Source organism: Castanea sativa, chromosome 12, assembly GCF_040712315.1.
Source record: "Castanea sativa cultivar Marrone di Chiusa Pesio chromosome 12, ASM4071231v1".
In the NCBI taxonomy this organism is placed as follows: domain Eukaryota; kingdom Viridiplantae; phylum Streptophyta; class Magnoliopsida; order Fagales; family Fagaceae; genus Castanea; species Castanea sativa.
This window is the reverse complement of record NC_134024.1, coordinates 37209516-37281604: the sequence shown is the minus strand read 5'-3', so window position 1 is coordinate 37281604 and position 72089 is coordinate 37209516. Positions and strand designations below refer to the sequence as shown.

Sequence of the window (72089 nt, the reverse complement as noted above, 5' to 3'; positions counted from 1 at the left end):
GGAATAGGCTTTATTGTGAAATTTTGGTCCTCAACATAGTTTAAAATAATGCATAGAAGATAAGTTTATGGATCTAATGGTAAATTATATCCAATTGGCATGGAAATTAGCATGCATGTTAAGATAGAACATGTAATTCCACAATTGGATTTTTAAAGTATGAAATCAATAATAAGTTATTGAATGGTGTAACATTGCTTAGAGTCACATTAAGTGGATTTTTAAAATATGAAATCAATAATAAGTTATTAGGTAGTGTAACATTGCTTAGAGTTACACTAAGTGTAACTTGAATCCAGCTCATTTTTTTTACTTTTGTTTATTCAGACAAGGTTTATAGATAGATTTTTTTTTTTTTTTTTAAAATTTTAAATGGGAATATAGATAGATGACTTGACTGCATAATTGCATGTCTTCTTGCAAGTCTTTAAATAAATTAAATGAATAAAAAAAGAATGGAAGGTAAGTTACTTTGTTTGGAAGTAACATAGGGGAAAAGAAATTGAATTATTTTATGATAATATTACTACTAGACCCCAATTTTTAAAATAAATAGTTGAATATAAAGGCGTATTTTAGGATTTTTATTGAAATTTTTATTAAACCTCAATTCCTTTCGATTTCCCCTAATTTGGGGGTATGAAAATGTGAGGTTTGGAGGGAATAGAGATAAATGAATATTTTCTTTTATCCATTTCATTCTCTCTATTTAAACTTCCAAATAAAGGAAGTTATAAAATGACCATATTAATCATTCAATTATATTTTCATGAGTTAAGTGGATGAAAAATGTTGTCGCATGCAATGCATGTGATAGTATTTTAATAATAAAAAATGTAATAAACTATCATCTAGAAATTAATTTTTAGTTTTTTCTCTCTTTCACACTTGACCATTTCTCTCTATAAAAAAAAGGACTCCTCTCTCTTCTCTCTTTCACTTTTTGAGTATTGTTACTTTGTAATGGCAATTTGGTCGTTGGTGTGACCTGGAGATGATGGTTGGGTATTGGTGTCGTGTTGGTTGGAATTTGAAGTGGTGGTAACATTGCTTCATTTGATTTGTGACAGATCAAAAACTTGGAGTGAGGCTAATTTGTTTAGGCAGAATGAGATTAAGGATTATTTTATGTAATGGGTTGAACGACTTACGAATCTGAATGATTAAGAGTTTTTATTTTTTTTGTTTTTTAATGAACTTTTCATTGAATATTTTGTTCATTTGTTGTTGTTTAGGATCTTTTTATTATTCTTTGGGCGAATTTTTATTGTTGTTATTTGGGATTTTATTATTATTATTATGTTTTAGGGGTTAAAAATTATGTTTAGGGAGCCAAGATTATTTTTGTTAAACCCAAATTTTCAAGGTGTTTAATATTTTGTTAGGGTAAATAAAACATATTAGTTAAAAAATAATTATGTGTGTGTCTATACATACATACATATATATACACACACACACATACACTAAGGTTAATGCAAAGTCGCCCTTGACTGGGGTTAAGGTGGCCATACCCAAACCCACTCTTGTTTTATATTTTGGTGCTAAAAAATTTGTTTCACTTCACGCAATAATTCAAAAAACTTATTAATTTGGTCTTTGAACATTTTGGGCAAATTTTGATTAAGTCATTTAATTATTAATTGTGTTAATTGTGTCCATTTTCTAATTATATCAGTTCCATTTCTAAACTATTGATTAGGCTAAAGTGATGGTCCAATAATAATGGTATCGTTTGCAGTATTACATGTATATAGTTTGAATCCTGTCTCCCATTCGCCCACTCTACTTAAAAAAAAAAAAAAAAAAACTATTTATTGTGTCAAATTTGCCTCACAATTTCTAAAATCAAGTTAATTATAATTAAGATAGTCCTTTTTAAAATTTTAATGCATAGTAGACTAAAAACTGAAATATGACTTGATCTTGAAATTTGAATTACAAAATTGATCAATAAATTGTTAGAATTAGAGGAACCAAACTGAGCTTTGCTCAATAATTCGACCAAATTAATAATTTCATATTGAGAAATGGGAATTATTCTATCATGCTTTACTTGCCAAATTATGGATAATCCATATATACACTGATACACATTACCTTAATTGAAAAATTAATGGACAAGGAAATCAAGAATATTATCTCAAATTGATAAGCAAATCTATCATAAACCTTCATATTTGCTTGATTGAAAAATAAATCAAAAATATTATTGACACATCCAATTTCATGCCAAATATCACCACTTGTTGAAGTGATCAATTGTAAGTTATTAATAAAAATGTGGTGGATAAAAAGTATTCATTACTCATAGTCAACTACTAAAACATATTGTAAAAGTGGATGTTTTACTAGACTTATTCAAAATAAATACAGGTATGTGAAAAGTTTGTAAGTCAAAGTTATGAAAAAAGAAAAAAAAATGTTTAGTATCATGACCAATTAAGCAATCTGGGTGAGGCTTTTGATCAACAAATTGATCTGATGATTTTAGTCTTTTTTGTGTTATTGTCCAAATCATAGACATAGAAAGGTGTTGCAAATCGCAATTCTACCTAAACCACATCATCTATTATTAGTGTCAAAGAAATAATCCAATCGTGGTGAAATCTTTAAAAAAAAAAAAAAAAGCAAGGTAATTTTGTCATTTCGTCCTTCCTTGGTGTTCATGTAATAATTTACACATTCTAGGGTAAACATTTAACACCACTCCTATAAATATAGACTCGAGAAAGCCAACCTTTCTCGAGTCTCTCCAGTACTCCGATTCATTTTCTCTCTCTCTCTCTCTCTCTCTCTCTCTCTCTCTCTCTCTCTCTCTCTCTCTCTCTCGTTTTCTCTTGTCAAGTCTCTCCCATTCTCTCTCTAAAAAAGCTAGTTTCTGGCCACAATTTATTTGTTTATTTTACAAACTTTTTTTAAATATTTTATTTTGGGCAAAAAATAAAATCAAATTCGATCAATTTTTTTATCCAATAAAGTAAAATTAGCATTTTCTCAAAAAAAATTTTCTAACAAATATTACTATTATTTCATTTTCTATATATATATATATATATATATATATATATATTTTTTTTTTTTTAAGGAGTGGGTGATAGTTCTAACGTGGCATACACCCAAAATAAAGTCATGAATACTAAATCGATGCGCCTTCCACCTCGTCGACTATTGACGCCCAATGCTACAACCAAAGCCAAAGCCAAAGCCACACCCACAGCAAACAACAAGAAGCGCAAAGAGAGAGGAAAAGAGGGTAACAATGCCACAATTACCAAAATGCCCAAGCCAGCTACGGCTACAACAACAGCTCAAGTTGGTGGGATAGGCTCTGCCGAGCTGGTATTTTCGTCCAATAAAATATTAGCGGGTTACTTAGCCCACGAGTTTCTCACTAGAGGAACCCTTTTTGGTCAACAGTGGGACCCAACTTCTTCTACAGGTAATGAAAACGAGGCCGTTTCGGTGTCATCAAAGAAAGCTGAAAAAGAGCAGAAGAAGAAGCCAAGTGGTGAAGCTAAAGGACAGGTGGAAGAAGATCAGCAACAATGGTACGTGGAATTAGCAAATTTGCTCAAAACTGGTGGGGCCCACTTTCCTGGCATTGTAAACCCAACCCAGCTCACCCCATTCTTACCCAAGAAGATGTGATTTCCTTATTTGCTGGGTTTTCTTTTGGGGGAAGGGCTTGTGTCATGTGCGGAAGTTTCTACTAGACATGTTAAGATTTGGACACGCGTCCGCAGTTCAACGTGTCTAGAGGAAACTTCTATTGGATACAAGTCACACCCTTCTTTTGGTGTTATATTTATAAAAATATTTCAAAACTTGTTGTAATGCATGGTGGGCAATTGAAACCATTGAATTTGCCTACCCATTTCAAAGACAAAGGCACAACCCCCCCCCCCCCCCCCTCCCTAACTTTTATTTAAAATTGTACCCTTTTTTTTCTCTGCCCAATGGGTCTCTCTTAAAATTAAAAACAAAAAACTAGTTGCATGTCTTTTTATGCATTCATTCATGTGGTAAACCCATAATTTTTTGAGGACTTATAGTCAACTCAGCACAATTTCGGATCAAGACTTTGTCGTTACAACTTATAAGTATGCTTGCATTCATGTAGTCGACCTTAATTAATTTGTCTAATTTGTTGAGGATCTATGCCCAAAAAAAAAAAAAATTGGAACCAGGCTTATTATGATGGGATGCTTGTATTTGATCTGCATTTGGACCCAATATGTGAATTTGAATATGAGATTCCAAGCATGAAAGGAAATGGGTGGATTCTAGGAACAATTTATTGTGTCGAATCTGTCGATTCCATTGTGCATGAAATTGTTGTGCTTGCCTACATACACGTCATGCATATGCCTATTTTTTTTAATGTATATTGGACGGATTCGAATGTTCATAAATGGGGTTGTTACCTATAAGGGTAATCTGGTATGTAATAAAAAGAAAATTAAAAAAAAAAATTTGGGGGATTTTCTTATTTTTAGATCTGGATGAGAATTTGTAGGGGTTAATAACAAATAACAACGTTACCTAATAAGTTTGTGCAATTATAATATCGCCTACTTTAAACTTTGGTCAGAGGACGTCTCTTGTTCTTTTAACACGGATTATTTAAGAAATTTTTTTATGAAACTATATGGTCTTCAGTATTCAATGCACACAAGTTGTTACCAGATTCTTCGAAAAAAAATTGTTACCAGATTATCGAATTATTAAGAAAAAATATTTTTACCAGATTACATTTATTACAGTGGATTTTATTTTTATTTTTATTTTTGGTTATAATATGTAATTAAACAAGGAAATTTATTTACTTTTCCTAAGCTCTTTATTTATTTTTTCATTTTATTAAACAACAATGCTATAGACACACCCTATTTCACATCCTACTGAGTTGTCAATTTTTATGAAAGTAACATCACTTTCACGTGGGGCTACTTATGACACTCAACTTATTATGCACCAATTACAATTTTTGACACATTAGTTGGGTATGAAATTAGGTGTGTCCATAAACTTTTTGATCATTGCAATATTGTTTTTTTAATTTTAATCTTTACAAGCTTCTCTCTCTCTCTCTCTCTCTCTCTCTCTCTCCACCCCACATTTCCTCTCCTTTCACCGCACTTCACTACAACCCACTCACTCCATTGCTACCCAAAACCCCAAAATTCTTAACCCAAAGATGTGAAACACGTTTCCAAAATAACTACTCCTAATCTCGACTACTATGTGTGATGGCTGACAATAACCCATCTAAATAACTTATAACCGATTCCTCAACTACAAGTTGTGATGGTTGACGATCACCCATCTAAAAAACTTATAACTAAATCCTTAAAAGTCAAGAGAGTAGTTGCTCAAGGTTGATTATAGTAACAGTAGGGACAAAAACTAAATAGAGAAGAAGGAAGAAGTAGAGAGGCAGATCAAATGAAAAATAAATAAAGGGGAGGCAATGAAGATGATCATCGATGGCCGCATCTACAATGACCCTAGCAATTGCAGAGAGAGATTGACTATGAGTGGCATGATCATGTTGGAGAGAGAGAGAGAGAGAGAGAGAGAGAGAGAGAGAGAGAGAGAGCAATTTTGGGAACCAAGGGTAGAATGAATAAAATAATAAGTAGTCTAAGCTATTATGGTGGCTTGACCCAATGGAACGAAGGTTTTAGACTGATTTCCCCAATTTATTTGTATTGTGGGTCAAGAATATCCAACAATAGGAGGCCCCAAAGATAGTGAAGCAATGTTTATAGGGGACAAACAAAAGTTTTTCTTTCTGTTTGGCTTCAATTCTCGTATACCCACCCTTCCTGAGAACATCACAATATGACCAACCCCTCTATTTGAAATCTGGATTGGACTTCTTTCTCCCTGGGAAGTATTTTTCCTCACTACTCTTGTATTTCTCTCCCCTAACTTTTCCCACCCCTTACCCTTTACCCATTGGTCTTTATTTATGGACTTTCCTTAGTGGGGTCGTCATGATGAGAGGGTGGTTTCCCATGTTGCTGGGCCCCTCTAAACTATATTCCTGACCAAATGGGACTTGCTACTCGTGACTAACATGACTCTCTTAGAACTTGCATCAGGCGCCAATTAATGCTCGATGGCCAGATTCTCCCAAGGCATTATCTCTTAATCTCGGTATAATAGAAGATGATAGGTCAGGACATGAGCTCTCGAACCAGGCTCATCTAGGGAATGGACTAGGTGCTCAGTTAGTAAGTAGGGAGGGATGGGCCCATTTAGGAAACATGTCATAAGTTCGATGCAAGCCAATAGTTGTGGCCCGTATAACTATAGTGCTAATTTATTTTGACTAAGTATTATAACTAACATATATTTTGGTTAGTGTCTTGCTTCTCCAATGTGGTTTTTTTTTGGGGGGGGGGGGGTTGGGTGGGTTAATGAAAATTTTAACAAGACTAGTCGTTTAAGTCTTTTGACTCAATATTGTAAAAATTAGAGTTTATTGGATTTATATATACTGTGCAAAGTTTATTAGGGAAATGAGGAGAAATGCAAGTTTCGGTATTGGTATTGCCGAAATACAAGAAAAAGAAGAGAGAGAAATTGACAAATCTGACATAATTTTGGTATTTCAATATAGGTGTTGCCGACATTCAAGAAAAATGTGGAGAGAGAAACTGACATCAATTTCGTCAATTGGATTGCCGAAATTCAATTGACATTTTGCTCTTGTTACATTCTTTTTTTCGTTAGTTTTCCGTTTGTGGTTGGTTTCTTCATAGTTTATTTTTGTTTAAAAAATAAAGATTTGCAACCCAAGGGGATTGAACCCTTGAGCAAGGGTCATTCCAGATAAGAAGCAGCCAGTAGGCTATCGCACAACATGTTTAATCTATTTGGAAACTAAATTAACTTATTCTAAAACTGTTAGATATTTCAAGTTTTCAAAAACACAAAAAACACACACATTTTTTTTATATACTTTCCAAAAATTGATAGTTATGATAACAAGAATGGTAAATTCAAATTATAGTTCACCCACCATGATGTCAAAATTAATTAATATTAACTAAATAAAAAATAACAATTGAAATTGATTTTTTTTTCTTTTTCCTGAAGGTTAATGATTTACATTCATCAAAATTCATAATTTCTACATTTTTCAATTACAAAAATACTTAGGGTGTGATGAGATTTAGGTATTTATGGATAATTTTTTTTTTTTTTTTTTTTTTTGCATAATTCTCATCACACCCTAGTTATTTTTGTGATTGGAAAATGTTGAAATTCCAAATTATAATGAATGTAAATCATTAGCCTTCAGGAAAAAAAATAGAAAGGTCTCTAAGTACGCACATGATAAGTATTAATAATCCCAACTATACAAAACTTGAGGATAGCATTGTAAAAAATACCTAGAGATGTGATAAAAAAATTATTTCACCCACAAACGCATAATGTTCATCATATGTATTTATGATTACAAAATGTAGTAATCTCTTAAAAAAAATAGAAAGCCTCTGAGAAGCGCGTGATAATTATGGAATACTAGCCTTTGAGCACGCGCTTGAGCGCGTGCTCAGAGGTTTTTTTTTTTTTTTTTTTGGTAAATATTAATAATTTACATCCATTATAATTTAAAATTACTACATTTTTCAATCATAAAAATACTTAGGGGTGTGATAAAAACATTATTTCAACCACAAACGCATACACTCATCATACCCCTAGGTATTTTTTGTGGTTGGAAAATATAGATGTGGGGGTGATAGGTCTAGGAGTATATATTGGGCCTCTATCCGAGGGCATTAAGTAGTCCGAGGGCGGACAAATATCTTTCTAAGAATCCGTGTTGGTAAGTTAAGAAATAATCTGATCATGATCATCCAAGAAGGTGGTCTGAGGAGGAATACTTCCTTGGCTGAACAAAGCCAAGGTCGTAAGGTATGACCTGCCATCCAGAAGCGACGTTTTAGGAGATCCTGTAGGTAAGGATATACATCGTAAGAGAATAGAACATAAAAATGCTATGAAATATCTAGGAGAAAGACATATAAGGAGGAGTTAGCTTCCTCGGATTGAGTCCGAAGACGATTTACCTTTTATAAACTTATTTCTATTGTGATCTTGGCCCATCATAATTGGTATACAAACTCATTAGAACCTAGATTTCAAACACACTCTCTACAAATTCATTGTATTGGGCTCTTTGGGTCTATTTCCTCACTATTTTAGGTTTAGCTACAAATCTTGTCCCTACAATAGTAATCCCAAATTATAATTGATGTAAATTAATACATATTAAAAAATATGTATTTTTTTTAATTTTTACTCTTGAAATAAAATATTATTTTCCATAAATTTAAACTATATTACCAATTTTAACCAATTTATAACGAGCCATATGAATTTTCAAAAGAAAAAAAAAGTCATGGAAAAATTATGATATACAACTCAAGACACATCCTGCAAGTATGACTTGTTTTGCCAACTTTGATTACTAAAAATATTCTTATGATATACTATTAAAATAAATAACAAAATTTATCTTAAATTGAAAAAATATTAACAATATCATCTTCTTTTTTAATTCATGTAATATGTTTGTAAAATATTCAAATTTTTTTCGACAATTTTAAATTGGACAAAGTTTAGTTACAAAATTGATTGTAGCTTTATTCAATAAAATAATTATTACTACATATTTTGATAATCTAATCGTTGAATTGTATGTCCTTTATGCTTTTAATACACATGTCAAAATTCACCTCCAATAAAAATTTATTGAGTAAGGTTATAGCCTTAGTCTGCAACCTATTTTGTAACTAAATTTTGTCATTTTTAATTAAGGTTACTAGTTTTACAAAAATTTTATTTTTATTTAGTTAATATTAATTAGTTTTGACATCATTGTGGATGACCTATAATTTGAATTTACCATTCTTGTTATCATAACTATCAATTTTTGGAAAGTATATAAAAAAAAAGTGTGTTTTTTTGTGTTTTTGAAAACTTGAAATATCTATCAGTTTTGGAATAAGTTAATTTAGTTTCCGTATAGAATAACCATGTTGTAGGGTAGTCTACTGGTTGCTTCTTATGTGGAGTATCCCTTGTTCAAGGGTTCAATCCCCCTAGGTTGCTTATCTTTATTTTTAAACAAAAATAAACTATGAAGAACCAAACGGAAAACTAACGGAAAAAAAGAATCTAACAGAAGCAAAATGACCATTGAATTTCGGCAATCAAATTGACGAAATTGATGTCAGTTTCTGTCTCCACTTTTTCTTGAATTTCGGCAACACTTATGCCGAAATACCAAAATTTGTCAGTTTCTCTCTCTTCTTTTACTTGTATTTTGGCAACACCAATACCGTAATTTGCATATCTCCTCATTTTGCTAAAAAACTTTGCACAGTACACATAAATCCAATAAACTGTAATTTTTACAATATTGAGCCAAAAGACTCCTAGTCGTTTGGCTAATCTAATAAAAATTCATTAGGAGTAAAAGGGGTGTTCAAAAAACACAAATGTCGAAACCATCTAATCCAATTCAAGAGGATTTGGTTGGTTTCAATATGTCATTTAATCGAAATAGATTTAAAAAATGTAATTTGATTGAATTTGGTTAGGATATTTTAAGAATTTAACATGAAGGAAACCAATTTCACCAACCCTTAACCTTATTTGTACACATAGCAAGACTTTATTGGCTACATAGATTTCCCTCTCTTTTTTTCGTTTTTTTTTTCTTGGAATGAATAAGGAGATATATTAGATACATTGGCAAGAAAGATTACACAACATTAGGATACATACCATAAAAGAGAAAGCTTTGAGACAATACACAAACAATAATACAACAAACAACTAGACAAGCTAAAGTCACTAGGACCAAGGCAAAGCAAAAAAATGAGCCTTAGGGAAGCCCACAATGTCCCAAAAAGAGGCACTACAAAAGGAACATGGGGTGTGTCATAAAAGATGTCTCTCTAGCTGTGAGGCTTAGGAATGGCATGAAGTCGGGTTCGGGCTCGGTTTTACTATACCCGGACCCCACCCGTGGGCTGAAACCCGTGACTTGAACTCGGTCCATTAATTAAACCGATTTTTTTATCCGGTCTCTAGATCCGCCCCGCTAGGCCCCACGGGCCCGTCCAGCTAGGCCAAATTTGGGCCTAATTCTCGGACCAAATCATGGCCCAATCACAAGCTATTTTTTTTAAGACCCAGATTCCAAAAATAGGCCCAATCAGCTTAAAATATGAAGAGAGAGAGAAAAAAAAAAAAAGGAAAAATCTTACACCAAATCAGCTTGGTGTAAGATTTTTCCTTTTTTTTTTTTTTTTTTTTTCTCTCTCTTTTTTGTTAATATAGATTTTTCACCTTCAAAAAAAATAAAAAATACAAATCACAATCCCAAACATAACATAAACAGAAACACAAATCAACTTGTTTTTTTGGCTCTTCTTTGTTAATACAAATTTTTTACTAAAAAAAAACACAAATAACAAACAGAAAATACAATCAATAAATCCCAAATTCGATTCTTTCGTATCCAATACTGGCGTCGATGTTGCCGAGTGACATACATGTCGTGGCGGCGTGCGCAACTAAGGCTAGGTTGCATAGATCGTCGGAGGGTAGCACTGGTCAGGAAACAACATGTCGTAGAAGTAGTGAGGAATAGTTTGTAGATGAAGATGCGTTATTGAATATGCCGAATTTGCTGGTGGATATGGCAGAAAGGATGCTTGTAAGCCCTCCTAGGATTTAGTTAAAATCGTCTAACTCGGGTGGTCGGCGGTGAGAGCTTGAGAGAGAAAGGGTGGCTGGCGGTGAGAGCTTGAGAGAGAGAGAGAGAGAGAGAGAGAGAGAGAGAGAGAGAGAGGGTGGTAGAGATCTTGAGAAAGAGAGAGAGGAGAGGCGTGACTGTGAGTGTGCTTTTGTGTGAGGGTGAGGGAGGCGTGAGATGAAATGAGGGTTAGGGACTTAGGGTTTGTTTTAGTTATATATATAAGGGATTTTTAGTAATATCACAGTAACCGGGTCTGGGTCCGAGTTTCGGTTTTGGGCTGGGTTTAATAAACCCAAGCTCGACCCGGACCCGCTTTATACCCAACCTTATTCCTTATCGGGCCGGGCCGGGTACCCGCGGGTTAGGAAGAAATTGCCATCCCTAGTGAGGCTTCCCCTCCTTGCTAGTTGGTCAACATAAAAATTAGCTTTGCGCTAGATATGCGTAGTCCATGTTGTCCAACATTGCAAATAGTGATTTGTAATATAAAATTAGGTTAGTTAACATAGAAGGGAAGTAAATATGTGAGCCTGTGATCCACTTGATGACAAGAAGGGAGTCGGTTTGGAGGAGAAGATGTTGATATCCTTCTTCGAGTAGAGTACTTAAACCATATCCAACGGCCTAAAGTTCAAGTAATAGTACCAATACGGATGAAAAAGCAAAATAGTTAAAGACCCATAAGGTTATTGAGAATGTGTCTTGCCTCGACTGGGAATGGTGCCCCATAGGCACCCCTCTCTCCTTTGCCAACATGCATCTTCCCTTTTATCATTTTGAATTCTTCTTTAGTTCACATTTTCTCTCTCTCATCATAGCTTCACCATCTTTTCAGCATCCTTAAAACATCTCCAGCAACTTATCTAAATTTTTGTATCGTTTGGACAGTGAACAATGATATTTAGCTTTTACCTACCTACTTTTTCAAATACATTTTCCAACAGATTCTCTATCATTTTCTCTATCTCATTTAAATATTATTTCTTCATTCATTTTTTATTCATTATTTATTCTTTTTTTAACAACTACACATCTTCCAACATTTTTTTATTCAATAGCAGATTATTATAATAGAAAAAAAAAATTGAAGTGTGAACAGTAAATGCTACAGTGTTCTCTACTTGTAGAGAAGCATTGTAGCAATTCTAATTAAAAAAATGGAAATGGAGAAGCTATTGGAGTGGATTTTTGGGGTGTTTTCTTTCTAAAATTGGCTTTAAAGAAGCCATTGGAGATGCTCTTACCCTTTTTCACAATCACCTTTCATTGTCTACAACTATGAAAATCAATGAATTATCACAATGTGATTTGTTTCTAGATCCATCCATATCTTTGTGTTTTCATTCGATGGCCTTACAGATCAATAGGTTTCATCATCCTTCATATGTTTTGTTATATTCAAATGATTTGTTTATATGTAACCTGACTGAATTCGCTAAGCTCACAAAAAGATTGTAGTTTATGACAAAAATGATGCATTTGCATGTTTGGCATTTTATAAAATTAGAGCAATTGTGAATAATATAATTGATTTTTTTACTAGTTTAGTAAATTAATTCTTTTAAAATTTGACACTTTTTAATTCAAAATTAGATATAAAATTGTATACTGATATAATTTTCCTAGCTTGTATCAAGACAAAATATAAGGGTAAATTCCATTAACATGCCCTAATGTTTGGGTTAATGCCAACCAAGGCCTACAAACTCGAGTTTCACTGGGTTTTTATTTTATTTTATTTATTATTTTTTTTATTCAAACTTGCAGAAACGCCAGACATAGTAACTGAGTAACACCTATGCAAGCAAGCAGAAACACCCTAATTACATGTAGGAGTGGCAATTCGTGTTCACGTGTCGGGTTCGTGTCGTGTCAACTTATGAGTATTCGACTATATAGGTCAACACTAACTCAACAAGTTTATTAAACGGGTCAAGATTCCTTAACCCTAACACAACCCATTTATTAAACGAGTCAGTTGTGTCGATTTGTTTATCGAAGTTTTTTAAAATGACAAAAAAATTATGAAAAAACAAACAAATAAATATTTTTAATATAAAATTTAGAACCAACGAGTAACTGCATCACAAATAACCATTCAAAACTATAGCATATCCTAATATCACAAATAATCAATCACAATATGTCAAAAAAAATAAACCACAATAATTAATAAGTTTATATACCTAAAGTTTGAAGGATATATTAGTAAAATGTCATTTAATTAAACGGGTTAGACGGGTCAAACGGGTTTTATATGTTGAACACTAACTCAACCAGTTTATTAAATGGGTCAGTTATGTCAACCTGAATATAACACAAACCCATTAAGTCTCAACCTATAACCTGCTAATTTCGTGTCATGTCGTGTCGGGTTCTCGGGTCGTGTCCAATTTTGTCACCCCTAATTAATGCAGAAACAGAGTAAACACAACATAGTAAGAGAAATAGCCTTTTCGACATGCAAAAAACTAGTCCAACCCAGCAAAAACAACGTTTTTTCCCCAAATGGAAACTAAGAAGCTATACTAAGAGAGATAAACAAAGTTCAAGACTAAAACCATGAATTGTTTTTTTCCTGCAGTGACAAAGATGCACAATCTAGAAATAGGCACATTGGATATTGAATAGTTCGATTACAAGCGCATGTAGCGATAAACAAAATAATAATTGTGCCGATACAACAAAGTATTAAGTCCGAATACACAATAATGAGAACCACAATTTACATCTACAATGCCATTCTAAAATTGAGTATCTGCATGCCTGACAAAAATTGAAATATTGTCGTAGATACCGAAAGCCAAAACAAAGGTACTAATTTACGTAACTTGGCTAATTGATACAATCTTGTAATTTTATATTAAAGCATCACTTACCTAATTGGGATTATTATTGCTTGTAGAAGCCCCACAGGATAACGAACATCTTCTACGGTTATGCCCTTGTTGATGACACAGTCCACAGCTTTGCTTCTATTAAATCTCTCTCAAATCAGAATCTTGCCTCTGGCTTCCTGGTTCTCGCCAGACCCCATCCATCTCATTCTGTAGCCTAGACTTCACAGGTCAACCTTTGACCTGCAATTGATCTGGGTCAGGTACCCACCTTGGATTGTTCACATCCCTTTATAATGACTTTGACTTTGGCACCACAAATGCATGTAAATAGGTGCCTGAATGAAATTTTCCAAACTATAACATGGGTCAATATTGCTAGTTGGATCTTGTGTCAGGAATAGAAGAACTGTAATTGCATGTGGACAAGGGATCTTTCAATTTTGCACTTTCCACAACCACATGTTCTGGCCAATATATTTATTTCATGACTATGATGTCCCTTGCCAGTGCTATAGATGTCGTATGGGGTATTTACTTGATATATACTATCGACGCTCGGGCCTCGAGCGACCGGAAAAAACTGCTTTCTAGTCTTCGTTCGACCACCCGCCATGATGATGCTTTCGTGCGCACGGGGCCCGTTGGAGGCCCCTTTTAAAAATATGGTGCATGGTTCGCGTGAAGCTTCGGGTGCGCTCTCTCTCTTGGCAGAGGAAAGTATTTGTCTACCTTTGAAGGCGCGGCCGGAATCTTGGCCAAATTTTAAGGGAATTACCAAAGGTAAGTGAAGTTGCCACCAATCATTGGGTTTTTCTAAGGTGTGATTGGTCACCTGTTTCTAGTTGATTTGATTACTGATCCTAGGCTAAGAAAAATGGTGTTTTTCCTAATCTAATATGGATGGAAAAACATCTTGATTCTTGAGTCCAGAAGTTTGGTTACGTGTGGGGAAGGTGTTTGGCACCCCACAACACCTGTCCAATGACAGTCATTTGTTTTGATAAAACCTTAATTTTTGGAGATTGGTAGTAAAAAGCATAATTTAGGCATTGACTTTCGGGACTTTGCATGCATGGAGGGGTTTGAGGTTTGGCTTGTGAATGGGTGTGGTCCCAATCTATGCTTTCCTAAGGCATTCGAGCAAAGTACCAGATTTCCATGGCGAAAATCCGACGACTTGTCACCTTACTTTCACGACAGAAATTAGGCATCGCTTTGCCTTAGGTGACATGGACTGTGACAATCACACCGAAAGGGGTGGGGCAGGTATATATATACATACATCATGCACAATGCTAGCACACAAAGCAGGAAAGTAAATGCCTACATCCCTAGAGCATGGCCCAAAATATAGGTGCAAGAAAATAAATAGGGGTCGCCATACTCTAAAGATAAGGACGAATGGTACACAGCATGATATACCTACTACAACTCATCTAAGAGAGAAGGGAGAAAGGAAGGGGGTTTAACAGAGTACATAACCAAATGGGAGAAGCTAGACCCCTAAACTTACTGAACGTAGTTGCTTGGCTCATATTTACATGCTTGCACCCCCGTCCTTTTTGCTTGCGCCTGAGAGACCGTGCCCTAGCTCTAGGCATCCTCACTCCATGTGTGTACATGCAAAGGCAAAGACAAGAAACCAGTAGACAAGTAATGGAAAGAAAAGACGCAAAGAGCATATGAAAGAGGCATAAAGCAGATAGGCATGATAGACATGGCAAGTAAAGAAACAAAAAAGTAAGCAAACAAGCGACAAGGCAAACAAGCAAGAAAGCAAACAAAAGGTGGTATCCGCGAGGGACAAATGTAGGTTTGGATCGAATGTCTATAACTTCATTTTGTTGAAGCATGGATGACACACCAGCAAGCAAAACTCATGCATGGACATGTGAGCAAGTGTGTAAAGATGTATAGAAAACCAACGGGTGGCTCAAACAAGCATGGTAAGCATAACATCGAGCGGAGCGAAAAAAGGGAAGGGTACACACGAAGCAACCAAGCATCCAGAGATGCCTCCCAAATGGTTACATCCGAAAAAGGCCTCATAGGCGTTGGATGTAACCAAACAAGATCAAACCCGTGGAGGGCGTCAAACATGGCAAAGCCTAGAACAAGAGAGGCTAGTACAAGCATAAAGCATGGAAATAAGCAAGCATAGACATGCGAATAGAATGATCCAAACCCTTTGATATAGACCTTGGTGTATTGACGATGACAAAGACCATAGGGTCTAGATCGGGTCTTAACCATTAGACTAAAACACAAGAAAATGCAATAAAAGGAAAAAAAGGCTACAATAGCACATGATATGACAAACAAGGTCTAGGCCTAAGCACATAAACACGGCGTGAAGCACACAAGCACAGACGATGGCATAAAGCATGTAGACAATATTGATCTAAGCATGTAAACACACCGATCTACACATATAAACATGGAAATATGCACGTACACATGTGAATGTAAATCTAAGCATGTGGATGTAAGCATAAAGGCATGGAAGAACACAAATCCAAGCATACAAGCATGTGAAGACATGGATCTAGGCATATAGGCATAGAAACATGCATGTAAACATGTAGATCTAAGCAAGGCTAGCCAAAGTCATGACATCAAGCATGTGAGCATGTAACCCTAACATCAATATAGAACAAAAAGATGAACAGAGCGTGGGAAAACATGGCATAAAGCATAAAGCATAAAGCACTTAGATCAAGACAAATAACATATAAACAAGCTTGGAAGAACATGGATCTAAACTAAGAACATGCTAGGAGCAAGATAAAGAAAAAAACATGCTAAGGAAAGTAATAAATCATGTTATTAAGGCAAAAAGAACAAGGTAAATGCTAGAAACAGATTTAGAGGGTTAGGGGTGTGGATAGTAGCTAAAAAGCTACATCCACACCCTTAAACCCCAAATCCAAAGTGTAGAAGCAATGAGAAGAAGATTGGGTATAAGAACAATACCTTGTATTTTGGTGAAGAAGGAAGAATCAAGAGACTTTGATGTGTTTTTTTGTGTTTGGAAGAGAGAAAAAACGTGCAGACAACGTCCAGGCAGAGAGCAAAACTAAGATTTTTTTTTCCCGGTCTGGGGGTGCTTAGGGCCTTCTATAGGCCCTACTCCCTTAGAAAGATCGGTTTGATCTTGAAACCCTTAGAAAGATCTTGACTTCCTGTTTCTAAAAAGGTATGGAACTTGAAAATCCAACGGTCAGATTAAAAGTGATGGCTCCCGGAAGTTAACGGTGCATCGATTGGCAAGTTAGCCCGATTTTCATGATATCTCGGCCATTCTAACTTTGATTTCAACCCATGAATAGTCGTTGGACTGAGAATTTGATAGTCTTCACGATGGCGTTGGTTTTAACTCATTCTAATGGCTGGATCAAAATTAGGGTTTCCAGGTCTGCTAGGGGTCAACTCCTAATCAAACTTAGTCAAAGTTGCCAAAAATCTTCGAGATGCTCGGGTTTGATGTAAAACCATGAAAAATGTCATTTTGTGAGGATTTTGGCCTTATTTGACTTTCGGTCAACCCAAGGTTGACTACGGGCGTTTTGGTCATTTTAGCCGAAAAGGCACTTTGGGTGCTTCGATGTTCGAATGGGTTGCGCCAGGTCATTTTGGATGTTCTCGCGGCCCCATGGAGAGAAAATAATATTTTTTGGTTTTTCTGAGTTCGGAACGCAAATCGAGGCAGACAAAATATGATATTAACATATACCGTGCTCATTATTAAATTCCCTTACTTGGTGTCTTGCAGATCTTTGCAGATTTGCGGCATAGATTAACATAGCATATTACTCCACACCTTGCCCTTGGAAAGATCATGAATTGTATCGATCATGGAAATATGCGACAAGTTTGCTCCAAATGAGCCCAACCATTGCAGCAATAGGCAGGCCACGGGCACCTTTGACTACTCTAATGAAGCAGTCCAAGATATTGGTTGTCATAGCCCTATAACAGTATCCACCATCATGTAGCTAGGTCCACATGTCTAGATCCTCTTTCATTAGATATATGTATAACATATACGGTTCGGGTTCGCCTTTCTTCATTCTGATTGTTAGTTTCTTCCTAAGGGCCTGAGTCTCGGCTTCCTTGATAGATTGTATGTACAACTCAAATTTAGCTTCCTGAGTAGCATACCCCGCTTTCAAGGCCAATGACTTTAGAGTGGGGTCTTGAAAATGCGTGTTGAAGTTGCTAGCAACATATCAAAGGCAATATCTATGAAATACTCGTACTTGTCCATCATCATCTTTGGGTCAGTTTGCATTTGAGTTTTGAATACCCGCATGTCGGTCAGAAATTAAGCAAATGTTCTTATTTGCCATCACATCCCCCAATGAAACCTTGAGGCAATCTAAAAACCACCCCTAACTAGGCCCTGACTCTTTGTTCACAATGGCAAAGGTGAGAGGAAAAACCTTGTTGTTGGCATTGGTTGCCATTGCCAACAACACTCCTCGATATTTACCATGCAAATGGGTCCTATCAATACTGATCACTAGCTTACAATATCTGAATCCATCAATACATGGAGCGAAAGCCCAAAATACATAGCGCAATAAAGTATCACCAGATACGCTTCTGGGTATGGTGTGATAGAATTACCGGGTGCCCGAATCTTGATCCAAGTATGCCAATAACAACTTTCTTAACCTTTGGTAAGACTTTTCCCAAACCCTAAATATCTTTGCAATAGCCTCTTGTTTCATATCCTATACCTTATACTAAGAAAGCTTATGATCATAATACTTCGCTTTAATGATGTCTTTGAGGTAATCAATTGTTGCCGTGTGATTTTGTTGCAACGTTGGAACAAATTCTGCTACAAAAAAAAAAAAAAATCCACCATTCTACTATCTTTTGGCATGAAAATGGGGGTATACAACTGTGAGGACCCATATAAGATGTGACCATCTATAGTCCATTAAGTTTAGGCTTCATGACTGCCCCAACATACCACTTGCGAGACTCATCCATGCACTTCACACACTTTACTTTTGGTCGACCTACTAGTCATAAAGTCTCTGTTAAGTTTTGCGGCGTAAATCAACACCCCTATCAAAGTCACCTCACTCAATCCTCTCTTCATAATCATCTCTATCGTCAAGATCTTCACCATTAATGGCAGCATGATCAACATAGTCTTCATCTTCATCTTCAATTACTAGAAGTGTAGAGGGTTCACCTCGATGTACACAAAATTGATCTTCATATCTATTGCTGGCTTCGCCCTCAATTGCTATTGGTGTCTCTTAGCCTCCCAATGTGCTACATCGATCATCTGGGACTACAAACTGTAGAGATGTAGTTGTTTGTAGAATCTCCTCTACGCCAACTTCTGCGCGGGGCTCCATGACGTACAACTCAAAGGCTGTTACTTGGGACGTGTTTTGCATCTTGTTAAATATGATCTTCACTTGTTTGTCTTCTTTTATCGCCATATATTTGTAATTAATGCATTGATTGAGTACTTCATGTGGAAAATGAAAAGTAATATGTATGTCATGCAAAGCAGGGTTTACATGCAACTCTTTCATAATTTTTATCTTCAAATCATTTAGGGTTTTTAGCTTAAGACATACCATCATATAATAGCACTCGATACTCAGACCTTGAAATGGGAATCCATCAATAGGGTTGGCATTGCTAAGGGGTCCACCATGATATAGATTTTTATGGGTCATTGTCTACCTATTGATCAAAGGGGTCCACCGTGATATAGATTTATATGGATCATTGTTTGCCTATTGATTATCAAGTGTAATTATGTTAGTGACAAATTTATAACTCTCAATCAATATCAATCACAAAACTTTGCATATTAAATGCCAACAACTTGTTACAACCTACGGTACAGTTATGACGTTATGTCCCAACACCTCAACCAAATTTGCATATACTCACCTCACATCACATACAAAAATAGTCATTACCTATTTCATATTCTTTTAAAATTCCAAATCATTCTAGGGGCATTGCTTTCAAAACCCATACAAATAAGTTATGATGAACAAAAATATCATACCAAGCCACTCATTATCCATTTCATCTCTGTCACAAATCTTAAACTAATATATCTTGAAATAATTTATGCTAAAAAGACTACAAATACTATCTTAGGTATCAAACTCATAATCCATTTCATACCCATGATAAAAACCTAACAATACTAAATATTCCCAATAATTAACCACAATATTTACAGTACTAAATATTGTGATCAATACTAAAAATTCTCAATAGTTAATCAGAATATTAATTTTTTTTTAAAAACCTAGTAAATAATTAATCACAATATTTAAACTAACAAAACTAAACAAATATTCCCAATATTTAGAACAATATCTTAAATAAGTTGTAATAACTTCACTTAATAAATAACATAATTTATATAAAACTTTACCTGTGAGATGTAGATTTACTTCCACCATAAGAGAGTGTTGTGAGAGTAGATTAATTTCGTTGAGAGAAAGAGTGTTATGTGAGTGACAGAGAGAGTGTGAGAGCTGTGAGGGAGAGTGTAGTGACTGAGTGAGAGAGACGGGTAAGGGGAAAAAGGCACCACTGGGACCCACATTACACGTGGAGGGGTTGTTCACCATGCATAGAAATCGAGTTCTTAAGGCTCAGTTTTTATCAAATCAAAATCAAGTCTAACGGGCTTGAGCCTAGTATGTATGCACCTGGCCAAAAAGTGTGAAAAAGGCACCGCTAGGACTCACATAGAATTCGAGTTCCTAAGCCTCGATTTTCATTTAAGCAAACTTGAGTCCAACAGACTCGATTTCAGTAAAACACAACTCAAGCCTTAAGGTCTTGATTTGCATGCCTACGTGGATGAGATGTCCACCTCAGCTGCTGCCACGACGTATGAATTGAATTCGTTATACGAGGCAAAATCAATTTGCCAGCTGATGCCCACAGCAAAATTGAGTTCTTTACTCTCGAGTTGTTAGATTGCTAAATAGTTTAAAAAGTGTGCTAACTAACAAAATTGTTTGAGTTTTAGTGTTATTTAAAAAAAAACCCCATAACCAAGGTTCAAAAAGCACAAGCCACAATCTAACCATACTAAAATATCATTACATTTGCAACCTTTGAACCAATACGCTTTTTTCTGTACTAGAAACCTCCTTTTCATTTCCATGAAGAATGGCACGCCCAAATTTTTCCTAAACCCAATTTTTAGTGCCATAAGGAGCACATACATAACTCAAGACAATCACAGAAAGAAGAATATTATTACTGTAAGGTCACAATTTGGTGCCCCGGCCCAACAAAAAGGAGGACGTAAGCCTAAAGAGCCCGATACAATGAATTTGTATAGTGTGGGTTAGAAATCTTGATTCTAATGAGTTTGAACGGTCATGGCAGTGACCCAAGATCACAAAACCATATAGATGAACTAGTTTGTAAAATGAAATTTATCCTCGGACTCAAGCCGAGAACCGAATGTTTATATTTCTTCTTACTTTAAAGATTCTTTACAAATATTCTCTCCCCTCTCTCTCCACAGGACCTCTCCTCCTCTTATAGTCCTTTCTCCCTTCCTCTAGATTTAGATTGCTCCCCTTGATACTTGTCCCATTCGCCTCTTTTGGAAGTCCCTAGATAATAGCTGTAAAGCTGAAAATCACTGTTCAGGTATCACTTCCTCATAAATGTGGTCAGAGACTTTGGCACAGAGCATTCAATGCAGTGGTAGCAGCTTTCTCTAAGATCTTTTCTTTACCCCTCTTTCTCTCTGTGCCCCTTTTTCAACATATCTTCATCCCCAAGACCTTTTAAAATATCATTCTAGTTAACATGACGTACCACTTGATCCTTGCTGTACTCAGCCGAGGAGGTAGTCTTCCTCGGATTATTTACATTCACCTCGTCTGTCACATTTGCTTCCGAGGCTGTAAGTTTGATATTGTTATTACCATTAATCTATCCTCGACAATCAAATGTCCTCGGCTAAGCCCATGGCCGAAAACGTATCTTGGGCCTTTTGTCCCCACAATTACCATTTATTGTCACCCAACAAGTTAGGACAACAGAAATTGACAAAGGCCCACAACTCCTAATTCAAGGAAAAAAAAATTCGAACACAATCACAGAGAAAATAAACAAAGATCACATACTAAAATCCAAATCCAATCCACAAACATAATATTGTATTAGTGAAGTATAATTTTAGAAAGAACAAATGATCACATAACGAATTCCATGCAAGATACCTTCAGATTGTTTTGTAATGGTGTGACACTGACGATAATACCATGAGCACTTGGTATCTCAAGAACACTTTTGGCTGTGTATTGGGATTCTTTACAAAATGCCCTTGGAAGTAAATAGGGTGAACAAATAATAATGAAGTAGTATAAAATACAACAAAAATTTTGAATTATTATGCGCAAAGGTAATATGAGAACAGTTTCATGGAGAATCATAGGCTTGGCAATTGGGCCAAGACATGTCCCTTCACCAAACTTGCAGGGTGAGAGAAATACTCTTCTAGAACCAACCTGCGACATGGTAAACATTGCCATAAGAGAAGCGCTAATGTTCTAGACTATGGGCTCATTGTTGGGTTATACTTCTTTGGGCAAGTTATTTAGGTGATGGGATTGTTAAAATAAATGGCCCACATTTTAGTCAATAGGTCCACAAATTAGGCTCATCCATGTGTTAAATCACATGCTCTTGCTTCATAATAAGCAATTAAAGTTTCTCTAATGTAAAATCTCACAAAAAGGCCAAGGAATTTAAGGTCTTATTTACTAGTTTTTTTTTTCTTTCTTTTATCTATAATTATGGTTGTTTTGTATACAAAGTTAACATTTTGCAATTTCCTTATAATAGGCAACTGGAGACAGTGAGGAGTAGCACAAAATGTGGGACAAACTTAAGTTGTTTTTGTTCATACTGCTACATTTGCTTTGGTTAAAGCACATGCAAATTGTGTAAATTTGTGGCAATATGTCCATGATATTTTTCTTTTGTAAATTATATTATAGTAGTAAAAGTTTGAAATTGGTCATAATTAATGTTTATCTCTTCTCTATATATTAAGAGGATTCAGAAAGTTAGTTTTTATTATTATAAGAAGATGACACTTTTATTCAATTAATAGTAGCAATAACAAAATCTTGGATGAGAGCTTGTTCAATACAACAAGGAGTCTCCTTAATCCATACAATAAAGTCATCAATGCTAAGTGCATATTTTGATAAATTGTGGGCAGGTTTGTTCCCTTGCCTCCTTACATATGAAACATTAACCATATGAAATTCAGAGTTGAATAGTTGCATTCCCAGACACAACGAATCAACTGATGAGGGGGGATTGGACATACCACAGAGAGCACGAACAATCACCAATGAATCCCCTTTCAGGACGATATCTTGCAGATCGGTGTCCCTAGCTAACTAAAGGCCAGCTTCAAAAGCTTTGCGTGAATACGTTTGCACAGTGCAGCTACAACTCAGCCTGCGTCATCCCGTATTAATACACCTATTCCCACTGAGCTACTAATTTTGGATAAGGCACCATCCGCGTTGATCTTAAATAGGGAAGGAGGTGGTGGAGTCCATATGACAATACTGACCTTAGGGGTGACCGTTGTTGTTTCCGTCGCGACAGAGTATTCAGTTAGGTAGTGCGTTGCCCACTGGACCAAAGCTTCCGGCGTCTTCCTTGTACCCTCATGTTGGACTTCATTCCGACTGCTCCACATAGACCAAGCTATTGTGACTACCAGAGCAGCCTTCTCTTCGCAAAAGACTCAATTATTAGCAGGAACCATAATAAATCAAAAAAGGAATGAAACTGACCCGACCTGAGTGAGCTAGGAAGCTTCGAGCATCCCCAGACTAGCTGAGCTCTTGGGCAAGACCAAAACAAATGACTAGAGGACTCGGTGGCATTGCCACACTCATCACATAGACTTTCCGTGAGCTCCTTGGGTAGGAGCAGATTATCCTTGGTGGGGAGGATATTACGACAGGCCCTCCATGCAAAGTGGCGAACCTTGTGAGGGGTAGGAAGTCACCAAATTTTTCTCCAAAATACATGGTGAGAGCTGTCCGACGAGGTTGATGCAGTGTGGTCTGTCCGATGGAGATTCATGGCCACCTTATAGGCACTACGGACAATAAAACAGCCATTGTTTGTTTCCGCCCAAATGAGACGATCACCAGGCATTATGCTCAACGGAATGCCCAAAATAGCTTCTACGTCAACAGGTAGAAAAATCTAGCGAATAACTTCTTCTTTCCAGCACTTCCTCTCGGTATGAATAAGCTTACTCACCCTAGTATCCTGGTTCAAAAAAAGTCTAGGGGAAATGACTTCATAGCTGGACACCCGAGGCAGCCATTTATCCCCCCATATTCGAATGTACGTTCCATTTCCAACCCTCCATCGTACACCTTGCTTAACAATGGATTGAGTCGATAAGATGCTTCTCCACGAGTATGAAGGGTTATTTCTAAGGGCAGCATGTAGAAAGTCGCAATTGAGAAAATATTTGGACTTGAGGACCCGGTATAGTAGAGAATTATGGCAAGTTTGGAGCCACCAACCTTATTTAGCTAACAAGGCCAAATTAAAAATATTTTAGTTGCTTGAAACCCATCCTACCACACTCCTTCGGTTCACACAACTTCTCCCAACTCAGCCATGCCATCTTCTTTTCCTCCCTTTGTTGTCCCCACCAAAATTGCCTTATCATACTATTAAGATCATCACAAAGAGAATCCAGGATCTTGAAGCAACTCATGGTCTAAGTGGGGATGGCTTGGGCCATCACTTTTATTAATACCTCATTACCTGCTTTTGAAAGAAGTTTTCCTTTCCAACTAACCAGTTTCTTAGAGAGCTTATCTTTAATGTCACTAAAACTAGCTTTTTTATTCCTCCCCACAAGTGAAGGTAGCCCCAAGTATTTTTCATGTTGTTTAATCACTTGTGCTCCAAACCTAGCCTTTATTTCCTCCTAGACTTCTCTTGAAGTATTGGTACTAAAAAACAAAAAAGTTTTTGCCCCGATTAAGTTGTTGACCAGATGCCTTCTCATACACTTAGAAGATACGTTGTAAGGAATCACAATCTGAAATGGTGGCTTTGCAAAAGATGAGGTTATCATCAGCAAAGAACAAGTGTGAAGGTTTTGGTCTTCAACGGCAAACAACAATACCCTCCAAAACCCCTTTCTCCACTGATTTTTTAATTAACAAAGATAAACCTTTTGCCATAATGAGGAAGAAATAAGGTGATAAGGGGTCCCCATGACGAAATCCCCTTGAAGGTTGATTAGATCCACAAATCTTCCCATTAATTCTGAATGAATAAGAGACCGTTGTCACACATCTCATAATCAAACTCCTCCATCTCAAATCAAAACCCAGCTTCTCCATAATTTTGTCAAGACAATCCCATTTAACATAGTCATAGCCCTTGCTCATATCTAATTTCAAGGCCATTTCTCCCTTCTTCCTTGCCTTTTTCTGACTGATATGGTGCATTGCCTCAAAAGCCACAAGGATATTATTAGTAATCAACCTTCCATTCACAAATGCACTTTGGGTATCACTAATGATAGAAGGCAGAACTTTTTTGAGCCTGTTAGCAATCACTTTAGAAGCAAGTTTAAAGATTTCATTACATAAACTAATTGGGCGATAATCTTTATTCCTAAAAAAAGGGTTAAAATTATAATTCAATAAAATTTAAAAACAAAAAACTATCAAATAAAAATTTTTCCTAAAAATTAGCACACACTCTCTATTTAAATATATCTCACACATATTTGATACATTTTCCCTTAAATATGCAGCGCACACTAAAACCCAGCATTTTACTCATTTTCAAAATCCTAAATTTTAACTTCTTAAAAATCTCTTCCTGTGTAATCTCACTGACAATAGACAAATTTAAACTTAAAAATTATGACATTAAACTCAAAATAAATAAAAAGAGCATCATCACACATGCGGAGTGCGCATGACGAGGTTAATATTTTGAATGAGGATATTAAATTTGGGCAAATTACAACTTACCTACCTTTGGTTTATCGAAATTTAAGTTGCCTACTTGTGGTTTGAAATTTGACACTTTACTTGGCGAATCCCTCTTGAAAGTTGAACAGATCCACAAATCTTCCCATTAATTCTCAATGAATAAGAGACTGTTGTCACACATCTCATAATCAAACTCCTCCATCTCAAATCAAAACCCAGTTTCTCCATAATTTTGTCAAGACAAGCCCATTCAACACGGTCATAGCCCTTGTTCATATCGAATTTCAAGGCCATTTCTCCCTTCTTCACTGCCTTTTTCTGACTGATATGGTGCATTGCCTCAAAAGCCATAAGGATATTATCAGTAATCAACCTTCCATTCACAAATGCACTTTAGGTATCACTAATGATATAAGGTAGAACTTTTTTGAGCCTGTTAGCAATCACTTTAGAAGCAAGTTTAAAGATCACATTACATAAACTAATTAGACGATAATCTTTATTCCTAAAAAAAAAGGGTTAAAAGTATAATTCAATAAAATTTAAAAACAAAAAACTATCAAATAAAATTTTTTCCTAAAAATTAGCACATACTCTCTACTTAAATATATCTCGCACATGTTTGATACATTTTTCCTTAAATATGTAGCGCACACTAAAACCTAGCATTTTACTCATTTTCAAAATCCTAAATTTTAGCTTCTTAAAAATCTCTTCCTATGTAATCTCACTAACAATAGACAAATTTAAATTTAAAAATTATGACATTAAACTCAAAATAAATAAAAAGAGCATCATCACACATGTGGAGTGCATGTGATGAAGTTAATATTTTGAATGAGGATATTAAATTTGGGCAAATTACAACTTACCTACCAATGGTTTATCGAAATTTAAGTTGCCTACTTGTGGTTTGAAATTTGACACTTTACTTACCTAGGGTTAGCTTAGTTAGAGTTTTGTAACCCATCTCTGTTATAAATATGGTTAAATATGTAATTTTACTCAACTTTTATGTATCTCTTCTCCAAAAACATAAAAAAAAAATCAAATAAGATAAAAAAAAAAAAAAGAATCTAGAATCACATGCATCATGAGTTTCAAACTATAGGTAGACAATTTAAATTTCGGTCAAACCTCAAGTGGGTAAGGTGTCAAAGTTCAAACTATAAGTAGACAACTTAAATTTCGATCAAACCATAGTTGGGTAAGTTGTAATTTGCCCATTAAATTTTGATAAATGTGAAAGAGCAAATCCAATTTTAAAAAAAATTAAAAATACTTATTTTAACGGTTACAAACCATTGAAACTTACCTCGAGATACCCTTTATCAATGGTTGAGTGCCTGTGGATAAAAATAATATGCATATTTAAAAGTGTAACACTTTTTTTCAACAGATGTATGGCTATAGAAAAATATTCTTGGCACGATTTTTGATAACGGTTCTCTACGGTCATTTCAATCATCGAAAATATATATTTCAATGGTTTTAGTACTTTTTAAATGGTTTTAATCATTTTAAAATAGCCTTGTAGTTTGATTATGTATAAGAGTTTAAAACCTCGATCCTTAACATATAATTATACTTTTACTCACTTTAAGCATAATAAAGAAAAGTAATGCACACTAAAAAAGGGAAAAGCTTTTAGGAAAAAAAAAAAAAAGGCAAACTGTCAAATGTTTTAGTGCACTAGACACGATTGAGTATAACCCATAAGAGTATTGAACTAAGTCAAACCCTATTAAAAATGCACACATAGGAGCATTCACATAAAATGTGTTAAAAAAAATAACTTTTAACAACTTAAAAAACTACTTCATCTATTATGATACATCACTTCATAGTATACTCAATATCAAATATTCTATTCTTTTGTAGAAAAATTTTTTTGAGAAAAATTCTTCAAACTCCTCCTATATCTTTTTATTAGATGTGAATTTTTAAAAATCTAACTGTTAGATTGCATTTTTTTTATTATATTTTCTATGCTTGCAAAATTTTAAAAAGATCAAAGATTAATAACTATGTTGCGGGAGGTAAAATGATTAAAATATGTATTTGGGCCTTGGGCCTGATTTGGTGGAGAAATCATGTTCGAGCATAGCCTTTGAAGCCTGCAAACCAGTTCGTGATATAAGGGTTGGAGGAGCTGTACGAGGAGGAGTATCTCCTCAGATGGGTCAAGTAAAGGTCATAGGACATGTTAAGGGGTTTGGAGGGAGAACTCCGGAAGATCTGTTGGGTAAAGGCATGATCCACGCGGTTGTTGGAAGTAAGAGCATATGATAAATATCAAAGGGGAAAAGGCTGCTACCACCACATTAAAGACCCTGCACCTACCTCCCTGGCCGTATTAATGGAGAAATGACCTCTGAACAGTAATGTTCAGCCTTCCCGCTGGTGTTTGAAGACTTCAAGAAGGTGTAGGATGGGACAAGTATCTAGGGGGAAGATCTGTGTTACACGTGGAAGAAGAAAGGAAGAAGAAGATGGATATAAAAGAACAAGAGAGGTATGAGATGAGACGACGATAGTTGTAATATTGTTCTTAAGGAGAGAAAGGCAATACAATTGGGCCTCAGATTACGTCCAAGGAGAGTTTCTTTGCTATTCCCATCTATTGAACACACGGATAACAACAATCTAGCCTGATTCTTTTCTTTATCCAACATCCATAGTCTAGGTTTTAAGCCCACACTCTAAAAATTTTATTGTATAAGGCTCTTTGGGCTTGAGTCTGTCTAGTGATTGGACCGGGTACAAATTGTGCACTTACAATTGGCGCCGTCTGTGGGGACCTAGTGCTGAAGGAATTGGAACGTTATGGCAAGCTTAGATTCACATCGTGCAGAGTCTCGGGGGTCCCAACGTGAAGATCACTTTGAGCGTCTTGAGCGTTAGAGGGATCGAGTAGGAAGTGTGCATACGGTACACCCCGGTGCAAGCCATTCGCATGGTGGAAGCAGAGCCACCCATAAGGATGATGCCAAGGCCATGCAGAAGGAGATTAACCACCTTAAGAAAAAATTACGCCGTGTTAGATGAAGGTGAGCCTCACTTCTTTCCGATCCTTCCTCTAGGGGCTCCCAGGGAAGCAGTTTTAGTCCAAGGTCCAAGACTCCTTCTAGCGAAACCTTCTCTTACGAGAAGGATGAGCTTCCAGGTTGTAGGCATAAAAAGTTTCCCTCCAGGGGCTTAGGAAATGACGCTATGAGCAGGGCGTTGCATCAGATCTCCAAGTCCCTTTTCTCATGTAGGACTGAGAAGGAAAAACTTCCACGACGGTTCACCCAGCCCACCTTCACCATCTATAATGGCAGGACGGACCCAGTTGAGCATGTGAGTCATTTTAATCAGAGGATGGCGGTACATTCTCAGAACGAGACCTTGATGTGCGAAGTCTTTCCTTTTAGCCTAGGACTTGTTGCTATGAGATGGTTTAACGGACTGAAGGCGGGTTCTGTTGATTCTTTCATGGAACACACTAGGGCATTCGCGTCTTGATTCATTACATGCAGCAGAGTTCCTCGGCCTTTGGACTCATTCTTATCTATGGTCATGAGGGAGGGTGAGACCTTGAAAACATATTCTGATAGATACTAGGAGATGTTTAATGGAATCAATGACGATTTTGACGATGTGGCGATTAACACTTTCAAGGTGGGCCTCCCAATTGATCACGATTTAAGGAAATCTCTGACCAAGAAGCCCGTGCGGAGTGTACGTCGGCTCATGGATCACATTGACGAGTATAAAAGGGTTGAGGAAGACCAACAACAAGGTAAGGGTAAGGCGAAGGCTATCCCTCAAGAGAGGACGGATTTCAGGTCGGATAGGTACAGTAACAACAGGCCGATGAGAGATTTCTCTAGGCAATCTGGTTCAGCCACTCCTCAAGTAGTTAACACCGTATTCCGAGAACCAGTGCACCAATTGTTGGAAAAAGTCCGCAAGGAGCCCTATTTCAAGTGGCCTAGTAAGATGGCAGGAGACCCTGAGAAAGCGAAATCAGAACCTTGTTTGCCAATACTATCAGGATGTAGGCCATACTACCGAGAACTGCCAGACACTTTGAAATTATTTGGAACGACTGGTCAGTGAAGGAAAGTTGAAGCAACATTTATATCAGCCAGTGGGCAAGGAAGCAATTCGGGTTCGATTAACCAGAGGAATAATTCATCTCGGCCCCCCTTGGGAACAATTAATGTCATCCTTGCAGCCCTAGGTAGGACCAGTTCCTGTCCTACTAGGGTGATGTCTGTATCACATATTCTCACCGAAGAGTCTGGCTCCAGGCCGAAAAGAATTAAAGGTGCTTCTCTGCCTATCTTGGGCTTCTAGGATGAAGATAAAGTTGGGACCATCCAACCACATGATGACGCCCTGGTGGTTACTCTAAAGATAGGGAACTACGATGTAAAGAGGGTGATGGTCGATTAGGGTAGTGGTGCGGATATTATATACCTTAATTTGTTTAGGGGGCTCAATTTGAAGCTCGAGGATCTTACGGCTTACGATTCACTACTAATAAGTTTCGAAGGGAAGGCCATCATACCAAATGGACAAATTCGTTTACCGGTATAGTCAGGTCCGGAAACAGTTGATGTGGATTTCATTATGGTTGACGCTTATTCCCCATATACGGTCATCGTTGCAAGACCTTGGCTGCATGCTTTGGGTGCTGTTTCCTCAACTTTACATGTCAAAGTAAAGTTCCCATCGGGAGGACAAATTGAGTAGATTCTTGGGAGTTAACCAGTAGTAAGGCAATGCATATCGGCTGCAATACTGCGTCAGGCCGAACCAGAATCCTCGGCCTCGGCTACGGAAGACTTATAGCAATTAACGACTCTAGATGCGCTCGGTGCGTTGACAGTAGAGGAGGCAACGTGTGAAGAGTTGGAAAATTTTCTTATTAATGATGACCCTGAAAGGTTCTTTCAGGTTGGGGTACGACTACCACATCAAGAGAAGATGAAATTGGTGATGTTTTTGAAAAGCAATATTGATGTATTTATATGGGATCCCTACGAGGCTTCAGGGGTTGACCCAAGCTTCATTTGCCATTATTTGAATGTCAATTCTGCGGTTGTTCCCAGGAGGCAACCACCTCTGCGTTCTTCCAAAGAACATGCCGAGGTCGTCAAGGAGGAGATGTTTAAGCTCAAAAGGGCTGGGGCTATTAAAGAAGTTTTCTATCCGAAATAGTTGGCACATACTGTTGTGGTAAAAAAGAAGAGCGGGAAGTGGAGAGTATGTGTGGACTTCACAGACTTGAACAAAACCTGTCCCAAAGACTCATTTCCAATGCCTTGTATCGATTAGCTGGTGGACGCCACGGTTGGGCATCCTCAGATGAGTTTTTTGGATGCCTTCCAAGGCTATCATCAAATACCTTTGGCGTTGGATGACCAGGAGAAAACCACCTTCATTACTCCTATGGGAAATTATCACTATAAAGTGATGCCGTTCGGTTTGAAAAATGTAGGGGCTACTTACCAAAGGATGATGACCAGGATGTTCGAGTCGCAGCTTGGAAAGACTATTGAGGTATATGTGGATGATATGGTAGTGAAGAGCAAGATGGTGCCTATGCATGTGAAAGATTTGGATGACACCTTTCAAACCCTTAGGAAGTACAAGTTGCGCCTTAATGCCTCAAAGTGCTCTTTTGGGGTGGGCTCTAGTAAGTTCCTAGGCTACATGGTGACTCATAGAGGAATAAAGGTAAATCTGGCACAGGTCAGGGCCATCCATGGCTTGCAACCACCTCGGAATCCAAAGGAAATTCAAAAGTTGACCGGGATGACTGCTGCTCTCAGCAGGTTTATCTCTCGGTCCACTGATAGGTGTAGGCCCTTTTTCCAGTTGCTGAATAAGTGGAAATGATTCGAATGGATCGAGGAATGTGCTTTGGCTTTTCATCAACTTAAAGAGTATCTTTCCCGGCCACCCATCATGTCTCGGCTAGAGATCGATGAAATCCTGTTTGCATACATAGCTATAGCTATCCATGCAGTCAGTTTGGTTTTAATATGGGACGATAGTGGAGTACAGAGACCGGTTTACTACGTTAGCAAATCTTTGAATGAAGCCGAAGTGCGATATCTACTTTTGGAGAAGGCGATTCTGGCCGTAGTTCATGCTATGCGGAAGCTTTCTCATTACTTCCAATCCCACACCGTTGTGGTTTTGACTCAATTTCCTCTCAAGTCGGTACTGCGAAGCGCTAACTACTCAGGGAGGGTAGCCAAGTGGGGAACTATTTTGGGAGCTTTCGATATCAAATATATGCCTCGCACCTTCGTGAAGGGCCAGGTCCTTGCCAATTTGGTGGCAGAATTCACCGAACCCTTATTAGAAGAAATCACAAAGGAGTCGCATATGGATGAAAAATCAGTTGGCATGGTCACATGCGAAGGGCTTCCGGTCTGGAAAGTATATGTTGACGGGGTGCGAATCAGAGAGGGTCAGGTATCGGGCTTGTTTTGGTATCCCCTGAAGGAATCACCTTTGAAAAATCGTTGAGATTGGCGTTCTTGGCCACTAACAACGAGGCTGAGTATGAAGCTGTCTTAGTTGGTATGGGTATGGGTATGGTTTAGAGAATGGGAGGAAAGTCAGTTCATATGTCCTCGGATTCTCAGTTAGTCGTAGGCCAAGTGATGGGAACTATAGAGGCAAGGGATCCGAGAATGCAAGAATACCTGGCTAAGGTCAAATGTTTATAATCCAAGTTTGATTCTTTCATCCTGACGCATGTCTCTCGAAGTGGAAACACACATGCAGACTCATTGGCCACTCTGGCAACATCCTCGGCTCAGGGCTTGCCTAGGATTATCCTCGTCGAAGTCTTGCTGAAGCATGCTTTAACAATTGCAAGTGCCATTCGTATCCATTAGATAAGACTCGAACCTAGCTGGATGGACCCCGTAGTTTCTTTTCTAAAAAGCGATGTGTTGCCCGAGGAGAAGTCTGAAGAAGATAAGATTCGTCGAAAGGCACCTCGATTCTGGTTGTCCGAGGATCAGAAGCTGTATAAACACTCCTTTTTCGGACCATACCTGTTGTGTGTACACCCTGAAGCGACGGAGGCACTTTTGGAAGAATTGCACGAAGGGATTTGCGGAAGTCATACTGGAGGGAGATCCTTAGCCCATAGAGCTCTGACCCAGGAATATTGGTGGCCCAATATGCAGAGAGAGGCTCAGGACTACGCAAGAAAATGTGACCAATGCCAGAGATTTGCGCCCAACATCCATCAGCTTGGTGGTATCCTTAATCCTTTGTCTAGTCCCTGGCCATTCGCTCAATGGGGACTGGATATAGTTGGGCCTTTCTCGAGAGCTGCGGGAAATAAAAGGTGGCTACTTTTGGGAACTGATTACTTCACAAAGTGGGTTGAAGCTGAGCCTTTATCAAATATTAGGGATATTGACGCCAAGAAGTTTGTTTGGAAGAACATTATCACTAGATTTGGGATACCCCACACACTTATTTCAAATAATGGTGTGCAGTTTGATAGTAAAGCTTTCAGAAAGTATTGCAGTGACTTGGGTATCACAAACAGATACTCCACTCCAGCTTATCCTCAGAGAAATGGGCAGGCCGAGGCTGTTAACAAAGTTATAGTCAGTGGACTCAAGAAGAGACTGGAAGACGCAAAGGGCAGATGGGTAGAAAGTTGCCACATGTTTTGTGGACGTATCGGACTACACCGCGAAGATCCACAGGAAAAACACCCTTCTCCATGACTTACGGGGCCGAGGCAGTGATACCTTTGGAATCTGGGTTTCTGACATTAAGGACAAGCTCTTTCAACCTAGAAGATAACGAGGGTTTGCTAGAGAAAAGCCTGGATCTGGTTGAGGATCGGCGAGAGGCCGCCATGGTTCAACTAGCTTACTATCAGCAGAAGCTCAAACGAAGATATGATGCTCATGTGAAACTAAGGCCACTTACGCCTAGAGATTTGGTCTTGAGGAAAGTTATGGGTACTTCCAGGAATCCAGCGTGGGGAAAGTTAGCACCTACCTGGGAAGGACCATACCGAATCACCTCTGTTGCAGGTGTAGGGTCGTATCGCTTAGCTGATCTAAATGAAAAAATTGTACAACGTCCCTGGAATGTAAATAACCTGCGAATGTATTACTATTAATGCAACGCACTTTTGTCATTTTTGTTCAATTATCATTATGTTGTGTTTCGATCTATTTGTTATAAATATCAAACAGAAACTTGGTCATGGATGGTCCTTGGACCACGTACCTTGTGGAAATTGATATCTTATTCAATGTTAAACAGAACCTTAGTTACGTCGGGTTCTCGGACCTTTTACTTTGGGAAAATTAACATTGCAATCTATTTGTTATAAATATCAAACAGAAACTTGGTCATGGATGGTCCTCGGACCACGTACCTTGTGGAAATTCATATCTTATTCAATGTTAAACAAAACCTTAATTACGTCGGGTCCTCGGGCCTTCTATTTCAGGGAAATTAACATTACGTTGGGTCCACTACTCAAGTATCAAATAGAAACCATGTCTTGTGGTTACATGCCTCATGGAAATTGACGTATTGATAAACTTTGGTAAGATTGGCGGTTTGCTTTATACCCCAAACTAAATACCAAGTTAAGTCTTAAATTGTATGTTGTTGTACTTCATCTATTACAGTTCATGCATATAATTTACATTAAGGAAAAGTGAATTAGTATTTTACTATTAGAGATTGGAAATCAGTTAAAAAACAACCCTTCAAGTTTCTCATTAATTTTTGTCAAGGGATACATTGGAAATGAAACTTTGAAAAAAAAAAAAAAGTTAAGATAAAAGCCCTAATACTAAAAAATTTATTACATAAGGAAGATGGGGTCCTAATTGGCCTATGCTTTAAGTCTTGGTGGGGGGGTCCTGTTTGGACCTGTTGGCAGCTTCTTTGGTCATATCCACCTCCTCTGTTTGTTTAAGTTCCGTTTCAAATGAGGTCTGGACTTGTTTCCTTTTGTCTTTTTTCATTGTTGGAGGAACGTTTGGCTCGGCATCCTTGCTCAGGCACTTCTCGGCTTCGCCACCATGTTCCTTCTCTTTGTCAGAACCAACAGATTCTTTAGGAGTTGGAATGGGCTCTTGGATGATGGATGGCTGTGTTGAAGGCGCAGTCTCGGGGGTAGGCATGGCAAGAGGAAGCTCTTCGAACACTTGGATGTCCCGGGGAATTCAAATATTCTCAGGTTTCCTCAACTCTGAGGTCGAGGGAATTCCAGCCACGTTCAGAGCTTCTGCCCATACTTGTTGGCAGTACTCCCTACATAGCTTTGCCAACTCCTTTGTCAGCCGATCTTCTGTTGTCTCAACCCCTTCATTGAAAGCAGCTTTCCTAGCAGCCTCCATGGTTTCCTTGAGGGTACAAGCCTCCTCCTTCGCTCGAGTAAGCTCTTTATTTAAGTCAGAGTTTTCTTGCTGAGCCTTAGACAGGTCCTCGTCCTTTTGGCGTAGGAGTTTGCGTTGCCCCTCCACTTGCGTTTTGATCGTTTTTAGGCTGGCCTCGGCGCCGTTTCTCTCCCTTTTTTCATCTACCAACTTCTTGGTCAGATCCTTGTTCTCCGCTAGGGTTTGGCTTAAGGCCTTCTCAGTCTCGATTCTGACCTGGAGTTTGGCTGTAGCCTTTTTCCGAGAGTCTTCCACCCATCTCTCTGTAGCGAAGACTTCCTGAACGGCCTGCATTGAAATATTGAACAAATGCACTATTGTTGAAGCAAATTCACTTAGCAAATGCATTATGGAAATAATTGAAGGATACTTACCAAAGCCAAGTCTCTTTTTAGGGAGAGAAAGAGATGTGGCTGAGTCATCTTGTCTAGAGCCTCCATGTCCTTCGGTAGGAGAAGAGGTTGTTCTAGTGCGTCGGCCAGGTGATGGGCATGTCCTTGTTGGAACGCCCTAATATTAGACTGACAGGAAATGGGGGCCCCATCTAGTTTTAGGTTGGGAGACCAATTAGCCTGTGCCCGGCGTACCTCGGCTAGGTTGCGGTTATCCCCATTTTCTACCGAAGAGGCACACGTTTTACCTTTGCTTACTTTCTGTTGTTGTTGTTGCTTAAGCTTCTTCTACCTCTCCACCTCTACTTCCTCGGCTTCGTTCTTCCTCTTCCTCTTAGGATCCGGGGCGTGAATCTTAGGATCGGTGGGAGGAGGAGGTGGTGGTAGAATGGGAGGGGGTTGCGACCCAACCACCCCCTTTTTGTAGGCCTGTGTACCCCTCCTAGACATCAACTTTCTAAGAGTAGACATGTCGTCTTCCTCGGAGCTAGAGTCGGGCTGTGCTATTATCAAACCCTTTATGCCAGAAGTTTCTGTAGGCATGTGTTCTTCGTCCGAGAGGATGACGAGGTGATCCTCTTGAGGTCTCTCAGCTTCTTCAAGACGAAACTGATCAATTTCCTCGTCAAGCGATTGTTGTGAAGATGTCGGTTCTTCTCGAATGTTTGTCGTCTGGGAATGCGCCGAGAGAGGAACTACTGAAATGGGGCGAGAGTACAAGATGACGGAGGGGTCGTCTAGAAGTTCATGGGCAGAAAGGAAGCCTGGTCTTGAAATATCTACCTTTTACGTCTTTGGTCGCCTGCGGTGATCGCGTTGCCAATCTCTTGGAAATCGTCTGATAAAGGATCGTATCCCAGTATCAGATGGGCTGCCCTCACTTGCAGGTCTTCGTTTACGAACACTTCGGATCAAAGGCCGCGATTGAGATTCGCGACGCTGCAAAGACTTAAACGAGGTCGTACTTGTTGTTTGTCTGCAAAAACATCCAAAGAGACAAGTGTAGTTAGGTCAGCAACAAATATCAGGTAAAAAGGGAAAAACAAACAAGATAACCAGAGATGGTGAAGTTAATAGGACTAAGTCACAGGTTAGGGAATCTAACTCTTATAGAGTCATACCTGGGTCTCCCCATTTGACTGGGCAATGAGGACCGTTAGACCAGTTTCCTGAGGTGATAAGATAGTCGTCTTTCATGCCTTTGTTGGATTTGGAAAGACAGGATATAAGCCTAACAATGCTAGATTTGGATTATAAGGTAGTACCCTACGTCTTTAAGTTTATGGCACTCGTACATGTAAACGACGTCGTGCTATGTGAGATTCAGACCCATTTGTTCATTTAGAGCGTTGACACATCCTAAGATTCTAAACACATTTGGTGTGCATTGATCTAGGCATAACCTATGGTTACATAGGTACTCGCTGGTTACGTTTCTCATGGGAAGGGTCATCCCACCCTCTAGGAATGCGATAATGGGGATGATAACTTCTTCCTCTGTTCTAGCGTTACCTATGGCTTCTACAGGGCAATATCTCAAGCCTAAGTCTTGGGGAATATGATATTTGGCCCGAAAGTCCTCCATACCGGCATCGGTATCTATTAAACACTTAAATCTACCCATTTGGTAGGGGTGTGAATGTATGTTTGGAGAGGGAAAGGGTGTAATTGGTGGCCGATGACAATAGCCGAGGAGAAATGAATAGAGAAGATTGAGAACTTATGGGAAATAGTTAGACGATTCTTCACGAGCTTCTTGGGAGAAAAGAGAATGAGTAATTCTTAGATGTGATTGATTTCTGAAAGGATGGATGGAGATTCGGTTTCCTAGGTGTTTTGGCGTGTGGGAGGCGGCCTCGAATCAGAGTTATCCCGCCCAAATTTTGAGAAGGAACCCGGACCGTTGGATACACATCTCACCGTTGAACGTGGGGAACAAGACGTAACTTGCAGTCATTAATGCGAGTATTCCGGGTTACGAAGCGTCAGGGGCGGTTTAAAAGAAGCGAGATGACCCCAACACGTGTGGCGGTTCGCAAAGTGTGTGGAGGCTGCGCTGTTGGTTCAAAACGCCATTTCTCTCCTCGGATGGGAGGAAAAATGAAGTTTTGAAGGGCTATTGTGGGGGGTAAAATGATTAAAATATGTATTTGGGCCTTGGGCTTGATTTGGTGGAGAAAGCCTGTTCGAGCATAACCTTTGAGGCCCGCAAACCAGTTCGTGCTATAAGGGTTGGAGGAGCTGTTCGAGGAGGAGTATCTCCTCGGATGGGTCAAGTAAAGGTCATAGGACATGTTAAGGGGTTTGGAGGGAGAACTCCGGAAGATCTGTTGGGTAAAGGCATGATCCACGCGGTTGTTGGAAGTAAGAGCGTATGATAAATATCAAAGGGGAAAAGGCTGCTACTACCACATTAAAGACCCTGCACCTACCTTCCTGGCCGCATTAATGGAGAAATGACCTCTGAACAGTAATGTTCAGCCTTCCAGCTGGTGTTTGAAGACTTCAAGAAGGTGCAGGATGTGACAAGTATCTAAGGGGAAGATCTGTGTTACACGTGGAAGAAGAAAGGAAGAAGAAGATGGATATAAAAGAACAAGAGAGGTATGAGAGGAGATGACGGTAGTTGTAATATTGTTCTTAAGGAGAGAAAGACAGTACAATTGGTCCTCAGATTACGTTCGAGGAGAGTTTCTTTACTATTCCCATCTATTGAACACGCGAATAACGGTAATCTAGCCTGATTCTTTTCTTTATCCAACATCCATAGTCTAGGTTTTAATCCCACACTCTACAAATTTTATTGTATAAGGCTCTTTGGGCCTGAGTCCGTCTAGTGATTGGACCGGGTACAAATTATGCACTTACATATGTCATAAATCAAATGTTTAAATTTTATATTTTTGTGCTAATTATGCATAAAAAAAAGTTTAATAATCGAAAGTAAATAACATATGACATGAATAAAAATTGACATATGCATTAAGAATATATAGAACATGCAACCCTACAGTTAGATTTGAAAATTCACATTCAATAAAAATATATATAAAAAGTTTGAAAGGTTTTTTATTATTTTTTTACCACTTCATTTAAATTTTATTTCTTTAATTATTTTTTATTATTTCTTTTACCACTTACCTCTCTTTCTACCTAACTTTTGTTTAAATAATGTTTTATATGTTTACAAGTTTACTATAACTAGGGGTTAACAAACATGACTTTTAACACATTTGATGTAATAAATAAATAACAAAAAAGACGATAGTATAATTTTGGCCTTAAAGTTTTAAGTTATTTTCATTTTAACCATTTATGTTTTGAAATTTCTAATTTAATTTCTTGCGTTTGATTTAGTTTTCCTTTTATTTAGTCTTTTGCGTTTTAAAATTTCCATTTTAACTTTTCATTATAGACTTCCAGGAGCATGAAACTCAAAATGAAAAATTCGGAACAAATATATATATATATATATATATATATATATATATATATATATATATATTTTTGAAACATAAATGATCAAATAAAAAAAATAAACTCAAATTCAAAATAATGAGGTGAAAAATAGAAAATAGAATTCACTCAAAAAGGAAAAAAAAAAGACAAAAAGAATAAAATATTATTCCAAGGCAAGCTAGGGTCCGTTTCTCTCCCACATTTGAGTAATTGATTCTTGACCCGATCTCCTCCGCCTCACTGTCTCTCTCTCTCTCTCTCTCTCGGATCTTCAGAAACCTTTTGAAAAATGGTGAGAGGATTGGTGAACAAGCTCGTCACTCGTTCTCTCTCCATCGCCGGTAAATGGCAGCAACAACAGCTCCGCCGCCTCAACGTCCATGAGTACCAGGTCCACTTCTCTCTCGCTCTCTCTGTGACATGTATATGTGTATATATATATATGGAACACGATTGAGTTTTTTTTTTTTTTTGGTTCTATTTCTCTGTTTGGTTTGCGAGAAAATAAAACACTGACTTGGGTTTTAAGGCTTATAAGTTGTTATGGTTTTGTAGAACTGTTCAGACTGATTTAGCTACTGTATTAGGGCCAACTGAGTGTATATTGTAATTTTTTTTATTTTATTTCCTGCATTTTCTCCGCGATCAAACACAGTATAATTCTTAGCACGGATAAAAGCTCTGGTTTTTGTGTGTGTGCGCTTGTGTGGAAAGTATGTGTTTTTTATGGGAAATATGTGATCTTTGTGCTAATTCAAGCATGTGAATTTGTGAAATTGTAAATTGGTTTGGAAATTTTGATTGCATGTGGCCGTTAACTGGTTTAAAAAAAAAAAAAAAAAATTAATTGGGTGCATTTGTTGAAATCAGGGGGCTGAGTTGATGGGCAAATTTGGGGTCAATGTTCCAAAAGGTGTTGCGGTTTCTTCTCTTGATGAAGTCAGAAAGGCGATTCAGGGTGTATTTCCCAATGAAAGCGAGGTAATTGTTTATAATTCAGGGCATTGGGGTCTTTACCCATTATACTTTCAACAAGAGAATAACATGTTTTTGGTGTCTGACAGAACTGAGGAAATGAGTGGAAGATATAACCTTTTTATTTCCCTCCTATGTTTTAGAAGAGCAAAGAAACTTATGCAATGTAGTTGTATTTTTTTTTCATAAAAAAAAAGTTGTATTAGGCGGCCTAAATATGTTTTTTGTTTGATTGGGTTCTGATGGAAGTTTAAGATATTGTTTCCTTTCATATTCTATATCTTCTAAGCAATTACTTTTAAGTGAAGAAAGGAGGATGCTAACTTTGATTCTTTGATACAGTTGGTGGTCAAAAGCCAAATTTTGGCTGGTGGAAGAGGCTTGGGAACCTTTAAAAGTGGTCTTAAGGGTGGAGTTCATATTGTTAAGGCTGATCAGGTTGAAGACATAGCTGGTACTAAATATTATTTAGCTTATTGTGATCTATTGTTCTTGCTTTTGTTGATTTCATTTGTCTGGGATCTCATATTATTGTCCCTCTAGTCGGTATTTAGTACGTTATTAGTAAGCGTCTAGTTCTGTTGCATGTCATTGCTTTGGCTTTATCTATAACCGGATGAGGTCTATTTCTGTAATACATTCACCAAACCCTACCTAACGAAATCATATTAATGAAAAATCCACATTGAAGTTATTTTGATTGGAATGGTTTGGTTTCATCTTTCAAACATTGGTACTATGCGTTTACTATGATTATGACCTTATTGGGACTAAGACTTGGTTGTTGTTATGTTCTTGACCTTTTCTTTTCTCTGGACAAATACTATGCCCTTGAGATCAAATAATCAAATCCCTAGTAGGAAAATCAGCCCCATTGCATATGCTTTATTCCCACTACTTGTAAATACCATAAGCTATTTGAGGATAAACTTTCACATTGGATGAACTCTTCTTGAGGTAGTTAGATATGATAAAGCCAAATTGCTCACCCGTTTTATTTGCCATGTAGAAAGGGGAGGGAGTTTTTTATTATTATTGTGCAGGTATCCTTCCCTGTCTAAAGGATGTGTGATTGCATCCTTTCATGTGGGTACAATCATCCCCTGGTTGTGTTGGAAACCTCCTAGTTTATGGTCCTATGTATTACTTCTTTTAGAGAGAGGATTGTGATAGATTGAGCTGCAAGCTGAAAGGGAGTGGCGTCTTTAATGTTTGTCCTTACCACAATGCATAATAAAGTAATTGTGCAGTGCTTTTTCCTTGGAAGAGTATTTGGAGTGTTAAGGCCCTAGGAGGGTCTCCTTCTTTGTATGGCCAACAGCATGAGGAAAGATGCCGACCTGTGAGTCTGTGACATTCTCATTAAGAGAGGTTAGATGTTTGTAGGATGGTGTTGTTTATGTCGACATAATGGGGAGACAGTGGATCACTTTTGCTTACATTGTTTTGTTGCATGGGAGTTGTGGTGTCGTTAGCAGTTAGCTCTTATAGGATTAACTGGGTACTACTGGAGAAGGGTACTACTGGAGAAGATCATTGATCTTTCATTTGGTTGGAGTAATGGGGTTCTAAATATTTGGAATCTTGTCTCCTTGTGTTTGATGTGGACTTTGTGGAGAGGACGGAAGTGCTGTACATTTGAGGATATGGAAATTGCAATGCATCAATTGTTTACATTTTTTAATAGATCCTTGTTTGATTGCTCCTGTGTGTGGGGTTTACTAGTTGCAATTCCCTAGTCGGATTTATTAAGTTGCTAAGTTTTTGTACATAACTTTGATTTTTGTAATTCTTTTGGCTCCTTCGTGTGTGTTTATATGTACATGAAATAGCCTTCATATCAATAAAATTATTATTACTTAATTAAAAAAAGATTGGGTTTCATATCACTTCAACTCTGGACCAGTTGTAGTCCCCCAGCATGCTAAACCAAACCATTTAATTGAAGGTCCTATTGGGGATTGTAGCTGTGCTTGTATACAGGTTTGCAGTTATTGCTTGCAGTTAAAATTATTTTCAATGCAAGAGTATCTTAGTTTGAAATTTTGCATATCTGGGAGCTCTTATTCATGTGCTTTTTGTTCTATATGACTGCCAATGGTCTTTGGCTAAATAGCATCTCCTTCCCATGTAATCAAGGGATAGAGGGTGAGGTTATAGGCTTAATATTTTACTGGTGAGCAAGTGGTATTGATCTATAAAAGAACAAATGTTTGTTCTATATGTTTAAGAAATTTATGTCGTATAAATCTCATGCCTTTTTCATGGAATTCCCTTTATTATGTAATTTTATTCCATGCAGGGAAAATGCTTGGGCAGATTCTTGTTACCAAACAAACTGGTCCCCAAGGCAAAGTTGTCAGCAAGGTTAGGCATTTTTTTATTAGTCATCTGGAACTTATAAGTTGACACATGGTCAAGCTCATTGAATAAACAAATCAGTATGCAGTTGCAAGATTGATCTCCTTGGACTCAATGATGTTGCCATTTTCTTTTGTGTGAATGCTTGTTGTTCTGTCCTTCTGTTGCCAATGTGTTTGTGTTTATATTGTATTTGAATCATCAAAAAATTTTCGAAGGCATAGAACATCCTTGACGTTTTTCAGATTATTGAATGATTGGATGACTGCTTTAGACAGTGTCTACTCCTTGATTTTTGTTTTTTGTTTTAAATTTTTTAGACTTTAAAGTTTTTAGACGTTATTGTATTGTAATTGCAGGAAAAGCTTCAATACATCCCCTATATATTTGATTTCTATCATTTATTGGATTAAGTCAGTTTGCTTATGAAAAGAGACTGGATTTAAATAACATTTTTTTTTGACAAAGAAAGTGTTTACTCATGAAACCATTGAAAATTTTTATAGGCATACTAAGAGTCTGTTTGGGAATAACTTATTTAGCTTAAATTGAAAACTTATTGCTAAAAGTATTGTAGATAAAGCTAAAAGCTAGCTGAAATAGTATAATAGGACTCATGAATAGTGCCAAAAAGTGCAATGAGATGCGTTAATATTAGCAAAAATAAGCTAAATAGTAACTTATAAAAAAAAAAAGGCTAAATAGTAAAAAAAGCTGCCTTTTTCAGCCAATGCCAAATGCAACCTTAATCATTTAGAAAAGTGATCCATGAGTGTTATATAATGTTTTCTACCATTTTACTTATAAAAAAAAGTGTCAGCTTCAATGTTTTTCTCGCATGCTATGTCAACATAAAATGTCTTAATGCTTGTCCAGAAGTGTTATTGAGTATTGATTTTCTGTTATGGATTAGAAGGGAGAAACTTTATTCTTAGGAACTGCCATAGTTTTCTTAGAACTTCCGTAGGTTGAACTCCACTGTATGGAGGAACCATGATGCCTGAACAATGATTTTTATCTTGAACTTTTGTATTAAATTCTGGTTTCAGTGTCTAAGCATCTCAAACTTGTATAAGGGTGAAACTTTATATGTAGGAGCTGCCATAGTTTTCTTCGAACTGATAAAAGTTGAACTCCACTTTGTGGAGGAACCTATGCCTAAACAATAATGTTTGTCTTAAACTTTTATATTAAATTTCTGGTTTCAGTGTGTAAGCATCTTAAACTTGTATGAGGGTGATATTAAGTATGTCTAAAGGAGTTGTATAAACGGTCTAACCTGTGGAATTCCTACCAACATTTGGCATTGTGGCCTTTTCTTGTACTACATTAAAAAAAGACTATTTTTGTTTTGTTTTTTTAATGTTTATTCTGCCTTACATATTGAAGATAACCTAATTGAATATTTAAATTATCTAGTGTTTCTCAAAGCCCATTGAATTGTACTCGACTCCAATAAGCATTTTTGTAATTATTACTTACTCAATATTGATATGAAACATAGGCACATACCTGGCTGTAAAAGTGATGGGTGTTTGTCTTATATTCCCATTTGTTAATTGTTCACCAGAAAAATTATAATTAATTACAATATCTGGATTAATATGAAATTATGAATAATTTGTTATTGTTTCTCCCTTGTGTGTTGAGAATAAAAAGAAGGATCCAGCTTTTTTTCGATAAGTAAAAAGAAGGATTGAACTTAAAGAGTATGTCTTGGGTTCAGATCTCTTTTTTTTCATTATTCGTTTGTTTTCGTATGTCTTTTTCCTTGTCTTGGTTCTCAGCATTGCAAATGTCATTATGCTGTATTATAAGCATCCAGGACTATCTAGTGCTTATTTGTTTGAGAATCAGTTTATTTCTTTTTTCCTATACAGGTATACTTGTGTGAAAAGTTGTCACTCGTCAATGAGATGTACTTTGCTATTACTCTGGATCGTTACACTGCTGGTCCGGTATGGTCTCAAACTTAGGGTCTAACTTTTTTATTTGATGCAATCATGTGAATGATTAGTTTTATTTCTGTCCATCATTATGTAGGACCTTTTGCCCTTATTTCTCATTAGGCATGATAGTCCTAAATGCAATATGCTTTTACATATATTTTTTTGTTTATTTTTTCCCAGCTTATAATTGCCTGTAGAAAGGGGGGAACCAGCATTGAAGACCTTGCAGAAAAATTCCCTGATATGATTGTAAAGGTGGTCATCCTTCTGTTTTATTTTTTGATGGCATATGATTACTATTGACATAGACTCTCCATCAGTATTGAAATGCAACTGATGCACTGTTTGTTTTGATAGGTTCCCATTGATGTCTTTACTGGAATTACTGATGAAGATGCTGCAAAGGTTGTTGATGGCTTGGCTCCCACGGTGGTTGATAGAAAAGATTCAATTGAACAAGTGAAGAAATTATACGAACTATTTTGCAAGTGTGACTGCACACTATTGGAAGTGAGCATAACCTTTTACATTTTGGAAGTGCTATCAATATTTCCATGATGGCATGTTTCTATAATTTGTTTTTTCTGTTGGATATTTTAGTTGAAAATTGATGGTTGTTTTTGGATAGATCAATCCCATTGCGGAGACTGCTGATAAGCAGTTGGTAGCTGCTGATGCTAAGCTGAACTTTGATGACAATGCTGCCTTTCGCCAGAAAGAGATATTTGCTCTCCGTGATCCATCACAGGAGGATCCTCGGGAGGTGTGTGTTTTTTTAATATTTATATATTTGAAATGATTGTTCATTTGTTTTTAAGGGGAGATAGTTGTCTCTGCAATTGTGAAATTTTAACCAGAGAAGGCTGGATTTTGTATCTTATGCATGTAAAAATAGACACCTCTCTTAGAGCAAAGACAAGCTTCCAGGCGCATTAAGTTAGACTAAGCTCATGATGTAATTATTTCATTAATGGATCTTTTGTTGTGCTTTTATATTCTACAGGTAGCTGCTGCTAAAGCAGATTTAAATTACATTGGCTTAGATGGAGAGATTGGTTGCATGGTGAATGGTGCAGGATTGGCAATGGCCACAATGGACATTATTAAATTGCACGGGGGAACTCCTGCCAATTTTCTAGACGTAGGTGGGAATGCTTCTGAAGGCCAGGTACTGCATTAACATCTAGGTTTTTTTCTTATAAATTTCCTTCAGCTTATATGTCATTAACCCTCTGTGCACATTGTGCTACTCAAGTCTTTTATTTACGTTATCAGAAGGACTACATACTTTGCTCTTTAATAGCATGATCAATACTGCTCATATGCTGATTGTGTTGTATTATGATGTTTTGTTTATTGGCATTTTTTTTATGGAAAAAAAAAAAGGAAGAAACTGATAATCTATCAATGTATTTTATTGTTTGTATTGTTTAATGGACATTTCCTGAGTCTGTCCTTGGACATATCTAAATTACCATGAATTTGACTTGTTATTTTCTGCGGGAAAACAACTTTTTAGTATCTCTCTTTCTTTTATATTTATATTTATGTTTTTAAAATTCTTAAATTCTGTGGTGCAGGTGGTTGAGGCATTTAAAATATTGACTTCTGACGACAAGGTGAAAGCAATTTTAGTTAACATTTTTGGAGGAATAATGAAATGTGATGTAATAGCAAGTGGAATTGTCAATGCTGCAAAACTGGTTAGTTTGTGTCTGAATATCTCAGGTTCATTCTCAATGGTTTCTACTTTCTTGGACATGGTTAACCTTCTCATTAGTACTATGTCCTCTGGGCCATAAAACTGTTGCATTTTGTGTTTTTAATGCTTACATATTCTTCCTCTTATATTTGGATGATATATCATGTTTTTTGATAGGTAAGAATAATTTATTGAAAAAAAAAACTATTTCATGCAAAAAAGCATGAATTAGCCAAAAGAATAACAAAATGACTAGAAATTATGTACAAGACAAAAGAGTCCATGAACATTGGAATTGAATCACTAGATGTGAGTCACCAAGCTCAAGACTAATGATACAAAGTGCGTACAAAAGAGGCTAGAAAATTAATTCTGAATAAATTTTGTAAAACGTTTACTAAAAGTATTTCATGGAAATTAATTTCTGAGAGATGAACGTTTTTGACACCTTTTAATGAAAAATTAAATGGAAAAAGGAATGATGGCAAAGACTCTTTGTGATAATTGAACTATCATAACATTTAAAATTGTTACGCTTCTTTCACCTTTAGTTGAATTTAATGACTTTATTGCCTCCAAGCCATTTGCTGAAGAGTTAACTTCTGTTGGGTCTTTTTTTGAAGGTTACGCTGAAAGTACCAGTGGTGGTTCGTCTTGAAGGCACAAACGTTGACCAGGGAAAGAGAATACTAAAGGTAAACATGAAGCCTGATATGAAATCAAACTTGGACAGAAATTCATGTCTTGAGAATCACCTTTGATAAAATTGGGAAGCAATGTATTTGGTTTTTTACATTCATTACTAATTGATCTGCAGGAAAGTGGGTTGGCGTTGATTACAGCAGATGACCTTGATGATGCTGCTGAGAAAGCAGTTAAAGCATACAAGTGAGGGATCCCCCTGGTTCTCTATATAACTTTCTGTTTCAGCATTATTCTTTTCGTGGTGAAACTGATACCATCTGATTGTGTTGTTGCGGCAATACATATAGACATAGTGAAATGGGAATTGATGTGGGATTCTGATCGAATCTGTAACAGTTGATAAAGCTTTCCCAATAAGGATGCCTTCCCTCAAATTATGAGAGAATTTTCTGCGTTGATCTCTCTTCTATATATTCATTATCTGGTCCTCTTTCTAGTTTGAAGCTCTTAGTTTTGGTTTCTGAATCTCTTAGTTTTTGATTTCATAATCTCCCTCATGTTCTGCCCTGGTTCAATTATTTGTTTATTTATTTATTTACTGGGAAACTAAAGAGATCTGGTACAGGCTCAATCTCTAATATATATATATATATATATATATATATATATATATATATATATATATATGATTGTAAAAAATCAGCGTGCCACAACATAATAGGGGTTGTTGTGATGCCAATATGCCATCTGTGGCAGTTATGTTTGTTGCTTCCAAGCCACCGGCTCCCCGAAGCAGGGTAAACTGCCCCCCTGGTCTTTGACCCCATTTTATGTCTAAAGCTAAGAAATTTAGGTGTACTGTTAACCTTTCGGGATATGTTAGTTTATGATTGGATCCAACCCGTTACCTTGTAATTGCTCTTCATGTACAAAGAATTATCTGTTATTTTTAGAGGAATATATTTCATTCAAATAAATTGAGGGTACTTCTTACTCTATAATTGCTGATTTGCATACAATCTATAGTTTTGCCGATTTAAAGAACACTCTTGGTGCGATGGTTACTCCACAAGTATAAGTGCTTGTGGGGTGTGGGGGGTAAGGGCCGGAGTTCAAGTCTCTAGGAGGGAGCTTCACACACATATACTTAGATTAGGTTAGAGTAGAATTTTTATTTTGTATAATAATAATAAAAAAAAAACATAGGAAAACGATACATAACCCATGTTTTACTTCTTGTGGTTTTGTCCCAAAATTTGGATTAAGATGAAACCGTTGCGGATACTTTGGTAAGTTTGGTCATAACTCCCAACTGTTTCATTTAACTCCAAAACTTAGGGATCAATGGCTCTCACATGAGTTCTACATCAATCAATTAGCAGGTGAGCTATTCTTTTCAGATTACTTGAATCAATTCTGGAGGCATGCCATAAATAATTTCCACTACTTCCAATTTCTAACCATATAGCATTTAGTGCTATAGACATAACATTTACATAACCTTAGTATCGTGGAACATTTTTGTGTCAATAGACATATTATTGGTATAATAGTATAGGGACCAACAAAAATGATATTTTAAAGTTTAGAGACAAAAAATTGAAACTCATGCAAACAATATTTTTATTTGTAACTAAAAACTAATCCTTTAGTTTTCTCATTACACATTTATTTAAAATCATTCTAAGACTAATAAAAATACAGGATGAGAAGCGTTAATTATCCTCCACAATCTTTCCACTTTTCAAGGACTCTGCAATCCTCTTTGAAATACAATAAGCAGTGGACTCGATGGTAATCATGGGATTGATCCCAATTGCAGTAGGTAGAACACTTGCATCACATACAAATAAACCTTTTGCTTCCCAACTTTCACCATTCTCATTAACTGCACCTTCTTCCTTTGTGGCACCCATTCTACAAGTTCCCATTTGATGTGCAGAACAATACATGGCCCAGTGTTCTCCCCTTGACCCTGGCCCTCCACCTGTTGTTACTGTATCCAAAAACTCCTCTAACTCCTTCTCCTTGATTCCTTTACATTTAATTTTCTGGCCATCACTCCTAAATGTGCCCACTTCAACAGCTCCAGCGGCAACCAAAATTCGCAAAGCCTTCCTCATCCCAGCCTGAAGATTTTCTTTATCAATCTGACTTAATCGATAATTAATGACACCCTCTGTCTTCACCTCTCCTGAACCCTGATCTCTGACCAATGCAAAAAGGACAGCGGTTCTAGCATACTTTGCCATCCTCTCCTTCATGTCAAGCCCTGAAACCCAAGGAAGTAATACGCTATATGAGGCAGGTCCTAATGCTGGACATTCTATAATGGCCCTGAGATTGGAATCCTCCGAAACCACCTTATGGAGCGAAGTAATGATCCCTCCCTCATACATTTTGCCTCTGAGGTCCGATATATGTTCTGGAAAGTATCCCCAAACCATTTGAACAGGGTGGATGTGGAGGTTCTTGCCAATATTTGGATTTTTCAAGCCACTAGAGATCATTAGAGGGGGAGTCATTACAGAGCCGCATGCAGAAACTGTTACTTTAGCCTCAATTTGCAGCTTCTTTGTGACATACTTACTCAAAGAAGTTGCAATCACCCCCAAGCATTTCTTTCTCGTCCTTCCATTCTCCAATATGAATCTCTCAGCCTTGCATCCTGTTAAGATTACTGCACCACAGTCCACAGCATCTACCAGCCAAGTTGAATCAGTGCCTTTCTTGTCTCCTGTTCTACAACCATAATTACAAGAACCACAGTAATGATCTGCTGAAGAGTTCCTTGAGACTGCCTCAACTTTCAAACCAAGATTCTCACACCCTTTTCTGATTATTTGATTCTGAAAGCCTTCTTCCACACACTTATCTGTGACACCAATCCTCTTACAAACGGCATCCATGGCAAATCGATAGTTAGGGCTAGCATAAAGTGGGATCTTATGATCCACAGACCATTCTCGGAGAACTGAATCTGGTGTTTTAATACATGCAGACCAGTTTACAGCAGAGCCTCCACCCACTGTTGAGCCGGCAAAGATCAAATGTTTCCCATCAATAGTTGATAAAATTCCACCTGACTCATATAGCTCATTCATGGCAGGACCTTCTAGGGAAGAAAAATCTTCAGGTGCAAAATAGTTCCCTTTCTCAAGGACGACTACTTTTTGGCCAGAGCTTGCAAGAATCGCAGCTGCAACCCCTCCACCACAACCAGAACCAACAACAATGACATCACATTTGATCTTGCACACATTGTGCTCTGTATCTTCAGTGACTTCAAGGCCTTTGTGTGTGAGAGTCTGAACAAATGTAGAGTCTTTTTCATACATAGTTTCTATGACTCCCTTCTGAAGAGGCCTCTCCTTTTGGTGTCTGGTCAACTTTTCCCTATTGTCAACATGGTATCCAACTGCTTCCCATGATGCATTTTCTGAATTTTCGTCAGCCTGCAGTAAGTAGAAAAATGGGGGGAAAAATCTCAATAACTTGTAGAGAGAGAAAAGAGAAAAGTGGAAGCAAGAGTTTTAACGGCCTACATCCATGGTGAAAAGTCCTTGACAGCTACATCTTTAATGTATATTTGTTTATCACAATGAACCCAATAAAGGGCTTATATAATAGAGAACCCTAGACCAACCCTTAGGTTAGTTTGCTTGTGCTACAAGTATATCAGTCTACAATAGGTTTGAGTCTCTTGAACCATAAAATCTCAAGCACATAAGTAAAAATTAATAACTTTCCATTGCTTGATAAAGAATTCAAGATATACCTTAAATTATCCAATGTCTTAGTATGAAATATTTAAAATCTGACATAAATAAAAGAACATATGAATCCCCTCTCAACCCTTAGATAACTGGGGAAACTTGCTAGATCATGCTTAGTTTCTTTGAAAATATCATATTTTCGTCTCCTGTTTATTTTATAGAGGTCATTTAGGAAACACATAACATTCCAAAAAAAAAAAAAGACTCATAAGAACTTAAGGTTCTTAAAAAAATTGGAGTTCAGAATGAAGTCTTCGCTAAGCTGATTTTTTGAAAATAAAAAGAAATTGAAAAGAGATAAATTAAAAAAAGAAAAACGAAAGTCATTCAAACTTTTTTTACAAGTCAAAATAGAGATCAAAGTTGACTCTTGAAGTTTTCCAATATCTCATTTCAAAACAGTTATATGACTATGACAAGCAAATTTGGTGGTTAAAAAATGTTTGCTTTATTTATCAAAGTAGATTTGAGGCAATAACGCAGAAATTGCAAATCGCAACGCCCAACCATCCATCAGTAATAAGGTAGGTAGGCCACACCCCAGGAAGTTAATTCTGTCTTCTACTTCCTCCATTATCCTCAAAACCATGACCAATAATAACATGACACCAGTAATAAGAAATGTTCAAAAAAATGGAAAAACACAGTTGTTGTCACAGTAATACAGAAACCAACATCAAACACAACACGTTTGCAAAAAACCTTTTTGTAGAAATTAATGTTCAAAACATGATATTTGACATATCCTTTAAAGCTCACAAGATTTATTATGCGTTTTCAGATTTTTTTTTCTTCTTTTTTCCCCCTATGTGTCGTTTTAAAAGCCCAACAACAACAAGAAGAAGCCACTAAAACAATACTTTTCAAAACTTTCTTGCTCTATTTTTCTCTTTAAATGTTTATAAGATCCAGAAAAAAAATTGGACATAAATACAGAGAAATAGAGTAAGGGTGAGATCATGGCATAGTAAGTGAAAAGAATTACCATTGAAAAGAAGGTATACAAGCAGAAGATTTTAACAACGACAAACACCAATCTAAAAGGTAGCAGACCCCTTTTCCTTGTCCAACTCTTGAGAATCTCTTCTCTCTTCTCCAGAGACATATCAGAGAACTTAAGAATAAATGGCCATCTCCAATCAAGGCAACTATATCCACAAAGCAATAGTGTCCCTAATCTGAACGAGAGTATATTCAGAACTATTCTCAATAAAACCACAGCCCGTGGTAGACACCTCTTCACAATCACCTCTGCTACCTGTTTTTCCATTCATAGAGAGAAAACATATTATACATGTTCATTACTTGAAGACCAATACTGTCAAAGACTTAAAATCTCAGATATAACACTTCCTTCACTTATAAATCTTGAGGCCACAACAAATTTTAGCACTACTTGTCATCTGTGTATAATAAAAGTGATGTAAGTGAAGTCGTATCACTTGTCACAATTTTGATCTCAGTTGTTACAAAAATTTGTTGTGCATGTAAGATTGTTACAGTATTTTGTGATTCATGTACAATTAAAGTGATATGGTTGTGGTGGTACGTAAAAATAATGTTGCACTAATCAAAAATTTTCAGCTGTAAAATTTATTGTTTCCTGACAACAATATGGAATATAAAAAAATAAAAAAGAAAACGAGAGAGAGAGAGAGTGGAGGTGAAGTCAAATCAAACCCAGTTATTTTGTTGTTGGTGTGAGGTGGTTTGGAATAGATGTATTGTTTTTGAAGAAAAGGCAGAAAGAATACGATTTATTATTGAATGAAAACAAAGATAGGATACTAAAGAGAATAAGACAAACTTGCCTCATCAGGGAGCGGAGATTGAGACCCAGAAACTCTGTAGAAGGATTGAAGAGCCTTCTGGTCCTTGTTGATGCTATCACATGGCATTGAAAGAGGAGGGATAATAGCCTCACACATAGCAGCCAATGTTTGGATCTGACCTGAAGAGAAACCATGGCTGTAAGTACAACCCTGTTTCTTCTTCCCACTCAACAATGGATGACTAGTACTGCTCTCTTTTCCCTCCATCTCTCTCTCTCTCTCTCTCTCTCTCTTAAAATATCTGTCTTTTCTTTCCAATCTTTTTTTATTTTTTTCCAAGTCTTTCTGAGTTATCTTTCTCTTTTTATAGAGTATTCTACTCTATCAATAGACGTGTTTGTGCTAAATTGGTGTCCTTTTTTTAAGCTGATGGTTTTGCAGATACCAGATAGAGACAGATAGGTCCATACAACCCTTATGTTTTGTAATTAGTTTTTTGGTTTTTCCTCTCTCAGGTTTAATTAAGTTTCCAATGAGGAAAAGGAAGCAGAAACACAGTTAATTAATTATAAGTTGGGGGAGCATATATATGCAGCTTAGGACTTTTTCCTAATTAAATGTTAATGTTAACACGAAAAAGCCTATTGTTTTGTTTTTCCACACCCCCGAAAATATGTTACTTTACAATGCCGAAACAGTCCAAACCTGTGACTTCTTTTTTTTTATTTTTTATTAGAGTCCACACTTATGACTTATGCTTTACTTTAATGCAAATAATTCTACTATCACACACAATGGTTATATGTGCCAGATATTACAGAGTTGTGAAAATAAAAATTCATAATAGAGTAAAAATAGATGCCCAGTCACAATATGCTAACAAAGTGTGTTTTACTAAAATTACTAGTTAAAGGCCAACGCGTAGCACGGTTTTATGATAAAATTTATAGAATATATGTAAAAATAATTATTATATTTTAATAATTATTATAACAAAATAAATAATTCTTATGAATAAATAAACAACTCTTTTTTTTTTATTTGATTTGAAATAAATAACTCTTATTAGTTGTATTATAATATTATTTTTAGTTACATGTATCAAACTATTTGCATATGAATTTTGCATTTAATGAATCTACATATGATTACAAACCTTTCTTAGGATATGCTTGAAATTTTTTATGACAAACCCGAAAAAACAATCAAGAAGAAAATTAAATTGAATTAAAAAAAAATAGAGAAATATAGATTGTAAAGTTGCATATGAGTCTATGACCGCTTTAAAATAAAATTTAAAAAATAGCTATCATTTCAACTTTGATTTTACTATTTTAGTCAAATAAGTTCGATAATTGAAAAGGAAAAAATCCCTATTTTATAGTGATGGCTCAAGAGTAAAAATAATCAATGCACAAAAAAATTGATATTGGAAGAATGATGACTTTTTAAAGATTATGAAAATTCAGGAATTAAAGTTTCAAAATTTTGCAATTAAAAACCAAAAAAAAAAATGATTAATGAAAATTTGTTGGGAATAAAAAATTATACTAATTGTAAGGATTGGATTTAGCTCTTAAGCTTAAACGACTGGAGGACCTAGGCTCAAATAGCCCAACACAATAAATTTGTAGAGAGTGAGCTCTAAAACTAGGCTTTTATGGGTTAGATAACGTTTATTATGGGCCAAAAATGACAAGGAGACAAGAAAAAAAAAAAAACAGAAGGCAACCACCGTATTGTAAAAGAAAATTCTTCTCAGCCAAGTCCGAGGAGATTGGTTCTTGAATATATTACAATAAGACTTGTTTATAGTTTCAGCTCTTTGTGCTACAATATCTTTCTCTGTTATTTTTTTGATCCTCTCTCTTAGGGGGACCTTTTATCTTATATAGACCCTCTCAGATGATCCAGACCTTCTATTTGTTGATCGTACATGCCACTACTCAAGTGCTAGTCCCATCTGGCACCTTCCCAAAACTCCTATGAGCTGCAGCAACCAAGGCAGCATTGTTCAAGGGTCTTCTCCACATAAATGCGGCCAGGAGGTTTGGTGGGATACATTAAATGGGGTGGCAGCCACCATCCCCTCAGTGCGTCAGGGCTAACCCCCACTCCCAGCCCATTTTTCTATAGTGTGTCTTTCTCAAGTGGTGTGCCGCTGACATGGCCCCCCATCCAAGGGTGGGATCTCCTCGGAATTGCCCTTGCCTCCTCGGTGCTTGTCATAACACGTGGCAATGCCACTTTACCAAACTGCTGCACCCCACACTAATAATTAGCAAAAAATATTAATTAATGTTGCAAACCAATACATAATAATATGCATACTTTACGTAAATAAGTATTAAGTGATAATATTCAAAATATAAATATAAAAAAAGAAAAGAAAAAGGGAACAACATGAATAAATCCATTTTGAAAAAATAAATTTCATTTTGTTTAAAAAAATTATATAAAAAACCCTATTAACTTAATAGTGGTGTATTTAAATGATCCAAAAAAATAATAAAGCATATACTTTTGTGTCTAATCACATCTAGCAAATAATAAAGCATCCAAAATATTGAAAGGCAATTTAAATTCATGTATGCTTGCATGAGAACAAAGAAGAGAAGTACATACCTGTAATACTTTGGATGGTAGGTTTAATAAAAGCTTCTACTATGGATTTCATAGACATCAAATTGATTAAGTAATAAGAAAAAAAAAAAAAACAAAGGAAAGTTAGATTTCTAAACAACATAGAAATTATAAAAGAATGAGAATTATTAATAATAATGGGGGACAGAAAAGAAGAAGAAGTTGTTATGCCAAAGAATATATAAGAATACACGGAAAAACATAATATATATAGAAAATTTTCAGTTGTAAGGAAGTTAGATTTCTAATCACTCTAGGAATTATAGGAGAAGAAGAGTTAATTTAAAAATATATATTTTATCCACAAAATAAAAATGTCATAGATTGAATGAAAAAAAATATATTGACAACTGTAAGTGCACAATTGCACCTGGACCCAAGGAAAGTTATGGGCTCAGGCCCAATGAGCCTTAAACAATGAAATTTGTAGAGCGTGGGCTAGAAATCTAGATTAAGGGTATTGAGAACTTGATAACAGGCTTTGATGTACAAACACTTGTAAATGATGAATAATAATTGCCAATAGACATTCTCGGACGTGATCCGAGGACTACTGTTGTATTATTTCTCTTTCTTTCTTCAAGATTACAGTTCTTAATTTCTCTCTTAATTACCGATCCTCCTTCTTTTCTTTGGCCTTTTCCCCCCTTAAATACCTCTTTTCCTGACACTTTATCCACGTGTTGCTCAAAACCCCCTCCCCTCTAGATATTTCTTCTCTAAGTGCCTTTGAATAATGACCGGAAGTTTCAGCTTTACTGTTCAGGGGTCACTTCCCCATTAATGCGGCCAGGGAGGTAGGTGCAGAGTCTTTAATGCGGAGGTAGCAGCCTTTGCTCTTGATATTTTCTTTAACACTGGTGCATTTAGGAGGTTCAGGGTATCCCCCTTTAACTATTAGTCTTTCCAGAGTTGTGTCTTGACCTTCATAATGAAGTTTTGAGTTCTCCTGGGCCTATCCGAGGAGAAACTTACCCTCGGACGTGTCCTCGGATCCTTTGCGTATGGGCCAATTCGTAGAGTTTAATTCTGGAGCAGGTTGACCCTCCATACAACAGTCCAAAGGCTCATATGCCCACCTGGGTCCTTTTACTCCCCACAACAACAATGACATGTACATAAGTAATAATTAAAAAAGAAGAAGAAGAAGTAAGTAAGTAAACGTGAATGATGCTAATAAGGAAATATGATAGATTTTTAAAAAAAGTTATAATTAGTTTAGAATTTTAAAGTTATCTAAAGAAGAAGAAGAAGAAGTAAAGCTCAATGTAACTTATTTTTTAAAGTTTTCTAAAGATGATTTATTTACAATTTTTTTTTATTATAAATATTTCAGGCACCTAATCTGAGTTTTTTTAGATAAAAAGGTGTCATTTATATCAATTAACGTAGGCCTAGGCCTCATGTGTATCAATTAGTTAGAACTCTACATTAACGTTAATCATAATTTTATATTAAACTAGTATTATGCCCGTGCAATGCACGACTTAATAACAAATATTTTAATAATATAATTAAATTTAATAACAAATAAAATGAAAAAAGAATTAATTCAAAATTTAAGATTAAAAAATAAATTGTACTTGTACACTTAAAAGAAATTTAATTTTTATTTCTTATTTTGATGTTTAAATCATTTTTTTTTAATGTTGATTTCATTCAAATGGTTATAAGTTATATCAACCCTAAACCAACATATGTATCTATATGTAACTTTCTAAATTAATAATAAATAAAATATAATACTCTAACTTAATGTAACATTATAACTTACTAATAAATAAATATAACACCCTAACTTAAAGTAATGTTTGTAATTGTATTGTGTTTTAGCCTTTAAGAACACATATATTATTTTTTTTATCATAAAAAAACATAGATATTAATATTACACATGAAAAAAATAATGAATTCAATAATTGAAATGGTTGAAAACAAAATTAAGCCAAAACCTCAATTCATTAATGAAAAAATATCCAAAATTTTGAATTTTTAAAAAAAAAAACGGAATTAAGTAAAGATAGTCTTACATAGAAATTTGGACGAATGGATTCTCTTGTATCCAATTTCATGTTTGACAACAAAGTTTGCTTTTAATTAAAGAATATAGATTACATAGAACAAAGCACCAAACAAAAGCCATAACAAATTAAATCCATTAAAAAATATTGATGTCAACAACAAATAATCATGTAATAAGAAATTAAAATATACAAATATATTGCTTGCTATATTGACTTCTAAAAAAAAAATACTAAAAGGTGTGATCAAACATATAATTTCATCCTATTTATAAAACTTGTTGATAAAAATCATATTATATATAATAAAAGGCAACAAATACACAAAATCTATTCAATTTGACGAAAGAAAAAAAAAAATTACTTGCAAGGTTGTAGGTAGGGCAGAGAGGAGAAAGGAAGAATATAACAAATAATTGTAAAGTATGTAGTAGAAATAATGAAATACCAAAAAACTGTGTGTGTATATATAGTGTGAGAATTTTAGGTTGTAAAGAAGATGATATGAACAAAAAAAAGTAGTTTAGGTGAAATTCAAATACTTTTTTTTTTTTTTACTTTATTATTAGGAAAAGATGACATTAGATGCAAATTTATCCCAAAAAAAAAAAACGTAGGAAAAAAAAATTTTCAAGTTGTATCTCTTTTTTCCTTTTACCCTTTTTTTTTTTTAACTTATCATAAAAAAAGAGAGAAGTTTGGAATGTTTATCAGCTTTTTCATCTCAAATGGACTTGAATAGGAAAAAGTTGATGAATAATAAATTGGAGTTAACGGTTGCCGAAGCTCGTGAATGGTGATAACGTTTTTCCAAGTCCCAACTACTACAAACAGCTAATGTCAAATGTTTGTGCGTGCAGGAAACTCAACGCGGTTGGCCATACAATAAACTATCTCTGCGGTTTCAAATACTATTTATTTATTTTTTTTTTTTCCTTTTACGTTTTTTAAAGAAACGTAAGAAAAAAAAAAAAAAAAAAAGCAAATTTGATCTTTTTTTTCTTTTACATTTTTTTATTTCTCTTTTTTATTTAAATTCTATCCTTAGGTAATCTAATTCTATTGATTTACGTTTTTTTATCTCTCTTTTTTATTTAAATTCTATCCTTAAGTAATTCTATTTTGTTGATTTTAGGCTTTGTTGATAACATTTTAAATAGACACAACTGTTATAGTTGTAAATCAAATACTACTTTTTTTTATTACTTAATTTGTCATATTTATCTAAAAAAATATGTATATATCTATTCTTAAAACCTAAAAATTTATTAAAATTTATGCAATTTGGTAAAGTCATGTCGTGCAACTACGGCGTCTAAGCCTAAATTTTATTATATATGTTATGATATGATTTTAGTGTTTATCCAAAGAATAAAAAAGTGAAGGAAGAGATTGGATGAAGAGTTTGGATTGTAATCAAATTAAAGTTTTTAATCAACTTAGAAATTATAGGAGAAGAAGATAACAACAAAAAGAATTTATATTTATTAGCTAGATTGATATTAGATTTTTTTTTGTTTACATTAAAATTAATACCAAAAAAAAAAAAATTCTTATGTGAAGCAGTACTTTATTTAGAGATAAAAATGAATTACAGTCCTAATTTTTTGAATTAGACATAAGAATGAATTAGAGTCCTGATTAATCTAATATTAATCTGCAACTTTTTTTAGACATGAATTAGAGTCTTGATAGTATACCATTCCTTTTTAGTTTTTTAAAAATCTAAAAATTTAATAAAATTTCTGTAATTTGGTGAAGCCACGTGGCATAATTATGACTTCTATCCCCAATTTTTATTATATAGTATATGATTCCTTCAAAAATTCTAGACCATAATTTTTTTTTTATTACAACTTTGCCACAACTGTGATGTGACAAATTGTGAATGGTGAAGAAAAATCGTAAGTGTATGTTAAAGTAATAGATAACTGTGTCTAGCCTAGTCAAAGTTGTGGCAAAAAATTTAAGGTACTAGAATTACTCTTATCCCTTTTCTACTCAAATGAGTTCAAATAAAATTGTGAGATTTATTGTGGTACTAAAATTATTCCTAAAGAAATTATAAGTTTTATTGTGGTATTAACATTATCCCTAAAGAAATTGTAAGTTTTATCGTGGGACTAACATTATCCCTCAAGAATGGAGGAAACCCACGTAAGCCCAATCGCAAAATACAAATTCTTACCCCACTCAGTGTGAAAGTCACGTTGAGAGACTCGAAGAGAGAGGATTTGTATTCCTAAATCCTAATAGAACCAAAAGTTCATTGGGATTATATACACTTTATTTTTTTTGGATAAAATATATATAGTATATACCTTTATTTTATATACTAGAATTAGCACCCTATTATGTAAATTTTCAATTGAGGAATAAGCATTCAAATTTTCTCTTTCTAAATCATAAGTATTTAATTATTTTTTTTTATAGGAATAAGTATTTAATTATTAATATACAGGTTGGATTTTTTCTTGATTTAATAGCAATTATTAAATTATAGTATTATACCTACTACGCTAGTACTAGTAGGATAATAAATAGCATTCATTACAAAAAGTACCGGTAGGACCCAACAATTTTCATCTTAAGAGTTTGGTTTGTATAAGATCCGACATTTTAGGTGGATGGTGCGGTACCACATCAACTATATAGAGAATTGCCAGATAATCAATTTAGTGCTAGCATAAAATGTCATATATATATTGAAGAGGAGTAAAATCTAGGTGACGGATCAAGCTGAATTTGACGACATGAGACTGGTCGGCTAGTGGTTGACAGATACGAGGTGTTCGGACGTATAGGGGACAGATGTAGAGCGACACATGACAGCCATCTGTTTTGATTGAGCTCCAAGAATCCCTAAATAGAATTAACTTGTGTTTTACGAATAATTATAGAAGAATCCCAATGGGAGAAGAACTCTAATGAGTAAAGGATTCCAAAATATACGCCTTGATGCGCAAGAAACGGAGGCCAACTCTACTATAAAAACTCATGAAGCTTCAGAATATAAGGTACGCATAATTCATTCAACTCTGGCACTCTAGGGTTGCGAAAAGTTCTAACTTGACCTTCGGAGGGTTTTTGGCCGGCACCACACCGGTATTCTCTGTTAGGTTTCTTCTTTTTGTTGTGCAGGTATTGTTTCGACCTTGTGAAGACTGTGTGGCTTACTGGTAATTTTTCGTCTTCATCATATATATATATATATATATATATATATATATATATTGGTATATTCCCATGTTTTCTATAATTATCGTTCTTGTGTTAATAAAAAATCCACAAACAAGCGTTTCTCTTTGATGCTAGAAAATGCTCTGCTCCTTCTCTAAAAAAAAGTAAAGAAAAAAGAAGGTGCTCTGCTATGGTAGCTTCAGCCCATTTAAGGCTAGTACCAAATAAAATGGGAAAAATTAAATCTAGACCTGATAATTTGTCTGAATTAAAAAAGAAAAGAAAAGAAAAGATATGAGTAGTAATTTTTTTTGAACTTGTGAAAATACAGGTTAACCTAAATCCAACTTGTTGAAATGCCAAGCTAGGTTAGGTCAATCATTTTTTTTTCATATGGAATTTATTTCTTGTATTTATTTCTTCTTATTTTAACTTTCTAATTCTATGTAAACATGTTTTGAACTCACACTTCTTCCTCTTTGCTTTATTAACTTAAAAATAATAAAATAAGAATGTGTTTTTATAAATTAAAATGAATATAAAGAAAATAAAGAAATGAATAGAGAAGATAGTATATAAACTTTATTCTTTAAGTGGTTATCCACATAAATTATTATCTATCTTGAATACAAGTGTGTCTTCCTTTGTAATTAGCTCACATATATATATATACATGTTAAGAATAAGATGGAGAGAACTCTTAAGAATGCAACACCATGCATTAAAGAATATAACTCCATCCCTTTATGAAAGTGACATCACAAACTCTTGTAACTTCAAACATTTACAACACTCCCCCTTGGCCTTGGATGACTGCTCACTAAGAATTTGCCTCGTTAAAACCTTGTCAAAGAAAAACCCAGTGGGAAAAGAAGATTTTGGCTAAGGAAAAAGAGTACAATATTCTTGTATAACTTCCAGTGCCTTAGAATTGTCTTATTAAAACCTTGCAAAGAAAAACCTAGTGAGAAACACCCTTAGCAAAGAAAAAAGAGTACAATCAGCATACATCCTTTAGAAAATTTACTCCCCCTTATGAGTACATAGAACTTTCATTGTTCATGGTAAAAATATCCTTAAGTCAACACATGCCAATGTTGTGCACCATCTTTTTAAAAATCGTAGTTGGTAATGACTTAGTGAACATATCGGCCAAATTATCATATGAACGTATCTGCTTGACATCAATATTGCCACTCTTTTAGAGCTCATGGGTATAAAAGAATTTTGGTGCAATATGCTTGGTTCTATCGCCCTTGATATAGCCTCCTCTAATTTGAGTGATACAAGCGGCATTATCTTCATATAATATCGTTGGACTATTTTTGATTGATGATAATCTACAGTTCTCATGAATATGTTGAATTACCGATCTCAACCAAATACATTCACGACTAACCTCATGAATTGCAAAAATCTCTGCATTATTTAAGGAAGTATCACAAATTGCTTGCTTAACAGATCTCCATGAAATAACAGTATTTCCATAAGTAAATAAATATTATGCTTGTGATTGACCTTTGTGTGGATCAGAAAGGTAACATGCATTAGCATATTCAACTAACTGTGGATTTGATCCATTTGGATAAAATAATCTCAAATCAGTTGTCCTACGAAGATAACGTAATATATGCTTAATCCCATTCCAATGTCTTCGAGTTAGTGCAGAACTATACCTTGCTAGTAAGTTAATTGCAAATGCTATATCAAGTCATGTGTAATTTGCAAGATACATCAAAGTACCAATTGCACTAAGATATGGTACTTCAGGACCAAGAGTTTCTTCATCATATTCTTGTGGTTGAAAATGATCTTTCTTGACATCAAGTGACCGACCCACCATTGGAGTGCTCAAAGAATGAGTTTCATCCATGTAAAAATGCTTTAGGACTTTTTCTGTGTACATTAATTAATGAACAAAAATTCCATTTGGACGATGTTCAACTTGTAGGCCAAGGCAAAATTTTGTCTCACTAAGATCTTTCATCTCAAATTCATTTTTTAAACAATTTGCTGTTTTTGTTAACTCTTCTGGAGTCCCCATAAGATTTAAATCATCAACATATACTACAATGATAGCAAATCCAGATTCTGATTTTTTTTTTTTAATTTATAAAAATGCATGGACAATTTGGATTATTCTTAAATCCTTCTTTCAAAAGATATTCACTAAGACAATTATACCACATGCGTCCGGATTGCTTTCACCAATATAAGGATCTTTGTAGCTTGATAGAATACATACTTCGAGATGTAGGATTATATGTTTCAGAAATTTTATATCCTTTTGGGATTTTCATGTAGATATCATTATCTAATGATCCATATAAATATACTGTAACAACATCCATTAATCGCATATGCAAATTTTCTTTTGCTACCAAGCTAATAAAAAATCTGAATGTAATTGCATCTATTGCAGGAGCATATATTTCTTCATAATCAATATCAAGTCTCTGCGAGAAACCTTGTGCTACAAGTCGCACTTTATGCCTTGTAATTTCATTTTTCTCATTTGTTTTACGCACAAATACCCATTTGTGTCCAACAGACATTACACCTTCATGTGTTCAGACTACAAGTCCAAAAACTTCACCTTTAATTAGTGAATTTAATTTTGCTTGAATCGCCTCTTTCCACATTGGCCAATCATTTCTACGTCGACATTCATCGACGGTTTGTGGTTCATATTCATTATCATTAATTTATGTAATATCAAGGGCAACTTTATATGAAAATATGTTGTCGACAATAATTTTATTTTTATCCCATATTTCTCCTGTATGTACATAATGTATCGAGATCTCATTATTTTCAGGTACCTGATCCTCTTCAGGGGATAACTCATCTGGAGGTTCATTTTTAGGAGATTTTTGTACATAAATTTTGGATAGATCAATTATTTCTGTGACTTGTTTCATGGGTATAGACTCTTTATAGGCTGCAACTTGTTTTTCTTGTACTTTTCACTTCCGAGGAATTTTATCTTTAACACCAACAAGTCTTCCACGCTTCAAGTGTGGCTTTGATCCATTTGCTATTGTATTAACTAATTGTCCTATAGGGACTTTAATTCATGCTGGAGTATTAGTAGCTGGAATGTGAGATTTCACTATTTTCTTATTGTTAGTGAATACATCCGGTAATTGATTTGCAATTCCTTGTAAATGAATAATCTTTTGAACTTCCAGTTCACATTGATTTGTACTAGGATCAAGATGAGATAACGTCAAAACATTCCAAGTAGTCTCACACCGTGTTTCAAGCAATGACTTTTCTCCCCCTAATGGTGGGAAGATTGTTTCATTAAAATGACAATCCTCAAAACGTATCTTAAAAACATTACCAGTTAGAGGTTCAAGATATTTAATGATAGATGGGGAGTCAAAACCCATATAAGTTTCAAGTCTACGTTAAGGACCCATCTTAGTGCATTATGGGGGTGCAATAAGTATATATACAACACAACCAAATGTGCACAAGTGAAAAATAGTTGGTTGTTGGCCAAGTACAAGTTGCAATGGTGAGAATTTATGATAAGCAGTTGGCCTAATGCGAATTAATGATGCAACATGTAAAATAGCATGAACTTAAGCAGAAACTGGTAATTTTGATTTCATAAGCAAAGGTCGAGCAATAATTTGAAATCTCTTGATAAGTGATTTAGCTAAACCATTTTAAGTATGTGTACGGGCATCAGGATGTTCAACATCAATTCCAATTGACATGCAATATTCATCAAAAGCTTGAGATGTGAATTCATAAGCATTATCTAAATGAATTTCCCTAATTGGATAATCAGGAAATTGTTCTTGCAACCTAATTATTTGAGTAAGAAGCCTAGCAAATGCAACATTTCTAGTAGAAAGTAGACACACATGTGACCATCTGGTTGATGCATCAATTAAAACCATAAAATACTTGAATGGACCACAAGGTGGGTGTATAGGTCCACATATATCACCTTGAATTCTTTCTAAGAAAGATGGACATTCAACAACAATCTTTGAATGTGATGGTTTGTTAATTAATTTACCTTGAGAACATGCACTACATGGATAATCACTAGGTAAAAGAATCTCTTGGTTCTTTAAAGGATGTCCGTGAGAGTTTTCAATAGTTCAACGCATTATTATTGATCCTAGATGTCCAAGACGATTATGCCAAAGCATAAAAACCTTTGGGTCCGAACACTTCTGGTGTTTTGCAACATTTGTTTCAACTATTCTCATTGTAGTATAATATAACCTAGAAGAGAAATTATGCAATTTTTCTAATATGAGCTTCTGACCCGATACTATTGAAGTTATATAAAGAAATTCTCCACTGCCTTCATTATTGGTTTCAATATGATAACCATTATAACGTATATCCTTAAAGCGAAGTTAATTTCTGCTTGACTTAGAAGAATACAAAGCATCATTAATACAAAGTTTTGTGCCCTTTGGCAACATGATAATCGCTCTTCCAGAGCTTTCAATTAAGTTCGATGAACTTGATATGATATTGATATTGACATTGACTTTGCATAATTTTAAAATTTGAAAATATTTTTTATCTTTAAGGATCATATGAGTGGTTGCATTGTCTACTAGACAAAAATCCTCATTAGTCATCTTGGAATTGATTTTACCAATAAAACCCATGCATCTTCATATATGCAAAATATGAATTAAACTAGAAAAAATAGCAAACTAACACCAATCCCTAAACAATTTTGTTAGTTAGCACCAAACTATTTAGGAAACTAACATCTCGATTGTGTAAGGCTCGATTTTGGTATGCTAAATTGAGTATAAACAACTTGATTTCTAGTGGAACATGAGTCTCAAAGACTCGATTTCTCCAAGCTACCGATGAGTGTTCTTTGTTCTTCTTTGATACACACCAAAGAGTTCTTCGATAAACAAGGCCTTAACCCAAAAATCAAGCAGAGAGAAAACCCAAAAATCAAGCCCCAACCCAGAAATCAAGTAGAGAGAAATTGGAGACAAACCCAGAAATCAAGCTACCGTAGGGTTCTTTGTTCTTCTTCGGTTCATCGAATGAAGTTCTTCTTCTTCATTCTTTTTCTTCTTCACTCCTCCTTCTTCACTTAGTCAGATTTTCTTCTTTTTGCAATACTGAACTCGAGCTCTAAAGGCCCGATTTAGCACACCAAAATCGAGTCTTACACGCTCAAGATATTAGTTTCCTAAATAGTTTGAAAATGATGCTAACTAATGAAATTGTTTGAGGATTGGTGTTAGTTTGCAATTTTTCCCAATGAAACTTTATTATTTTAAACGTAAATAAAACATATGAAAATAAAAATACTTATTACAATGTGATAATATATTAAAAGAAAATAATTAATTGGTATGGACATTTCCATCACCAATCATACTTATTATAATGCAATAATATAATTAAAGAAAATAATTGATTGGTATGGACATTTTCATCAATGTCCTCAAAGAAATCAAAGACATCAAGATGAGTTATATTCACTCCATTTGAAAGGTTAAGAGAATTCATGGGATCTTCAGGATCATTATGATCAACAAAGTTCATTTCAATTCCCTTTCCCTTTTCTTTTATGGAAGCTTGGTATAGATCTACCAACTGTTTAGGTGTATGATAGGTACGTGACTGATGACCATCTATACCACACCTATAATACTTATTTTCATGGCCTTTTTGTGGTTTATTTTGAAAACCCTTGACGTTTTGATTCTTCTAATGGTAAGGTGTATTATTCCTTTTTGAAGAATTATGAGTATTACACTCTATATTGATTGTTCCAACCATGTCCACATCCACACTGACAATTTTTATTTCCTACATGTTTTTCAAATGAGGTTTCATTCACTTCAGGGAATGGGGTAGAATTGATTGGGTGAGATTGGTGGTTTTTTCAGCAAAAGATCATTATCTTGTTCAGCCACTAGAAGACTATTAGTTCGTAATACTTTTTGAGCTTATGCTCTCAAAATTGCTATTGTAGAAGCACATTCGAGGCATGATATATGTGTCTTCTATCACATAATTTAATTGTGGGCTAGTTTTAAATTGTCGAATTATAAATCACTTGCACTTTTGGATTATTGCAACTTCAAGTGCACATCATATTGAGCTTTTACGATGATCAAGCTCTTTTGGAACTTGTATCTCTCCCATAAATTTATGGGATCTTTTATTATAAAGTACTCACTTTTCATGGGGATGATGGCAAATAAAAATCATTGTTTTTACAATAATAATATCCCCAAGATTTATTATATCAATATGGATCTCATCAAGGATCCTTGCTACATAATTATTTTATTAATTTATATCCAAAATTAATAGACATGTGTTACATTTAAATTTAATATACTTAAGGTGAAAATAAAAATAATCTTATGTTTAGCAACACACCCATAAGATTATAATCCATTAAATAAACACTAAAAATTTTAAACACAAAACAATGTGATGACAAATAAATAGGATAATTACTAATTTTTAGGAAGATAACTTACAATGAGTTGAGAGGACTACACAAATAACCTTTGATACTTGAAGAGCAATTGAAATACAACTTTCTTTTTGAAATTGGATAGAGACTCGTGCTGAAAACGTGTTATAAATTAAAATGAATATTAAAAAGATAAAGAAATGTATAGAGAAGATAATATATAAACTTTAGTCTTTAAGTGGTCATCCACATAAATTATTACCTATCTTGAGTACAAGTGTGTCTTCCGTTGTAATTATCTCAAATATATATACATGTTAAGAATTAGATGGAGAGAACTCTTAAGAATGCAATACCATGCAATAAAGAATATAACTCCATCCCTTTATGAAAGAAACATCACAAACTCTTGTAACTTTATACATTTACAACATGTGTTTCAATGTAAAATATATTTCAAAAACATTTTTAGTGTTTTTAGGTATTTGGCTTGACATGAAGTCCTAAACAAACCAAAAATGTTTTCCATTGATCAGGAAAATGTAGTTATGACTTATGATGGTTGTAAAATGTTTTATGCCAAAAAAAAGAGTTTTTTTTTTCTTCTGCCTTTAGCACCTTCACAGAGTCCACAAAAAACACCTCTAGAAAACCAAAAGGTCCCCTAAACTACTATATTTACCAAAATACTAGTAAAACCTCCAACATGAAAAAATACCTCCAAAATGCCCAAACTGTCTATAACACCTCTAAAATGATCAAAATACTCATAGTTTTTCCAAAATTACCAAAATACATCTAAAACTCCAAAATGACTAAAATATCCCCAAAACCTCTACAATAACCAGAGTTTCCCTAAAATGCCCAACATGACTAAATACCACTAAACTACAAAATACCCCTTGAAACTTCAAAAATGATCAAAATACCATTGAATTCTTGGAACATCCTAAACAATCAAAACATCCCCAAATCATATAAATGACCAAAATACCCCCCAATGCTTAAAGTTGTAATCGTACCTATAAAATTGCCAAAATGACCAAAATACAATTAAAATCTCCAAAATAACTAAAATACCCACAAAACTCCAAAATGACCAAATTACACCCAGAATATCTCAAATGACCAAAATATTAGCAGAACCTCCATATTTTTGACAATTTTAGATGTTTTAGATTGTTTTGCTCTTTTTGGAGTTTTTGAGGGTATTTTGGTGGTTTTGGTGGGGTAATCTAATAATTTTAGAAGTTCCTCAAGGGGTGTATTTTGGTCATTTATATTTTATGTAAAAAAAAGGATTTTTTGTTTTTAAATTTACGTCGTGCCAAAAAAATGGTAAGTATTTTTCTAAGCATTTTCAAAAATGTAAGAAAAATTTGAAAAATAAAAAGTTTCCTTGAAAACGGCTTTAGTTGGAAATATTTTTTACTGAAAAATATTTTACGCCAAAGCAAACGCAACCTAAGTTCTTTCCTTCTTACAAACACTCTAGATTTCTTTCTTAATGACTTAGAGGCAAGAAGGCTTCCATTTGGTGGACCTTGGATTATTTAAAATTAAGAATTTATGTATCATTCAAGTTTTATTTTTTAGTATTTTTGGTCTCTTATTTTTATTGAAAAGAAAAAAAAATGACAATATTTTGATTTTTTTTTTTTTATTAAGCGTTGGTAAGGATCATAGGTTTTACAAATTGTTCAGGATGACCTTGATATGATGACCAATATTTGGCTCAAATCTAACTTGACTCGCATCCAATTAGTTTGAACCCGACCTAATTGACTTGATTCGATAGCCAGGTCTTGTATTAGTGGTGGGTTGTGAGTTTTGATAGTATGTCACCAATCAAAGATGAAACTATGAATATGTTTGAAGTACTTTTTTTAAGGCAAATGATAACAAGCATTGCGTAGTGCTTGTTAAGATTGCACTGATGTGAGTCTTGTTTAATAAAAAAAATTGAATAAATCGAAGAAAAAGGCATAAATTGACCCCACAATTTATTTTAATTTTTGTTTCTTTTTATGAAGTTGGCTCCACAACCTAAAAGCTGCCAAAAAAAGCAAAAAAAACATAAAGCTGCAATAAAGCTAAAAAAAAGGACAAAAGCTACAATTAACGGGCAATTTACAATGCCCGTTAACGCAACCCTTTTTTTAATAATATATAATATTACATATTATTTCGGTTATTTGGTTAAAAAAAATCACACTTGGTCCCCAAAACTGAAAAACAAGCTCTCTATGGCTACCTAACTCATATATGTGATCTATGGCACCCTTCCAAAAAAAAAAAAAAATCCTCTTGTTAAACAAAAAGAAAAGGAAATCTCTTATAAAAATAATCTACCCAGGAAAAAATGTAAATGAGTTATATAATATAATTATGTGTTTCATATTTTCGTTGTTGACTTATGAGGGACCCAAATTTCAAAGTTTGCGACATTTGGATTTGGATACTATCATGCTATTGACATCCATCTAAAAGGTTTTTTGTTTTTGTTTTTGTTTTATTTATTTATTTTGTGCCATAAGCAAAATGACTTTACAAATGAGCATTATTATTTTTATTCTTTATTTTTTTGATTGAAAAATGAGCATCATTATTGATGAGATATCTTTTGTGTTATAATAAACAATTAGAATTAAAGCATTAGTTTAGGGAACGTGTAAAGGAGTTGCATATTCTTAACTTGGCTATTGATCTTAAGATACGCGCATCTTTTTAGATTTTATTATATTTGTTTGTTAGTAAATAATTTTTATTTGTAAGAATTCACGATCCAAGAGAATGTACTATTGAAAATGGAACTTCACCATAAGACAACTGTGAGGATAGGAAGACCGAGCAAGTGTATTGGGCTGTGGACCGTGCTCGAGGATAGACAGAAGCCTGAAGATGGTCAAAGGGTTTATTAAGTTTGAGTTAATGGGTCGAGGATAAAGGAAGAGAATGATGGATCAATTGTGGTTCCTGAGGAGTTGAGCCACCTCGGGAGAGCTTTAGGGAAGGTAACCATTTTGGGAAGGATAAGCTTCAGGGAAAGTAACAGAGCTAAGTCAACAATAAAAGAAGAAATATCTGGGAAGAAGACTGTTACTGCCACATTAAATGCACTACACCAAATGAACTGGCCGCATTTATGGAGAAATGACACCTGAACAGTGTCATCTCAGCTCACAACTACTCATAAAGCTTCCAGAGAGTCCTGATGGGACAAACATTTAAGGAATTACCTACGAAATCAACAAGTGGAAGGCTGGGATAGAGGGGTGAAGGACTATATAAGGAAAATGCTATCGTAAAAAATGAGGCATGTAATCTAAGAAGGAAGAAAAAAAGAACACAATGTATTTAGTTAAACTTGAGATAATACAAGAACATGTCGTTCTCAGACTTGACCGAGGAGCGTTATTTCTATCAATCTGTACTTTTAATCTCATTGGCCTGAGCCCTATCAACTGCGGTCCATATTTAAGTCGCTGAGTTGTTCCCTTGTAAGACCCATTTTCTAACAAATATATTGTTTTGGACTTGTTGGGCTATCGTTCATTGTTCTTGGTGGGCTGAAGTTCAAACTCTAGTCCTTACAAGAACAATATAGTTTGACATTTGGATTTCAAAAAATTGTTAAATATTTTTATTTGTGCCAGTTGCTAGTAAAAGAACTAAAAAAGTCAATAACCTTCCAATTTGTTTATAGAGTGATTATTCTTGTACTTACTTTTCCAATTTCTATTTCAATTATAGAACAAACATTTTCAACCATGAATATTATTAAAACTTGAAATCAAAACTTGTTAAACCCACACTCCCAAGCAAATTCCTGATTTGTTTAGTCACCAAGCGCCATAAGGAGGCATGAGTTGAACCACCGCTTTCAACTCTTGGCTCTACATATATGAGAACTGTGACCCAATGTGATAATGATGAGGAGAAAGGGAGGGGAACCCTCTCTTCTTCCATCACAATGATTGTGAATTTCGAGGTGAAGATTTTACCATCACTATGATTATTATTATTATTATTTTTTAAAATAAAAAACTTACAATGGAGTCGCTACTTAATCAATTGTTGCAAAATAAAGTGTTTACAACATCATAAATTGTATAGCCTACACTCAACGATATTCAATCATGTCGGCATACTATTATCAGAGCAGGACACACAATTTAGAAATGTGTTCTTGGTCAAAGAGAATTAAACCAAATTTGATAGAATTGATTAATTTTAAGTAAAGAAAGCGATTAGGTTTTCAATGGGAATTTAATTTCCATACACTAGTACAATCCTTATTTGTCATGGAACCATTTGTAGTGCCCTCTCTATGAGGATAAAAGTGCAGTACCTAAATAAAAGACAAATGTAGGAGATTTTTCATTGCTAAATTGTTCCCAAGAAGAAATTGAATGGTTGAGGTGGGGAATTGTATTGAAGTAAGACAAGATAGACTTCCATGATTTGGAAGGCACCTAATTCAGATTATGTATTTGGAGGGTAAGTCTCGAGCATTTCCACCGTAATAAGTATCCTATCCAATCTCACCTTGACTTCACATGCATATCCCATACATGATAAACCCCAAGTCTCGATAGTCAATTGATACGACAGAAATCAGAAATGTTCTTTCATTATCGTGGTTCTCAAGGATGTGATGACTAACGGCTTCAATTGATAATTTAGTGATTGTTGTGATGATTAACGTCTGTGGTTTAAAAGTTAAAACCCTCTTATTCTTTTTTTTGAGTAAACAATAATAGTTATTAGAATACACACGAAAATAATAATAGTGTTTTAAACTGGAGTTATAAACAGTAAACCCCTCCTATTCTATCCCCTATTATCTATCAATAGAAAATAAAATAAAAAGGCTGTGGTGATCCAGTTCAACTTACAGAGCATCAATAAGTCTAGAGTCTAGGTCCATATGTTGAGTTGAGTTCCTTTTTTATTTATTTATTTATTTATTTATTATTTCTTTAAAATAATGGAAAATGCATTAAGTAGCAGATGAGGCATATAGACATGTGACTGTAACTATGTAGTTTTATATATGACTAGTTAGAGGTTCATGTGTTGCACAGTTTTATCATAAACTTATAGAATATATATTTTATCTTATAAACAGTAATGAAATAAATAATTATTATAATAACAAAATGAATAAATTGTATTGGCATAATTACTATTGTGGGTGTAGAAGAGTCATAGTATGTTTGTGGGCCTTGGGCTTGGTTAGAGGATATTAACTCATCCAAGGAGGTCTTGGTGATAATAACTATACTGGATATAAAAGCCCACAAGCAAATTATTACGAGAGAAGTTGGTGGAAGTGGTCCATGGAGGGAGATCTCCTTGGCTATATGAAGTAAAGGTTGTACCATACACCCAGATGTATGTAAGGGAATTCTAGAGGGTCTGATGAGAGAGGATATGTTCTACATAGGTACGGGAAGAAGGAGTGAATAAGAAATATCTTAGAGAAAGCTGCTACCGCCGCATTAAAGACTCTGCACCTGCCTCTCTGGCCTCATTAATGAGGAAATGACCTCTGAACAGTGGGGGGCAGTGTTACAGCTAATGTTTGAGGGCTTCAAGAAGACGGTGAATGGGACAAATATCTGGATGGGTGATCTGGTCCATACGTGGAAGATGGTGGGAAGAAGGAAGAGAA

The 72089-nt window shown here is 35.4% G+C and overlaps 4 protein-coding genes across 5 annotated transcripts in view; 3 read left to right on the top strand and 1 right to left on the bottom strand.

The window, feature by feature from the left end:
* LOC142619835 (thioredoxin-like fold domain-containing protein MRL7, chloroplastic) overlaps positions 1-1258 on the top strand; it is an 11755-nt gene extending 10497 nt beyond the window's left edge. Inside the window, exon 8 of one of the 2 annotated variants that reach the window (XR_012841588.1) lies at positions 1071-1258. The gene's annotated coding sequence lies outside the window, so the exon portion shown is untranslated. The remainder of the gene's footprint in view (positions 1-1070) is intronic. The other variant, XR_012841587.1, reaches the window with a different exon arrangement.
* A 1935-nt stretch (positions 1259-3193) lies between these two features.
* LOC142618859 (uncharacterized) lies at positions 3194-3688 on the top strand. Its single transcript, XM_075791892.1, has one exon. It carries the CDS (start codon positions 3280-3282, stop codon positions 3649-3651), a length of 372 nt encoding a protein of 123 aa, XP_075648007.1. The 5' UTR covers positions 3194-3279; the 3' UTR covers positions 3652-3688.
* A 35428-nt stretch (positions 3689-39116) lies between these two features.
* On the top strand, positions 39117-47080 carry LOC142619245 (succinate--CoA ligase [ADP-forming] subunit beta, mitochondrial). The gene is made up of 12 exons (XM_075792306.1): positions 39117-39340; positions 39820-39930; positions 40267-40378; positions 42227-42291; positions 44166-44243; positions 44415-44489; positions 44592-44744; positions 44863-44997; positions 45238-45402; positions 45815-45937; positions 46560-46631; positions 46754-47080. Exons 1-12 carry the CDS (start codon positions 39239-39241, stop codon positions 46826-46828), a joined length of 1266 nt encoding a protein of 421 aa, XP_075648421.1. The 5' UTR covers positions 39117-39238; the 3' UTR covers positions 46829-47080.
* Positions 47081-48180: 1100 nt separating this feature from the next.
* On the bottom strand, positions 48181-52479 carry LOC142620949 (long-chain-alcohol oxidase FAO2-like). Its single transcript, XM_075794270.1, has 3 exons — positions 52165-52479; positions 51343-51611; positions 48181-50036 (listed from the first exon to the last, which is right to left on the bottom strand). Exons 1-3 carry the CDS (start codon positions 52394-52396, stop codon positions 48297-48299), a joined length of 2241 nt encoding a protein of 746 aa, XP_075650385.1. The 5' UTR covers positions 52397-52479; the 3' UTR covers positions 48181-48296.
* Positions 52480-72089: the final 19610 nt, after the last annotated feature.

Coding starts and splice junctions, on each gene's coding strand:
- LOC142618859 (XM_075791892.1), top strand. CDS start 3,280: ATGCCCAAGCCAGCTACGGCTACAACAACAGCTCAAGTTGGTGGGATA.
- LOC142619245 (XM_075792306.1), top strand. CDS start 39,239: ATGGTGAGAGGATTGGTGAACAAGCTCGTCACTCGTTCTCTCTCCATC. Junction 44,998..45,237: donor CACAGGAGGATCCTCGGGAG/GTGTGTGTTTTT, acceptor TATATTCTACAG/GTAGCTGCTGCTAAAGCAGA. Junction 46,632..46,753: donor AGGGAAAGAGAATACTAAAG/GTAAACATGAAG, acceptor ATTGATCTGCAG/GAAAGTGGGTTGGCGTTGAT.
- LOC142620949 (XM_075794270.1), bottom strand. CDS start 52,396: ATGGAGGGAAAAGAGAGCAGTACTAGTCATCCATTGTTGAGTGGGAAG. Junction 51,612..52,164: donor TCCGCTCCCTGATGAGGCAA/GTTTGTCTTATT, acceptor AAAAACAGGTAG/CAGAGGTGATTGTGAAGAGG. Junction 50,037..51,342: donor TGTATACCTTCTTTTCAATG/GTAATTCTTTTC, acceptor TACTTACTGCAG/GCTGACGAAAATTCAGAAAA.